Source organism: Manis pentadactyla, chromosome 13, assembly GCF_030020395.1.
Source record: "Manis pentadactyla isolate mManPen7 chromosome 13, mManPen7.hap1, whole genome shotgun sequence".
NCBI classification, from domain to species: domain Eukaryota; kingdom Metazoa; phylum Chordata; class Mammalia; order Pholidota; family Manidae; genus Manis; species Manis pentadactyla.
Genome location: NC_080031.1, coordinates 87,504,760 through 87,576,848, shown reverse-complemented (window position 1 = coordinate 87,576,848; position 72,089 = coordinate 87,504,760). Strand labels below are relative to the sequence as shown.

The following is a 72,089-nucleotide window of genomic DNA, read 5'->3' as shown; positions in this document are numbered from 1 at the left end:
AATTAAGGTACAAGGAGGTCATTGGTGCAGGTCCTGATTCGATACAATTTGTGTTTTAGAAGAGATGAGCAAGCAGACACACCCAGGGAGGAGGCGGCATCTACAAGCGAGGGAGGCTGCAGAGGAAGCCCACCCAGCTGACACCTTGATCCGGGACTTCTGGTTTCCAAGACGGTGAGACAATAAATTTCTGTAAGCCACCCAGGCTGTGGCACTTTATTATAGCGGCCCTGGTAAACTAATAATATGAGTCACTGTTTCCCATCTGAATGAAGGGGATAAGGGTTCAATAATTCATCCCCGTCCACAGTGACGCCCCCTTATCACACCAAGGCTGTGTGTTTGAGAGCGCCAGGACTGTCTGACCGTATACACGTTTCCTCATTTACTATCCTCTCAGTCTGGCCATCCAAATTCTTCAGTGAAAAAAAAAAGAGGGTCCATAAAATAGTTTACCTTGGCAGCTTAGAGAATAAATTTTAGTGAAGTTTTATATAATCTTGAGGAGTTGGATTATCTTAAATGTCAAAAAAGAATTCTGTTTCTTAGCCTGCTCAAGTCCCACGTTAATTACTTTTTCTTCTTTTTGATCTTTCCCTCATTTTTATTCTTGATGCACAAAAATAGCATTCAAACTTGGTTGCATCTGGGTCTCATGCAGAAGTTCTGAGGTGACCCCCGCTTACTGTCTTTGTGTCTTTTCTCCTTTCCACTTTTTTCTCTCCCTCCTTTTTATCATCATTGTGTTGACTAAAGGCTTCACCCTAAAGCTCTGACCATCCTCTTCCCCCACTCTGGCGCATTTCCGAACATCCTTGGCATGCACCGCCTTTGCCTCAAACGCCAGGTAACCTTTCAGTCCATTAGGTTCATTATGTACCCGAGGTGCACCCAAAGAATGCAGCACAGCCAGCATCTCAAAGGCTCCCCCACCTACCCTTATGAGGAAATCTCATTGTAAGGCGTATCTTTATAGCTAGCTCCAGGAATTCTCACTGTCCCTAATTAGTTTTTAAATGTTTGCCATTGTACATTCTGTCTCTTGAGGTAAGGTCTCCTAACCCCATGCCTTCAAGCAAGGCTCAAATACTATTTCTCTGAATATCATCTATCATCATACTCAGTCAGATAGGCAAGTGTTTGAGGAGGTTCTAAGAGTTTCTTGGTGCCCTAGGTAGGTAGCTGGGACAGGAAGCTGCGTGGTTTATGGAAAACGAGTGTTCTGAGGCCTTCCATCCAACCAGGTCACCCAGGGATAATGGGTGAACACTAGAGATAAGCAATGTGACTTATCAGCCGTGAAGCAGGGACAGGAGGAAAAGGAGAAAAGACCTCCCCACAAACGGTGGGTGGCTCCAGTCCCCAAGAGCCTCTGCCGAGTTCCTGTGAGCTGCCAGTGGCTCAGAGGGCGAGGACTGCATGTCGGAACCCCTAGAACAAACAGCAGCTCAGTCGGGGCTGGGAAGGCAATAGTGATTACTCGCTGGCTTTTTGTCTGTTTCATGTGGCCAGTGTTTCTTCTTAGGCATGCATCTCTCGCTCTGAGAGTTTTCTCTGGCTGGATTTCAGGGCCTGCTTCTTAGTTATACAATATGTTCTGATTCATACATTTTTGTGCAGGTTTGGCCTGTGAATAGATCCTGTATCCTATTTGAAAGTTTCTGTGCACTTGGAGTTTAGAAAATCTGCTGAATGGGGGCAAAAGGCCGGCTCCGGGTTCTGCTCCTGTGCTTTTCCTCTCCCACCCGGGTCGCCATTGGGGGACAGTCTAATGCTTTCTCCTCCCTCCCAGAGGGCTCCTGTTCCTCTCCTTATCAGTTTCATGATTTACAGAAAGCGAAGCTGGGCATGCCCTCTCGGACGCCTGTGTCTACCTGTGTGGGCACACACTTGCCCAGGGACACACCAACAATGAAAGTTTAAACACCAAACCTGTCTGGCATGTGGCCATTTGTCAACCAAACTGCCCTGCTTCTGTGTGCTTTAAGTGAATGGCAAAGGTCACATCTTGAATGTCTGCTACCCTCTTGTCCTGCGTCCCTGCTCCTACTAGTTTCCCTGACCATGGCCTTGCCATCTGGATCAAATTTAGTGCAATGTGACCAGCGCCATCCGGAAATGCTCTGTGAAGGACAATCAGGTACTCAGTGGCTTCAAGCAGTATCTGGCTGTGATCTTCGGCTGGATCTTGGAGCCACTGGAATGTAAAAATGTTCCCTTCTCAATTCAGTCTCTCTCCATTTGCACACTCTTTGTGTCCCATGTTGTCACCTGGAGATGGAAACTCAAAGAAAATTATATCTGGGGGTTTATAATTTATAAGTACTATAAGAAGGAAGACATAACACCTTTGATAACATTTCTGCAGCACTTTAAAATTTTGTGAATAGCAGTACCAAACAGAATGACCCAGTAGCCTGGGCGTCAAGCTTGACGCCCTCTTGAGAGCAGATGGATTTCTACCCACCAGAAAAGATGCCCTCACATACGGTCCAATCCTTTTCCCTTACCTCTTGGCTCAATTGTCTACACAATTTATTTGGCAAGGACCTGCTGTCACAGGAAACAGACTGGTTAACTAGGAGTAAATAGTAGTAAAGGGCCAGAATACTGGTCAGCATGTTCTCTAGCCTCATTCATGTTTATTCCTTCTCTTCACAACAAGCCTGACACCAGAAGTCATTCGCTCATTCTTTCATGAACAGACATCCGTTGAAGAGGGAGCACTGTTTTAGATTCAAGATACCTCTATGAACACATCAGACAGAGTCCCTGATCTCACCTGCTCATATGATCAGTGAATGCAGCGCATAAAACGGCCTGCTGAACCTCTTAGAGCTTCCTTCAAGAAGGTCCTGAGAGGCCGTGGCTGATGGACTCCAAGAAACCCACCTTCTGGGACTCAACGTTCTCTACCTGGCTAGAACTGGGACTTCCAGCAACAGAAGAAGCAAAGGGGATGCAATGCCATTTCAGTGGTTACAACAGGCTATCTAGGATTCCATCTCGCTTGCATACTTGCTTAGAAACTTCCTGCTGATTTTAAAGAAGGAATGAGTTGTGTTGAGAGGCCCATGTGGCACGGAGCTGTGGGCTGTTGCCAGCCGGTGACCAGCAAGCAGCCAGGGCCCTCAGGCCTACAGCTGCAAGGAACTGAGTTTGGCCAGCAACCTAGGTGAAACTTGGTGGGAGGCTTCCCCAGTCAAGCCTCCAGATGAGAACGTGGGCCTAGTGACATTCTGACTGCAGACTGTGAGATCTAGATAATCCTTTCCTAGACTCCTGACCCAGTAAAACTGTGAGATCATACCTGGGTTTTGTTTTAAGCTGCTAAGATTGTGGCAATATGTTAGGTAGCATAGAAAACTAATACAGAGACCCCATGGACAAGAGGAGAAACCTGGCCCTGCACTGTCCTACAGGCCCCTGGAGCTGCTCTGGCTGGCTTCCTCTACTCTGCTTTAATCCAATCCTTAGATCCTCGCATTGCACAGTTGTCACTGCTCTGCCTGGAAGTTGTCACTTCCTGCCCTGGGCAAATGTGTTTACAACCTCCCTGATTCCTGGAATTCCTTAAAATTGGAAAAACAACAGAGCAAAGTTGTTGGAAGCAAGATCACAGACAAGGGGAGATACCTGAAAAATTGCATAAGTTGGGCACTGTGGCACTGAAGGGACTAAAAGACTGTCCTCTCCCACCCCAACCCCCCTGCCCTTCCTTCACTAGCTCCCCTCCCCCACTCTCCCATTCATCCCCCCTGTTCTCTCCCAAGTACATTTCTGGACCCCAAATTACCACTGTTGGAGGAATTGTCTCAAGATAGTCCATTTAATGACATATGGTAACCTTCCATTCTTTCATTCATTAGCTCAACCAACAGATTTAATTTCCTCATCGGTAAAATGAGTTCAATAATAGCACCTAACTCATATAATTGTCATGAGAGGAAATGAGTTAATATATGTAAATTTATGAGTACTGGATTAGCACATTGTAAATACTATATAAATGTATACTACTATTATTGATGTGGTTATGGGGTTGCTATTTATTATTACAGCTAGGCAGTGACCTAGACTTTGGGAATACAGATATGTGTAAGACATAGACCCTTCCCTGTCGCTTGTTCCTTATCTCTCTGTTAGAGAGCTAAATTCTAAACAGAGAGGTAAACAGGACAGGATGTTTATGGAGTGGGGGCTTGAAATCAGCAATGCAAATTCTAGAAACACATAATGCACCCTGGCAAAAGCACACACATCCTAGGTGGGTGAAGTCTGGAGGTGGAAGTCATAGAAGATAGGTGCAATAGCACCCTATGTATTCTTCGGATCTTAGGAGTCAGTTGGTGCTGAAGGAAAGGAGATGGGTGAAGACGAACTCCACCTACATTATCATTTTCACAGCAGCCATCTGCTAATGCAAAAAAATGAAACTACAAACACTCACCATAGCCATAGGATTATTATTCATGGCAAATATACATGGGTACAACATGGTGGGGTGGGCTGCAGGGAAGACAGTGTAGCACAGAAAAGAAAAGTAGTGACTCTGTGGCATCTTACTACACTGATGGACAGTGACTTCCATGGGGTATGCGGGGGAGGACTTGATAATATGGGTGACTGTAGTAACCACATGTTTTTCATGTGAAACCTTTATAAGAGTGTATATCAATGATAGCTTAATAAGAATATATATATATATATATACATGGGTACAATAAATACTCGTTTGGGCTTCAATGAAAGTGTAAGCCTCCAGGAAGTAAGATTTGATTGGTCTTCCTTCAGGAATGCTAGTGGGAAATCTAAGGGTGAATAATCTTTGGTCGGGGGCGGGAGCGGAGCGCTTGGAGTACAGTGTGGTCCCTGTCCCCAGGAACACAGCTCCTTTTTTGTGAAAGGAACGTGATGAAGCAAAGGGGAAGTGGGCTGTCCTGCCCTGCATGGGACAGTTGTTGAAAATGAATCTCTTAGGGACAAGATTTGGCCTCCAAACAAACAAACCATTCAGGATTAAATCCATGTTTCTTTGGTGTTTCTTGATTAATATATCTCCCAGGATAAGGATAAAAATGAGATTGCACCTGTATGAGATCATGCCACATTCCAATCGGTGTTTCTCAGTCTGTGGTTAAACTGTGAAGTCCTTTTTATTACCCCATTACCTAGCATAGTGCCTGCACATAGCAAAATATTCCATCTGTATTTACAAATAATGAGTCACTGAATGCTGATTAATAAAATTAGACAAAGAATGGTTAAATACGGTCAAAAGAGGGGCAAAATAATTCATTATTCAGTCACTCTTATTCTTATTTGCAGGTTCCTACACTGAGGGAAAATTTTGTCCAATTTGGGTACAATTCTGGTAAGAATAAAATTCCAATCTAGAAGTGGGAAACTGTTCAAATACTGTATCTATAGCAATAACCAGTTTTACGAGGCCTCCCCTAGACCTTCTTCCTAACCCTTCCATGCAACCAGGCTTTGTTTTTCTGGCATAGAAAGTCGGAAAAAGAATTCTCCGGCACTTTTCTCCTCAGCTCCTACTTTGCCAAGCTCTACAAATGAAACCACACGTTTTTATTTCCTCTCCTGGTCCATCACAAGATGTTTTGATTTTCACTCTTGGGGTTGTTCTTCAGATTTTGTTATGAAAGGCCCTGGGATGGTTAATTTGATGTGCCAACTTCACTAGGCTGAGGAAGGCCCAGAGAACTGGTAAACATTATTTCTGGGTGTGTTGGCGAGGGTGTTTCCTGAAAACATTAACATTTGAATTGGTAGACTGAGCAAAGACGGCACTTGTCAGTGTGAGTGGCCATCATCCAACCCGCTTGAGGGCCCGGAGAGAACAAGGTGGTGCTCTCTTTGCCTGAGCTGAGGCTTCCATCCGCTCCTGCTCTCAGACCTCGGGGCCTGGTTCTCCCAGAGCGTGGGCCTCCCGAATCTCAGGCCTTTGGACTCAGACTGAAGCCAAGACTACACACCACTGGCTTTCCTGGGTCTCCAGCTTGAAGACTGCACATCAAGGGACTTCCCTACCTGCATGATTGCATGAGCTAGTTCCTTTAACGAATCTCCTCTTATTTGTGTCCATGTATATTTCCTATTGGTTCTGTTTCTCTGAAGAACCCAGTACAGACTTCGTCACATATCAGCTAGTGAACGTATAAGCCTGACTTAGATTGTGTTTATTCTTGGAGGGGGGAGGGAAAGGCAAAAACACGGCACCACCAGGAGGTAGGGTTTTAATGATTTAAAAAGGGCTTGTGATAGAATCTGAGTCTACTATTTACTATCTTGCATAGGCTACTTAAACTTTCTAAGCCTCTCCTTCCTCTAAAATGAGAATACAATTACTTAACTGAGATCATATAATTTAATGAGATGGTTTATGTAAAAATATTCAGCAACATAAGTATAAAATACTCAAAGAACTACAATAAAGCAATCTATCGTTATTAACTATTGCAACTGTGATTTGATTGGGAGGCAGGAAAAGGAAAAAGAAGGAAGGGTTAAGGGCTTGGGTATGGTCTTGCACTACATGGAGGAGGGACGGGGTACAGGAGAGAGAAATTTAGAGTGGTGGTCATAGAAAGTCACAAATTGCTCTAGTATCATCTCTCAAAGGGCCAACTCTGGGTGTTGATACTTTATGCTAATGCATTCTACAAGAACATTATACCTGTTCCCCACCAAATTCCTGGGGGATTCAGATGCTTTTAATATACTTTGTCCCATAAAGTATCGTAGGCAGAATAGTGGCTCACCAAAGTTGTCTGTGTCCTAATTTCTAGAGTATGCAAAAGGCAAAAGGGACATCGCAGATGTAATGAAGACTATGTACCTTGTTGTAGGGAAATTATCCTGGTTTATCTGAGTAAGATCCATCTTCCCATATAAGCCCTCAACAGTGGAAAAGGAAGGCAGAAGAGTCAGTCAGACAGATGTGGCAGAAAGAGAGAGGCGAGAGTCAGGGCCTGGAGGTACTCACCCCCCTACAGCTGGCTTCAAAGAAGAGGAAGGAGGCCATGAGCCAAGGATGCAGAGAACCTCTAGAACTTAGGTAAGGCCCCCAGCTGACAATCAGCAAGGCAATGGGGACTGAGTTCTGCAGTAACCCACATGATCGAGGACAGGAATTGTCCTCTAGATTCTCCAGAGAGAAATGATGCCCTGCTGATCACGGGGTTTTAGCCCCGTGAGATCCATGCTGGACTTTTGACATGGAGAACTGTAAGATAATAAACTTGTGTCATTTAAGCCACTAAATTAGAGGTAATTTGTTTTGGCAGTAATATAAAACTAATACACGGAGGTAAGGATAAAAGCTTCATTTGATGTCATCCATTCATTTATTGGTTCATTTATTCATTTTTCAAACATTCATCGAGCAGCTACAGTGAACCAGGCACTGAGCCAGTTGCTGATTATAAACGCGTGAGTAAGATCGCAACGTATTTATAGAAAGGCAGTGGAAGGACCAGAAAAAGCTTTTTAACTCCCTAAACAACTTGTTCTGCCTTAATTCTCTGAGCTATTCAACCTCTTCTCCTGCCTACCATTTCAAAACACTTAGTCACGGTGGGGGTGTCTGTGGTGTTTTGCAAACTCATTGGCATGGAGGTAGCATTGGAAAGTTAAAGAAAAATGAAAGGATTTTCCCCTCTCGGTCTATGTCCAGTGAGATCATGGCTTTGCTGCCCTTCATTGTGGGGCTTCGGTTGCTCAGTGAACAACGATATCGCACTGCAGCTGCTCAGTGACACCGTGACATCCTCCTTGCTCAGAAAAGCAGCCTTTAGACGGCTGCCTAGGCCAGGGCTTCCAAATCTTGGTGTGCCTAAGAATCACTGGGAAGGCTTATTAAAACACAGGCTCCTGGGCCTCAGCTGCAGAGATTCTGATTCAGTAGGTCTGGGTTGGGACCTGAGAATTTAAGTTTCAAACAAGCTCCCAAATGATGCTTTCCTGTCAGGCCACACTTTGAGTGTCTTTGTTGGGTCACTCCTTATTTATTTGTAGAGTTGATGGAACCAAGATAGGCAGAAGCGGACAAACCCCAAGAACACGTAGCCTATCGGCTAGTTGGTGCCATGCTTTCAAATAACTGAGCCCTGAAAGTTCTCCACCCTGATCCCTCCCGTTTTGTTACGAGACGGGACTTCCCTGCCCTCCTAGGGTGACCTGGGATGCTCTGCAATTTGCCACAATCTCAGACCACTACGAAATAAGGGAGAAGAGGGGAGAGTGAGTGGTGTTTCCCTAGCCCAGAGTCCAGACAAAGGGACCTGATGACCTTGCCTTCATAAACAGCATCCTTATTGATAATGTAAAAAGACAAAACAGTGAACTTACACAACTTGGTATGAGGACAGGTCATGTGTCCCACTGAAAGGCAAGCAAGGTGATCACACAGTGTGCTCTTCGTGGACACGAAGAGTGTCACATGCCATTGGAGCGTCTCCCCGTCCCCAGCCTCTGTTAACATCCCCTCACCAAATTCTGCTGCCCTTTATTTTCCATGAGCTTTTTAAAGTCAGAGGGAACACTAGAATGTACTGACACAGACACCTGAGTACACGTACAGTGAATCCAGGCAATCTTGAACTTCTAAACTGAGTTCTTGTATATGTCACATCACTTTGATTGGCTGTATAGATTCTTGTTCTTCTTTTTAAGATTCAGAAAGATAAAATGAGGCTTTGGGGCTTTGGTCTATTACTGGAAAAAATTCTAAAAGCAATTGAAATTCTAAAGCATCTTCTCCATCGTTTGAAAGAGCAGAAGTGTCATAAATGTCAGGACTTTGTCAAATACTGTTCGTGTCATTGAAAGGAAATATATCATCTTTGTTGTAGAAATTGGTTTTTGCTTAGGTCCTCTTTCTAAACAAAAGATATTTCTAGACCTTCAGAAGATAGTTTACCTCCAGATGCTTGTAGCAATGTCATTTCCTTCATGCTAGGTCTCTGAAAAATGAAAAAGACTTGCTTGGTGTATGAACTTTTACATATCTATAAATCTCTTTTCTTTTAACAAGGGTAAAAGAACATTATTGCTTTTATTTGTTAAATGATTATTTAGTTTTGTTTAGCTCTAATGCAGGGATTCCTAACTTGTTTTCTGCCATGAGCCTCTCTGGAAATCTGTTGATGCCTACAGACCCCTTCTAAGAATTTTGTTTCGAGAGCATTAAAAACACCACATATAGGTCTACAAATAAAAACAATAATCTATAATTGCAGTTACCTAAATATTAAGTCAAATTTGTGATATGGTAATACATGTGCTTCTTATTGATGCATTAATTATGGTCTAGCAGCCAGGCTACTACCTACAATAATTTTGAAGTAGTGATAAACAAGAACAGTATTTCAGGTATCTGTAACAATTTTGATTGGTATGAATGAATATATCTGTAATTTCCGCTGGAAATAAAGACACAGTTGTTTACTACTATGGCTTGTCTACATTCTTAAATGAAAGAAATTTATAAATTTCAGATAGAGGTTAGTGAAAATAAAGATACAATTAGTCTCATCCAGGTCCACAGGCTCTGTGAATTCCATCCGTAGACATCCTTGAGGATCGGTGGACCACAGTTTGACAAAATCTGCCTGAAGCACCCTCACTTCAATGTCTTCCTTCCCTCTGAGCTTCTTTTCATGAACTGTGAATTTTAATGAGCACAAGAAAAGGATTTCTGTGAATCAGCCAGCCTGTAACAAATGGATGTCATCGTCCTTCTGTGGGGAACACTTCTAGGCTCCCTATGGAATTCCAGAAACTATAATGATGAGTCTCTAACCCTCAGGGAGTTTGAATTATTCAGGAACATACTGATTCATTGTCTTTGAAACTTTTCTAAACAACACTGAAGTATATATACTAAATACACACAAAAAAGAGTTTATTCTCCCTCCCCTCATCCACTCCCTTGCCGAGATGGAAATCACCATTGCCAATGCATTTATGTATGATGTATACCTCTTAATTCTCTGACCCTCATATGTCAGTGGGAACATGGATATATTATCATACTTAGCAGTAACTGGGAAAAAAGAAAGTACTCAACATATTTCAGCAAGTTTGATATCTTCTGGTTGAAGCCCCCAAAGATTAGCAATATTTTCTCTCACATGCAAAAAATCTCAGGAAAGTTTGCTCAGACCCACCTTGGGTCAGATGCCAACTTTTGGTCCAGTCACTTGACAGGGATGCATGTAGAGTTGTTACCCGGCTGTTTCTACAGCAACCATGTAAATGCATGGGTTGAGCAGTTTTGTTCTTCAAAAAGAACCAAGCAGCTTGCCTCCACTAACATCCTTTAGAAGGTTGAAGGCTCCTCCGCCTGAAACAGAATGGAGACCTACATGGGAAAATGAGAGAACTATGCTACCCTCTTCCTCTCTGATAAACAAGGACTTGTTCTCTTTTAAAATACTTGCAGTGTTACCTTCTCTGAATAAAAAGTAATGCACAAAAGGCTGAGAATTGGGAGACATCTTTTTAAGTGCAGTAAAGTGGTAAAGCATCTCCCATCTCTTCAAGAAACCCTCTGTCAACTCTTTGGGTGGCACTTTCTGCAATTTCCTTTGACCATCAGGGTTTGAACATTTAGGTCAGTTGTTGTCATCCTTGACTACACATTAGCATCACCTGGGGAGCCTTTAAAACTACTCATGCCCTGACCCACCTCCAGAGATTCTGACACGGTTGATTTGGGATGTGCCCTGGTTATGCGTGTTTTTTTTTTTAAATATCCTCAGGTGATTCTCACATTCAACCAAAGTTGAGACCCACTGACTTAGGTTGTCCTCATATTCTTTTTAGTTACAGAAATAATGCATAAATATATTCTTGTTAATTATTTCAAGCACAGTTCTTAATTTTTAAAACATTCTTCAAAGTACATAGAATAAGGTTTTTTTTAACTCTGCCATGCCGCAGAATCACTTGGGAAGCATATTTAACATGCACATTTTCATGTCTGGGAGTTGGGATATACGAATGTGTGTTTTTTACAAGCCCCCCCCTTTTCCTTTTTTATGAACGCTTTCATTTTGAAGCAAGTTTATAGAAGAGTTGCAGAGTACTCTCCTATACCCGTCAGCTGGCTTCAAGCATCTTATGTAATTGTGGTACACTTAATCAAAATGAAGAAATTAACACTACTCAAATACTATTAATTAAACTACAGCCTTTATTTGGATTTCATTTTTTTTTAATACTGTCTTTTTTCTGTTCCAGGATCCAATCTAGGATACCATGTTACGTTTAGTTGTCATTTCTCCTTAGTCTTCCTTGACCTGTAACAGTACTTTGGTCTTATCTTTCATGCCCCTGACACATTGAAGACTATTTATTAGTTATCCTCTGTCTCGCCTGAGGGTTTCAGCACTGGGCAAGTTCACTCAGGATTTGATGAGACTGAAAATGGCAATGGAATGTTGGGGGTAAAGGGGTTTTACACCAGCTTTATTCTTGAGATGGTAAGTCAAGCACTAGAATCCTGTCCTCCTCCAGAGACATCTGCATGCAGCAAGCCAGTCTCTGTCTCTGGGCCTCTCTGCTTCCTTGCAGCCCCAGAGAACTGGGTAGAGCTCTTTATGTAGGGTCAGTGATAGCCCATTGCCAACATGTGTGCAAGCATGCGCTTGCAAGCATTGCATGTGCACAGTGGGCAAATATATCAGGGTCAGATGAGGATCCTGGCCATAGGAACTTCCATTTTTCCCTACAATCCACACTTCCAGGATTCTTGCCTCACAATCTATGCACCTTCAATATACCTTGATGGACCCTGTGCAAAAAACCTGGAATGTTGTAACCAGATTCCACAATAGCAACAGAGGATACAACAATATGCTAATAACAAAATTATGATGCAGATAACAATAACGAAAATATAATAATCCTCAAACCTGAGGAGATCGGTTGCCACCAAGTGGTCATTCCAGCCATATTCACACCAGTTCTACTCAGATAAGTTCATGACTCACACTTTCTGTGCTCACCCAGTAAGCAGCAGTTCTTGCTAGGGTGCCTGCCCAATTCACACAGACGTCAGAGGAGATAAACCGTAAGGGCGATAACACATGTTTTAATGACACTAACATAGGCAAGTCTTGTCCATCAGGTAGGATACATGCAAGCATGTGGTCCTGTGATAGGACTGTGGCAGGAAGGGGTCCCATCTGGGTCTAGTATACCATACCTTTACCCCTCTCCCCATGGGGGTTACTGAGGGGTCCATATATAGTGCTACTGGAGGCATATACACTGGCCATAAAGACAAAACAAAATTCCCCAGTAAGAGTGCTCGCTTCGGCAGCACATATACTAAAATTGGAACAATACAGAGAAGATTAGCATGACCCCTGCGCAAGGATGACACGCAAATTCGTGAAGCGTTCCATATTTTTTTTTTAAATTCCCCAGTAAGATTTTCTTACCATTTAGCCATTTAGGGTACATTACTGTGATCTTTGGGGGCCACTTTGCCATTACTCCAGGAATACATAGGAGGGCAGCTTCCTGGCCTGTCCCCAGGGTGCCAGATCCCCATCATTGGTCCATGTGACAATTCCACTGAAAGGAGTCTCCAGGGTTTAGTGCAGTCAGTGCTGGTAGCAAGGTATCTTTCTGGTGCCCAAACCCTGGCTTCAACAATTCCTCCTTGGTTTGTACTTGTGGTTGTATAGGGGAGAGGGTAATGTGTATCAGCATGTCTAAGGGGCTCAATGCCCATTTCTGGGGCTTTTCATTCAAACACCATAACACTGTGCATAAATAGACTGACCATCCCCATAGATTGTCTGACTTCAAGCCAGATTTTAACAAATGACTATATCTCTCTATCATGCCTGCCCCAGTAGGGTTATATGGTACATGAAACTTCCACTTTATTCCTGATTGTTGCACCCATTTTTGTAGTGCGTGTCTAGTAAAATGGGTGCCCTGATCACTCTCAATTACCTGTGGTTGGCCATAGGTGGCAAAGAGACACCCCAGGCCTCTTTTGGTCATCTGCTGGTCTGTACAACATGTAGGAAAAGCAACCAGAAGTCCAGTAACTGTGTCCACACCAGTCATGACATATCACCACCTCTCTGACAAGGGTAAAGGCCCCATATAATCTATCTGCCACCTGACGAGGGGCATCAGCTCCTCGGCTATCGTCCCTGTTGCTGCTGTACGTATGCACCCTACTTGGCCAGTGTGAGCATCTGTGCCATGCAACTCTTCAGCTTTTGGGTCCAGTCTCATATCCACCCTTTGATGGGATAGGTGGTTCTAACCTGTATCAGGGCCATTCCAGTGATGGGCTCCATAGACATAAAGACATGGTATACACAGCAGCCAATTATTTCTCTGTTAAGGTGTATTGGACCTCTGCTCCTTTCCAGAGTTGCAACCAGAATCCAAAAGGTTGGCAAGTTCTTTCAAGTCACTGCCAGAGGCCCCAGTATTACTGTCTTCAGTTACATGAATATCCAGCTCACATGTCTTGATGGGTCTATCACTCCAAAGGCCTGCATGGCCTTGACTGTCCATTTTGCAATGGCAAAAATCAGATGTACACATCTCATCCCAGTCCCACATGACACCCTTTTGTGCCAAATGGTATAAGGGCCTCAGAATTTGTCCCAAGTGCAAGATAAACACTCTCCAGTAGCCTAAAAGACCAAAACCTTTTGCAATAATGCCACATTTGTCTGTAAGACAAACAGAATTTGGCATAACATCATACACAGTATTAGACATCCTATTGCCAATGGGATTCGGGCTTGTTTCACTCTAATAGCCTTATCCCAGCACACATCTATAACAGTGGGATCTCCCAGGGTTGCCATAAATCAGTGAGCATTTGACTCCTGGGTCTACCAGAGCCAGGACACGTTGTACTTTCACTGGGACCAATGAACTGACATTTCAACATGTGGCCTTCAGTCCCCACGTGGTCCCCCAAGGCATAGATGCCTTGACCCTCCCCTCAGTCAAATCGTATCACCCAATTATTTTCCTGTGAGGGTCAAGGCAGGGTCGGCTCACCGTCATGCAGAAAGTCCTGAAGGCACATGGTACAGACTTGGAGCTTTGTCTCTGGCTTTCATTTCTTGGTCCTTGCCTTAGCCAACTGCCAAAACCATTGTTTTGGCTTCAATTGTTGTCACAGCTCCAGTAAGATTTTATTTGACTTTCCATCCAATTTCTGTCTGCTACTGCCTTTATCAAATCAACCCATATATGGGTCCTCGTGACCTTTACAGAGACTTTTAAACTCTTCCTCTGAGTAGCGGATCATATTCCCTTCCATGCTCACATTATTTCAGCCTCTCCCAAATCTGCTACCATGCGGGTAACCTCACTTATGGGCTGCCCTAACTGAGGAGCAAGAATGGTCACTAGGGGTCCAAAGAGGGATGGGGGAGCCCTTTGAAGCACCACAGTCCTCATCCCCATGGTAAACAGTTCCTCATATGGCTCATAATTCACTAGGCTATAAATGGCATTTTTCATGCCTAACTCCCATAACACCTTTTGGAACTTGGTATACATCTGCCACCTAGCAGGGTAAGACGGTAAGTCACCCTGATTGGGCCATATAGTGTGATGGGCAGCCATCAGCCAGTCAAGAAGAGACTGGGTCTCAGGGGTGTGGTGTGCATTCTTTAGTTACTGCCACAAGGCAGGATGAACTGTCAGGAGAGCCAGCTTTCCCATCTCTGGTCCAGACAGAACGATTCCATACACCTCATACATCCCAAAGGTGCAGGGGCCAAGTTGATATCAACCCCAAGGGCCTCTGCTAAAACCAGGAGCCCAAACATACCAACTCAACTTATGTGTAAGGGCAGGGCATGGAGTGCTCCACCACCTGGAGAGGGCGCTGCATCTGTCCTGGAGGAACCTACAGTTGATGCATCTTTATTTTCTTTTTTTTTTTTTGTAGATAATTATTTTTTTATTGAAGGGTAGTTGACACACAGTATTACATTACATTAGTTTCAGGTGTACAACACAGTGATTCAACATTTATATACATGACAATACTAGGTACCAGCTATCACCATACCAAGCTGTTACAATATCTTGACTATATTCATTACATCCCGTTTACTTATTATTTCACCATTGGAAGTGTATACTTTTTTGTGTGTGTGTGTGAGGGCATCTCTCATATTTATTGATCAAATGGTTGTTAACAACAATAAAATTCTGTATAGGGGAGTCAGTGCTCAATGGACAATCATTAATCCACCCCAAGACTCATTTTCATCAGTCTCCAATCTTCTGAGGCATAACGAACAAGTTCTTACATGGAGAACAAATTCTTACATAGTGAATAAGTTACATAGTGAACAGTACAAGGGCAGTCATCACAGAAACCTTTGGTTTTGCTCATGCATTATGAACTATAAACAGTCAGTTCAAATATGAATACTCATTTGATTTTTATACTTGATTTATATGTGGATACCACATTTCTCTCTTTATTATTATTATTTTTAATAAAATGCTGAAGTGGTAGGTAGATACAAGATAAAGGTAGAAAACATAGTTTAGTGTTGTAAGAGAGCAAATGTAGATGATCAGGTGTGTGCCTGTAGACTATGTGTTAATCCAAGCTAGACCAGGGCAATAAAACATCTACGTATGCAGAAGATTTCTCTCAGAATGGGGGGGTGAGGTTCTAAGCCTCACCTCTGTTGATGCCCAATTTCTCACCTGATGACCCCCCTGCGACTGTGCCTGTCTTAGGTTGTTCCTCCCTTGAGGAATCTTACTCGTCTCTGGCTAACCAGTCATCTTCCGGGGCCATAGAGGGAAATGTAAAGTTGGTAAGTGAGAGAGAAGCCTTATTGTTTGAAAAGGTTAGCTTTTTACTTCTTTGCATATTTATGCCCTGTAGCTTCTATGCCCAGCATTTGTCTTGAGGTATCTTTACCACTTGGAAGAATTATGATACTCGGTAAATTTGATATGAGGCACGAATTCTATTTAAGGGTTGTAATTAGGAAGAAAGAAGAAAAGCTGTAGAAGTAGCAGGCGGCAGAAAACATGGGAAGATTGATTATTTCTTTGACATATCTTCTTGTAGAGTAACTTCAGCATGTATAGGTTTTAAGCTACTACTTAAATTGCGCACACACATTAACATAATAGGAGTATAGTTACATAACCAAAGCATACCTGTAATTACCAGCCATCTCCAGTGAAACCAAGAAAACCAGTTAGGCACCTTAGGCACTTGTGAAAACTTATCTATGATATGGTGGATATTGTCCAACTGAACATGAACAGTCTGAGAGAAATCAGACAAATTAAAACAACCTTGGGGGGCGGAGCCAACATGGCGGCGTGAGTAGGACAGTGGGAATCTCCTCCCAAAAACATATATACTTTTGAAAATACAACAAACACAACTAGCCCTAAAAGAGAGACCAGAAGACGCAGGACAGTGGCCAGACTGCAGCTACACCAGCGAGAACGCAGCGACTGGTGAAAGGGGTGAGATACAAGCCCCGGCCCGGCGGGACCCGAGCGCCCCTCCCCCCAGCTCCCGGCGGGAGAACAATAGGCAGAGCGGGAGGGAGACGGAGCCCAGGACTGCCGAACACCCAGCCCCAGCCATCCGGGCCAGAGCGCAGACACAGTATATGCCCAGGGGGCCCTGGATACTGGGAGAACAGGGGGTAAGACCTCTGAGCGGGTGCTGAAGCTGGTGCCCCTGTGACAAAGAAAAGCGGGGGCTTTTTGAAAGTCTTAAAGGGACAGGGACTTAACAGCTTGACGGAAACAACCCAGGTCACAGTACAGCAGCTGGAAATTACAGGGAAAACCGGGTGCACTAACCCCCTGGGCAACAGCTCTGAGACCCCTCACGGAGGAAAACAGTCAAGCAGCCCCCCCATCCATCACCCCACCGGGCGCTGCGAAAGCAGAGAAGCAGCCTGAGACAAATTCCGCCCACAGAAAGGGAAATTTCTCCCTCCCGGCCAGGCAAGACACAAAGACCCACTCTACACGCAATTACCCAACACAAGCCACTAGGGGTCGCAGTTGCCCCAGTAAAGAAAGGCCAGTAGTAAGTGAAAATTTTGGCCCTCCCAGCTGACAGTCAATAGCACCTGTCAACATGAAAAGGCAAAAAAATATGATTCAGACAAGAATAACCCAGACAGCTTCAGCATCTGCTACATCTTCCCCTGAGAAGGAATCTGGGGAGATAGATTTAGCCAGTCTACCTGAAAAAGAATTTAAACAAAAGTCATAACCATGCTGATGGACTTGCAGAGAAATATGCAAGAACTAAGGAAGGAGAATTCAGAAATAAAACAAGCTCTGGAAGGACTTCAAAACAGAATGGACGAGATGCAAGAGACCATTAATGGACTAGAAAACAGAGAACAGGAACGCAGAGAAGCTGATGCAGAGAGAGATAAAAGGATCTCCAGGAATGAAAGAATTTTAAGAGAGCTGAGTGATCAATATAAAAGAAATAATATAAGAATCATAGGCATTCCAGAAGAAGTAGAGAGAGAAAAGGGGATAGAAAATGTCTTTGAAGAAATAATTGCTGAAAATTTCCCCAAACTAGGGGAAGAAATGGCCTCTCAGACCACAGAGGTACACAGAACTCCCATGACAAGGGATCCAAGGAGGGCAACACCAAGACACATAATAATGAAAATGGCAAAGATCAAAGACAAGGACAAAGTATTACAAGCAGCCAGAGAGAAAAAAAAGGTTACCTACAAAGGAAAACCCATCAGGCTATCATCAGACTTCTCAACAGAAACCCTATAGGCCAGAAGAGAATGGCATGATATACTTAATGCAATGAAACAGAAGGGCCTCGAACCAAGACTACTGTATCCAGCACGAATATCATTTAAATATGAAGGAGGGATTAAACAATTCCCAGACAGGCAAAAGTTGAGGGAATTTGCCTCCCACAAACCACCTCTAAAGGGCATCCTACAGGGACTGCTCTAGATGGGAGCACTCCTAAAAAGAGCACACAACAAAACACCCAACATATGAAGAAGGGAGGAGGAGGAATAAGAAGGGAGAGAAATAAAGAATCATCAGATTGTGTTTATAATAGCTCAACAAGCGAGTTAAGTTAGACAGTAAGACAGTAAAGAAGCTAACCCTAAACCTTTGGTAACCACAAACTTAAAGCCTGCAATGGCAATAAATTCATACCTTTCAATAATCACCCTAAATGTAAATGGACTGAATGCACCAATCAAAAGACACAGAGTAATAGAATGGATAAAAAAGCAAGATCCATCCATATGCTGCTTACAAGAGACTCACCTCAAACCCAAAGACGCGCACAGACTTAAAGTCAAGGGATGGAAAAAGATATTTCAAGCAAACAACAGAGAGAAGAAAGCAGGTGTTGCAATTCTGGTATCAGACAAAACAGACTTCAAAATAAAGAAAGCACCCAATACAGGAGCACCAACATACCTGAAACAAATATTAACAGAACTAAAGGAGGAAATAGAATGCAATGCATTCATTCTAGGAGACTTCAACACACCACTCACTCCAAAGGACAGATCCACCAGACAGAAAATAAGTAAGGACACAGAGGCACTGAACAACACACTAGAACAGATGGACCTAATAGACATCTATAGAGCTCTACATAAAAAAGCAACAGGATACACGTTCTTCTCAAGTGCACATGGAACATTCTCCAGAATAGACCACATACTAGGACACAAAAAGAGCCTCAGTAAATTCCAAAAGATTGAAATCCTACCAACCAACTTTTCAGACCACAAAGGCATTAAACTAGAAATAAACTGTTCAAAGAAAGCAAAAAGGCTCACAAACACATGGAGGCTAAACAACACGCTCCTAAATAATCAATGGATCAATGACCAAATCAAAATGGAGATCCAGCAATATATGGAAACAAATGACAACAACAACACTAAGCCCCAACTTCTGTGGGACGCAGCAAAAGCAGTCTTAAGAGGAAAGTATATAGCACTCCAAGCATATTTAAAAAAGGAAGAGCAATCCCAAATGAACGGTCTAATGTCACAACTATCAAAATTGTAAAAAGAAGAACAAATGAGGCCTAAGGTCAGCAGAAGGAGGGACATAACAAAGATCAGAGAAGAAATAAATAAAATTGAGAGGAATAAAACAATAGCAAAAATCAATGAAACCAAGAGCTGGTTCTTCGAGAAAATAAACAAAATAGATAAGCCTCTAGCCAGACTTATTAAGAGGAAAAGAGAGTCAACACAAATCAACAGTATCAGAAATGAGAAAGGAAAAATCACAACAGATCCCGCAGAAATACAAAGAATTATTAGAGACTACTATGAAAACCTATATGCTAACAAGCTGGGAAACCTAGGAGAAATGGACAACTTCCTTGAAAAATACAACCTTCCAAGACTGACCCAAAAAGAAACAGAAAATCTAAACAGACCAATTACCAGCAACGAAATTGAAGCGGTAATCAAAAAACTACCAAAGAACAAAACCCCCGGGCCAGATGGATTTACCTCGGAATTTTATCAGACATACAGGGAAGACATAATACCCATTCTCCTTAAAGTTTTCCAAGAAATAGAAGAGGAGGGGATACTCCCAAACTCATTCTATGAAGCTAACATCACCCTAATACCAAAACCAGGCAAAGACACCACCAAAAAAGAAAACTATAGACCAATATCCCTGATGAACGTAGACGCAAAAATACTCAACAAAATTTTAGCAAACCGAATTCAAAAATACATCAAAACCATCGTACACCATGACCAAGTGGGATTCATCCCAGGGATGCAAGGATGGTACAACATTCGAAAGTCCATCAATATCATCCACCACATCAACAAAAAGAAAGACAAAAACCACATGATCATCTCCATAGATGCTGAAAAAGCATTTGACAAAGTTCAACATCCATTCATGATAAAAACTCTCAGCAAAATGGGAATAGAGGGCAAGTACCTCAACATAATAAAGGCCATCTATGAAAAACCCACAGCCAACATTATATTGAATAGCGAGAAGCTGAAAGCATTTCCGCTGAGATCGGGAACTAGACAGGGATGCCCACTCTCCCCACTGTTATTTAACATTGTACTAGAGGTCCTAGCCACGGCAATCAGACAAAACAAAAGAATACAAGGAATCCAGATTGGCAAAGAAGAAGTCAAACTGTCACTATTTGCAGATGACATGATACTGTACATAAAAAACCCTAAAGACTCCACCCCAGAACTACTAGAACTGATATCGGAATACAGCAAAGTTGCAGGATACAAAATCAACACACAGAAATCTGTGGCTTTCCTATGTACCAACAATGAACCAACAGAAAGAGAAATCAGGAAAACAACTCCATTCACAATTGCATCAAAAAAAATAAAATACCTAGGAATAAACCTAACCAAAGAAGTGAAAGACTTATATTCTGAAAACTACAAGTCACTCTTAAAAGAAATTAAAGGGGACACTAACAGATGGAAACGCATCCCATGCTCATGGCTAGGAAGAATTAATATCGTCAAAATGGCCATCCTGCCCAAAGCAATATACAGATTTGATGCAATCCCTATGAAACTACCAGCAACATTCTTCAATGAACTGGATCAAATAATTCAAAAATTCATATGGAAGCACCAAAGACCCCGAATAGCCAAAGCAATCCTGAGAAAGAAGAATAAAGTAGGGGGGATCTCACTCCCCAACTTCAAGCTCTATTATAAAGTCATAGTAATCAAGACAATTTGGTACTGGCACAAGAACAGAGCCACAGACCAATGGAACAGACTAGAGAATCCAGACATTAACTCAGACATATATGGTCAATTAATATTTGATAAAGGAGCCATGGACATACAATGGCGAAATGACAGTCTCTTCAACAGGTGGTGCTGGCAAAACTGGACAGCTACATGTAGGAGAATGAAACTGGACCATCGTCTAACCCCATATACAAAAGTAAACTCAAAATGGATCAAAGACCTGAATGTAAGTCATGAAACCATTAAACTCTTGGAAGAAAACATAGGCACAAACCTCTTAGACATAAACATGAGTGACCTCTTCTTGAACATATCTCCCCGGGCAAGGAAAACAACAGCAAAAATGAACAAGTGGGACTATATTAAGCTGAAAAGCTTCTGTACAGCAAAAGACACCATAAATAGAACAAAAAGAAACCCTACAGTATGGGAGAATATCTTTGAAAATGACACATCCGATAAAGGCTTGACGTCCAGAATATATAAAGAGCTCACACGCCTCAACAAACAAAAAACAAATAACCCAATTAAAAAATAGGCAGAGGAACTGAACAGTTCTCCAAAAAAGAAATACAGATGGCCAACAGACACATGAAAAGATGCTCCACATCGCTAATTATCAGAGAAATGCAAATTAAAACTACAATGAGGTATCACCTCACACCAGTAAGGATGGCTGCCATCCAAAAGACAAACAACAACAAATGTTAGCGAGGCTGTGGAGAAAGGGGAACCCTCCTACACTGCTGGTGGGAATGTAAGTTAGTTCAACCATTGTGGAAAGCAGTATGGAGGTACATCAAAATGCTCAAAACAGACTTACCATTTGACCCAGGAATTGCACTCCTAGGAATTTACCCTAAGAATGCAGCAACCAAGTATGAGAAAGATCAGTGCACCCCTATGTTTATCGCAGCACTATTTACAATAGCCAAGAATTGGAAGCAACCTAAATGTCCATCAATAGATGAATGGATAAAGAAGATGTGGTACATATACACAATGGAATACTACTCAGCCGTAAGAAAAGGGCAAATCCAACCATTTGCAGCAACATGGATGGAGCTGGAGGGTATTTTGCTCAGTGAAACAAGCCAAGCAGAGAAAGAGAAATACCAAATGATTTCACTCATCTGTGGAATATAAGAACAAAGGAAAAACTGAAGGAACAAAAGAGCAGCAGAATCACAGAACTCAAGAATGGACTAACAGGTACCAAAGGGAAAGGGACTGGGGAGGATGGGTGGGTAGGGAGGGATAAGGGGGGGAGAAGTAGGGGGGTATTAAGATTAGCATCCATAGCGGGGTGGGAGAAAGGGGAGTGCTGTACAACACAGAGAAGACAAGTAGTGATTCTACAACAGGTTGCTACGCTGATCGACAGTGACTGTAAAGGAGTATATAGGGGGGACCTGGTATAGGGGAGAGCCTAGTAAACAAAGTATTCGTCATGTAAGTGTAGATTAATGATTAAAAAAAAAAATGCTGTTCCTATGTGGTGACCTCTAATGAGTTCTACACAATGATATAAAGGACATATAAAAGTGTAGGCAAAGGGTCTGTTTGTGTTTATACAGAGGATCAAGGCCTAATTTGGCTACCCCGAAAATGAACTAAGAAACGATATGAAAGAGAACTTCCAACATCAGCACTCTCGGGAAGACTCATGCCAGAAGATGATCATCAAAAAACCCCAACAAAGATCCACGCACTGCTACAGCTGTAGATGCACTCATCCCTCCAGCTCCTGGACTTGCCATGGGAATGAAGGAGATATCTAAGCTGGCCTGTGCATACAGTAAAACAACAAATTTGACTGGATCTATACTGTTGGAACTCAACCAAGAATTAGGAGAAGTGCAAATTGTAGCGCTCCAAAATCTTACAACTACAGACTATTTACTGTTAAAAGAACATATGGGATGTGAACAGTGCCCAGGAATGGGTTGTTTTAATTTGTCTGATTTTTCTCAAACTATTCAAATTCAGTTAGATAATAACCATCATATCATTGATAAGTTTTCACAAATGCCTAGGGTGCCTAACTGGTTTTCTTGGTTTCACTGGAGATGGCTGGTAATTACAGGTATGCTTTGGTTATGTAACTATACTCCTATTATGTTAATGTGTGTGCGCAATTTAAGTAGTAGCTTAAAATATATACATGCTGAAGTTACTCTACAAGAAGATATGTCAAAGAAATAATCAATCTTCCCATGTTTTCTCTCGCCTGCTACTTCTATAGCTTTTCTTCTTCCTTCCTAATTACAACGAATTCTTAAATAGAATTCGTGCCTCATATCAAATTTACCGAGTATCATAACTCCTCCAAGTGGTAAAGATACCTCAAGACAAATGCTGGGCATAGAAGCCACAGGGCATAAATATGCAAAGAAATAAAAAGCTAACCATTTCAAACAATAAGGCTTCTCTCTCACTTACCAACTTAACATTTCCCTGTATGGCCCCGGAAGATGACTGGTTAGCCAGAGACGGGTAAGATTCCTCAAGGGAGGAACAACCTAAGACAGGCACAGTCGCAGGGGGGTCATCAGGTGAGAAATTGGGGATCAACAGAGGTGAGGCTTAGAACCTCACCCCCCCTGTTCTGAGAGAAATCTTCTGCATATGTGGATGTTTTATTGCCCTTGTCTAGCTTGGATTAACACATAGTCTACAGGCACACACCTGATCATCTACATTTGCTCTCTTACAACACTAAACTATGTTTTCTACCTTTATGTTGTATCTACCTACCACTTCAGCATCTTATTAAAAATAATAAAGAGAGAAATGTGGTATCCACATATAAATCAAGTATAAAAATCAAATGTGTATTCATATTTGAACTGACTGTTTATAGTTCATAATGCATGAGGAAAACCAAAAGTTTCTGTGATGACTGCCCTTGTACTGTTCACCATGTAACTTATTCACTATGTAAGAATTTGTTCTCCATGTAAGAACTTGTTCGTTATGCTTCAGAAGATTGGAGACTGACGAAAATTAGGCTTGGGGTGGATTAATGATTGTGCATTGAGCATTGACTCCCCTATACAGAATTTTATTGTTGTTAACAACCATTTGATCAATAAATATGAGAGATGCCCTAACAACAACAACCAAGAAAAAGTACACACTTCCAATTGTAAAATAAATAAGCAACCGGGATGTAATGTATAGCATAAGGAATATAGTCAAAATATTGTAACAACTTGGTATGGTGATAGCTGGTACTTAGAATTATCATGTATATAAATGTTGAATCACTGTGTTGTACACCTGAAACTAATGTAATGTAATACTGTGTGTCAACTACCCTTCAATAAAAAATAATTATCTAAAAAAAAAAAAAAATAGAAAAAAAAATAAAACAACCCATTCCTGGGGAATGTTCATATCCCATATGTTCTTTTAACAGTAAATAGTCTGTAGTTGTAAGATTTTGGAGCGCTACAATTTGCACTTCTCCTAATTCTTGGTTGAGTTCCAACAGTATAGATCCAGTCAAATTTGTTGTTTTACTGTATGCACAGGCCAGCTTAGATATCTCCTTCCTCATTCCCATGGCAAGTCCAGGAACGGGTGGGATGAGTGCATCTACAGCTGTAGCAGTGCGTGGATCGTTGTTGGGGTTTTTTGATGATCATCTTCTGGCATGAGTCTTCCAGAGAGTGCTGATGCTGGAAGTTCTTTTTCATATCATATCTTAGTTCATTTTTGGGGTAGCCCAATTAGGCTTTGATCCTCTGTATAAACACAAACAGACACTTTGCTTACACTTTTATATGCCCTTTATACCCTTGTGTAGAACTCATTGGAGGTTACCACACAGGAACTGCCCTTTTTTTTTTTTTGGTATCACTAATCTATACTTAAATGACGAATATTATGTTTACTAGGCTCTCCCCTATACCAGGTCCCCCCTATAAACCCCTTTACAGCCACTGTCCATCAGCATAGCAAAATGTTGTAGAATCCCTACTTACCTTCTCTGTGTTGTACAGCCCTCCCTTTTCTCCTACCCCCCCTTGCATGTTAATCTTAATACCCCCCTACTTCTCCCCCCCTTATCCCTCCCTACCCACCCATCCTCCCCAGTCCCTTTCCCTTTGGTACCTGTTAGTCCATTCTTGAGTTCTGTGATTCTGCTGCTGTTTTGTTCCTTCAGTTTTTCCTTTGTTCTTATATTCCACAGATAAGTGAAATCATTTGGTATTTCTCTTTCTCTGCTTGGCTTGTTTCACTGAGCATAATACCCTCCAGCTCCATCCATGTTGCTGCAAATGATTGGATTTGCCCTTTTCTTATGGCTGAGTAGTATTCCATTGTGTATATGTACCACATCTTCTTTATCCATTCATCTATTGATGGACATTTAGGTTGCTTCCAATTCTTGGCTATTGTAAATAGTGCTGCAATAAACATAGGGGTGCATCTGTCTTTCTCAAACTTGATTGCTGCGTTCTTAGGGTAAATTCCTAGGAGTGCAATTCCTGGGTCAAATGGTAAGTCTGTTTTGAGCATTTTGATGTACCTCCATACTGCTTTCCACAATGGTTGAACTAACTTACATTCCCACCAGCAGTGTAGGAGGGTTCCCCTTTCTCCACAGTCTCGCCAACATTTGTTGTTGTTTGTCTTTTGGATGGCAGCCATCCTTACTGGTGTGAGGTGATACCTCATTGTAGTTTTAATTTGCATTTCTCTGATAATTAGCGATGTGGAGCATCTTTTCATGTGTCTGTTGGCCATCTGTATTTCTTTTTTGGAGAACTGTGTGTTCAGTTCCTCTGCCCATTTTTTAATTGGGTTATTTCTTTTTTGTTTGTTGAGGCGTGTGAGCTCCTTATATATTCTGGACGTCAAGCCTTTATCAGATGTGTCATTTTCAAATATATTCTCCCATACTGTAGGGATCCTTCTTGTTCTATTGATGGTGTCTTTTGCTGTACAGAAGCTTTTCAGCTTAATATAGTCCCACTTACTCATTTTTGCTGTTGTTTTCCTTGCCCGGGGAGATATGTTCAAGAAGAGGTCACTCATGTTTATGTCTAAGAGGTTTTTGCCTATGTTTTCTTCCAAGAGTTTAATGGTTTCATGGCTTACATTCAGGTCTTTGATCCATTTTGAGTTTACTTTTGTATATGGGGTTAGACAATGGTCCAGTTTCATTCTCCTACATGTAGCTGTCCAGGTTTGCCAGCACCACCTGTTGAAGAGACTGTCATTTCGCCATTGTATGTCCATGGCTCCTTTATCGAATATTAATTGACCATATATGTCTGGGTTAATGTCTGGATTCTCTAGTCTGTTCCATTGGTCTGTGGCTCTGCTCTTGTGCCAGTACCAAATTGTCTTGATTACTATGGCTTTATAGTAGAGCTTGAAGTTGGGGAGTGAGATCCCCCCTACTTTATTCTTCTTTCTCAGGATTGCTTTGGCTATTCGGGGTCTTTTGTGTTTCCATATGAATTTTTGAATTATTTGTTCCAGTTCATTGAAGAATGTTGCTGGTAGTTTCATAGGGATTGCATCAAATCTGTATATTGCTTTGGGCAGGATGGCCATTTTGACGATATTAATTCTTCCTAGCCACGAGCATGGGATGAGTTTCCATCTGTTAGTGTCCCCTTTAATTTCTCTTAAGAGTGACTTGTAGTTTTCAGAGTATAAGTCTTTCACTTCTTTGGTTAGGTTTATTCCTAGGTATTTTATTTTTTTTGATGCAATTGTGAATGGAGTTGTTTTCCTGATTTCTCTTTCTGTTGGTTCATTGTTAGTATACAGGAAAGCCACAGATTTCTGTGTGTTGATTTTGTATCCTGCATCTTTGCTGTATTCCGATATCAGTTCTAGTTGTTTTGGGGTGGAGTCTTTAGGGTTTTTTATGTACAGTATCATGTCATCTGCAAGTAGTGACAGTTTAACTTCTTCTTTACCAATCTGGATTCCTTGTATTTCTTTGTTTTGTCTGATTGCCGTGGCTAGGACCTCCAGTACTATGTTAAATAACAGTGGAGAGAGTGGGCATCCCTCTCTAGTTCCTGATCTCAGAGGAAATGCTTTCAGCTTCTCGCTGTTCAATATAATGTTGGCTGTGGGTTTATCATAGATGGCCTTTATTATGTTGAGGTACTTGCCCTCTATTCCCATTTTGCTGAGAGTTTTTATCATGAATGGATGTTGAATTTTGTCAAATGCTTTTTCAGCATCTATGGAGATGATCATGTGGTTTTTGTCTTTCTTTTTGTTGATGTGGTGGTTGATGTTGATGGACTTTAGAATGTTGTACCATCCTTGCATCCCTGGGATGAATCCCACTTGGTCATGGTGTATGATCCTTTTGATGTATTTTTGAATTCGGTTTGCTAATATTTTGTTGAGTATTTTTGCATCTACGTTCATCAGGGATATTGGTCTGTAGTTTTCTTTTTTGGTGGGGTCTTTGCCTGGTTTTGGTATTAGGGTGATGTTAGCTTCATAGAATGAGTTTGGGAGTATCCCCTCCTCCTCTATTTTTTGGAAAACTTTAAGGAGAATGGGTATTATGTCTTTCCTGTATGTCTGATAAAATTCCGAGGTAAATCCATCTCGCCCGCGGGTTTTGTTCTTTGGTAGTTTTTTGATTACCACTTCAATTTCGTTGTTGGTAATTGGTCTGTTTAGATTTTCTGTTTCTTTCTGGGTCAGTCTTGGAACGTTGTATTTTTCTAGGAAGTTGTCCATTTCTCCTAGGTTTCCCAGCTTGTTAGTATATTGGTTTTCATAGTATTCTCTAATAATTATTTGTATTTCTGTGGGGTCCGTTGTGATTTTTCCTTTCTCGTTTCTGATACTGTTGATTTGTGTTGACTCTCTTTTCTTCTTAATAAGTCTGGCTAGAGGCTTATCTATTTTGTTTATTTTCTCGAAGAACTAGCTCTTGGTTTCATTGATTTTTGGTATTGTTTTATTCTTCTCAATTTTGTTTATTTCTTCTCTGATCTTTATTATGTCCCTCCTTCTGCTGACCTTAGGCCTCATTTGTTCTTCTTTTTCCAATTTCGATAATTGTGACATTAGATCATTCATTTGGGATTATTCTTCCTTTTTTAAATATGCTTGGATTGCTATATACTTTCCTCTTAAGACTACTTTTGCTGTGTCCCACAGAAGTTGGGGCTTAGTGTTGTTGTTGTCATTTGTTTCCATATATTGCTGGATCTCCATTTTGATTTGGTCATTGATCCATTGATTATTAAAGGCATGTTGTTAAGCCTCCATGTGTTTGTGAGCCTCTTTGCTTTCTTTGTACAGTTTATTTCTAGTTTTATGCCTTTGTGGTCTGAAAAGTTGGTTGGTAGGAATTCAATCTTTTGGAATTTTCTGAGGCTCTTTTTGTGGCCTAGTATGTGGTCTATTCTGGAGAATGTTCCATGTGCACTTGAGAAGAATGGATATCCTGTTGCCTTTGGATGTAGAGTTCTATAGATGTCTATTAGGTCCATCTGCTCTACTGTGTTGTTCAGTGCTTCCGTGTCCTTACTTATTTTCTGCCCAGTGGATCTGTCCTTTGGGGTGAGTGGTGTGTTGAAGTCTCCTAGAATGAATGCATTGCAGTCTATTTCCCTCTTTAGTTCTGTTAGTAATTGTTTCACATATGCTGGTGCTCCTGTGTTGGGTGCATATATATTTAGAATGGTTATATCCTCTTGTTGGACTGAGCCCTTTATCATTGTGTAATGTCCTTCTTTATCTCTTGTTACTTTCTTTGTTTTGAAGTCTATTTTGTCTGATATTAGTACTGCAACCCCTTCTTTCTTCTCGCTGTTGTTTGCTTGAAATATGTTTTTCCATCCCTTGACTTTTAGTCTGTACATGTCTTTGGGTTTGAGGTGAGTTTCTTGTAAGCAGCGTATAGATGGATCTTGCTTTTTTATCCATTCTGTTACTCTATGTCTTTTGATTGGTGCATTCAGCCCATTAACATTTAGGGTGACTATTGAAAGATATGTACTTATTGCCATTGCAGGCTTTAAATTCGTGGTCACCAAAGGTTCAAGGTTAGCCTCTTTAGTATCTTACTGCCTAACTTAACTCGCTTATTGAGCTGTTATATACACTGTCTGGAGATTCTTTTCTTCTCTCCCTTCTTATTCCTCCTCCTCGATTCTTCATATGTTGGGTGTTTTGTGCTGTGCTCTTTCTAGGAGTGCTCCCATCTAGAGCAGTCCCTGTAAGATGTTCTGTAGAGGTGGTTTGTGGGAAGCAAATTCCCTCAGCTTTTGTTTGTCTGGGAATTGTTTAATCCCACCGTCATATTTGAATGATAGTCGTGCTGGGTACAGTATCCTTGGTTCAAGGCCCTTCTGTTTCATTGTATTAAATATATCATGCCATTCTCTTCTGGCCTGTAGGGTTTCTGTCGAGAAGTCTGATGTTAGCCTGATGGGTTTTCCTTTATAGGTGACCTTTTTCTCTCTAGCTGCCTTTAAAACTCTTTCCTTGTCCTTGATCTTTGCCATTTTAATTATTATGTGTCTTGGTGTTGTCCTCCTTGGATCCTTTGTCTTGGGGGTTCTGTGTATTTCCGTGGTCTGTTCGATTATTTCCTACCCCAGTTTGGGGAAGTTTTCAGCAATTATTTCTTCTAAGATACTTTCCATCTCTTTTCCTCTCTCTTCTTCTTCTGGAACCCCTAAAATACGGATATTGTGCCTTTTGGATTGGTCACACAGTTCTCTTAATATTGTTTCATTCCTGGAGATCCTTTTGTCTCTCTCTATGTCAGCTTCTATGCGTTCCTGTTCTCTGGTTTCAATTCCATCAATGGCCTCTTGCATCCTATCCATTCTGCTTATAAACCCTTCCAGAGTTTGTTTCATTTCTGTGATCTCCTTTCTGGCATCTGTGATCTCCCTCCGGACTTCATCCCATTTCTCTTGCGTATTTCTCTGCATCTCTGTCAGCATGTTTATGATTCTTATTTTGAATTCTTTTTCAGGAAGACTGGTTAGGTCTGTCTCCTTCTCTGGTGTTGTCTCTGTGATCTTTGTCTGCCTGTAGCTTTGCCTTTTCATGGTGATAGGAATAGTTTGCAGAGCTGGGACGAGTGACGGCTGGAAGAACTTCCCTTCTTGGTGGTTTGTGGCCCTCCTCTCCTGGGAGAACAGCGACCTCTAGTGGCTTGTGCTGCGCAGCTGCGTGCAGACAGGGTTTCTGCTTCCTGCCCGGCTGCTATGGAGTTAATCTCCGCTGTTGCTGTGGGCGTGGCCTGGCTCCGGCAGCTACTCCAAAGTGGTGGAGTCGCGTTGGAGGGGGAGCAGCCTTGAGGCTATTTATCTCCGTAAGGGGCCTCCCTGCTCCCTGCAGCCCAGGGTTTAGGGTGCCCAGAGATCCCCGGATTCCCTACCTCTGGATTAAGTGACCCGCCCTGCCCCTTTAAGACTCCAAAAAGCACCCGCCAAAACAAAACAATGACCACAAAAAAAAAAAAAATTTTTTTTTTAATTAAAAAAAAAAAAAAAGTGGCCGCTCATTTTTCTTTATTCTCCGGCGCCAGCCTCAGGCATCTGCTCACCAGTCTTGCTGCCCTGTTTCCATAGTATTGGGGGTCCTATCCCTTTAAGACTTCCAAAAACCTCTCGCCAGAACAAAATAGCAAAAAAAAAAAAAAATGGTCGTGCGCTTTTCTTATGTCCTCCGGCGCCAGGCCACCGGTGCCCGCTCACTGTTCTTGCTGTCCTGTTTCCCTAGTATCCAGGGCTCCCTGGGCACGTATTGTGTCTGCACTCTGGCCTGGATGGCTGGGGCTGGGTGTTCGGCAGTCCTGGGCTCCGTCTCCCTCCCGCTCTGCCTGCTCTTCTCCCGCCGGGAGCTGGGGGGAGGGGCGCTCGGCTCCCGCGGGGCCAGGGCTTGTATCTTACCCCCTTCGCGAGGCGCTGGGTTCTCTCAGGTGCCGATGTGGTCTGGATATTGTCCTGTGTCCTCTGGTCTCTATTCTAGGAAGGGTTGTCTTTGTTATATTTTCATCGATATATGTGGTTTTGGGAGGAGATTTCCACTGCTCTACTCACGCCACCATCTTCCGCCCCCGTCCTGCATCTTTATTTTCTTGACTACAACCAGGTGGGCTTTAAATACGGACAGGGTCTGACCACCCACTCATCCTTCTCTGACACATCCTCTAACACTTCTGCAGCTGACTGCAGCTTCCTTGCCGCTGCCCCAAGTGCCTCCTCTGCTACATCCTGTACCCTTTTTACAGTGCCTTGTAGCATGCTTCTCAGTCTTCATCAACTCTCTTACCTTCTCTTCAATACCTCATGGACAGCGTTCTTGTGCTGGCTCTTCTCGTGTTTCTCACAAGACCACATCCTTTTTCTTCATGGCCTTTACCTTTTCCTCTGTGCTTTGCTGAGATGCCTTCTCATTCTCCAACAAATCTTTTCCCTCCACAGTGCCTGGCAGCCTGCATCCTCATGCTGCCTCTTCCTGTGCTCCTCACAGGAGCTCATCCTTCCCCACCATGGTCTTTTTTAATGCTGTGAGGATAGCCAACCCATGGCTCCTGCCACCCTATGGGCTTATTGTTTCTCTAAGGATCTCCCAATCTCATGGAGGCATCACCTCCACCTCCCCCAAGTCCCAGGGAGGGGCCCACCCCTTTAGGAATAAAACCACCTTGGCCCACATGCCCACTTGGGGATACCTAAATTCCTCCTCATCCGTAAGGGATTCCTGCAGTATTTCTCCAGCCAAATAAGGGCAGTCTGCTGAAGCACCCCTCCCAATGAGGGCAGCTTGTGCCATTTTTTGGTCCATAGTGAATCCTGCCAACTTCACCAAATGTCTTGCCTGAGGGTTTTAGCCCTGGGAAAGTTCACTCTGGATTCAGTGAGACTGAAAAATGACAATGTTGGGGGTGAAAGGATTTACACCCAATTTTATTCTTGTGGTGGCAGGTCAAATGCTAGAATCCTATCTGCCTCTGGGGCAGTCTGCATGCAGCAAGCTGGTCTCTGCCTCCAGGCCTCTCTGATGACTTGCAGCACCAGAACACTGGGCAGAGCTCTTTATGTAGTGTCAATAATACCTCCCTGTCAATATTGTGCAAGCGTGTGCCTGTGAGTATTGCATGTGCACAGTGCATGAGTATATCAGGGTCAGGTGAGGATCCCGGCCACAGCAACTTCCATTTTTCCTACATCCCTCAATATATAATGCAAATGAATTTAAAGAGAAATCTCCTTTTACCCTCAGCTCCACATCCTACCACCTTCCTCACCCTTGAGGTAACTACTGATAAAACTTCCGTGTCCTTCCAGATTTTTCCTTTTTAAATAAATACCCATACCAACACACACATATCATATAAAAATATAAATATCTGGGGACAATTTGCTTTTATTTATGTAACAGTTTCATTTGGTTATCTTTTATGATAGTATGTAGAATGTTTAATTTAACATTCAATATGCTAAGTTAACTTAGTACGCCCTGGAAAGGATACAGTGTGTTTTACACAGAAAAACTTCTGCTGTAGTTGACATTCAAAGCAGCAAAACCCAAATCTTAGGGGATGGTAATGTAAGGAACACATTTTTCTGATTTTGTTTCAAAATGCTCATATAAATCTGGGAAATGGATGTCACACAACAAAAGAATATACTAATTTTATCATAAACTTTTCTTTATTTGAACTCAAGTGTTTTAAATATAAATAAAAGAAAAAAAATCGCAGGCTAGAGATGAAGACTTGTTCAACTGGATATTCTTTGAGAGATAGGAATCCTTTGTTAGTTCCTCAAAAAGTCATTCAAATTCCTGTTGCCCCCCCCTTTTCCATGTATTTAGTGGATTTGGCTAATTTTACAATACTGTTTTACAAAAATGTTTTAAAGAAATTGTTTTTATAGGAAGACTTTGAATACACTTGAATTTGAATTTTAAAAATCTTGTTTCACTGAGAACAGAGGAAACAGCATTTTAATCGTATTGGTTGGAGCAGGAATATATATGGCCTCCTCAAGAAGACAAAATTGTATTGAGGTTATATGCAGTTACGATTTCAGAAGAAAAGTATTTTTCTAATTCTAGCTTGTTGTTTCTCTGGTGTATTCAGTATTTGAAGAGGGGTTTGATATAAAACATAAAGTCCACTCCTCGGCAGGTGACACATCGAACAGCCTGTTCTGTCACTGGGAAGTCATCTGGTCAGCAATTAGGCTGAACAATCCGGACAAAGACAGCCCCACTGTGATGACTCATGGCATTCGGGTTCTCCCATTCTGGCCTTGAAACAAATATACATAATGTAATTAACAAATAAAGTGCTTTATTAAAAAAACAGATCTCGGTCTGGGCTCATCACTTTGGGTCCTTATTGTACAACATGGTGGTCCTGTGAGATTAAGTTTATAGATTTGATCGTTAAATGGCTTTAATCATCTTTCCATCGAGAAAGCCTCTTTTCTACAGGCACGGGCAGTTCTCCTAACCTTAGCCAATTTTTAGGCAAATCTATTCCTGAACCAGTCAGGGTTCTCAAGAAAAAGTAGACCAAAAAGATGAGTGGATGGGTAGCTAGCTATAGATACAAACACAAAGAAATTTAAGAAATTGACTCACACGAATCAGAAGGTCCAGCAAGTCCAAAATTTGTACAGCAGCCAGACCTGCTTGAAACTCAGATAGATGCTGCAGTCCTGAGACAGAATTTCTTCCTTGGAAACCTCAGATTTTGCTCTTAATGCCTTCAACTGATTAAATGAGGGCCACCACATATCAAGGGTAATCTCCTTTACTTAAAGCCAAATGATTGTAGATATTAACCACATGTACAGAAAATGTTCACAGCAACACCTAGATTACTGTTTGAGTAAAAGGGAACTATAGTCAAGCTGACACATAAAATTACCTACCACAGTTCCCTTGTTAAAAAGAGCAGAATAAAGCTTAACAGGGTGTCTAATAAATGCTAAAATAGCTGCCTCTGTTGGAAAATGCAGAACATATTCCTAATAATGGTGGTCAATATTTCTGGATATATTTTAGAAAATACTTTAATATATTGCTAATGTTGAAAATACCACTAATATTAATACATCATTAATATACTAGAGTGTCAATAATCAGAGGCACATATACACAATGGAATAATATTCAGTCATAAGAAGAAAACAAATCCTACCATTTGCAACAACATGGATGGAGCTAGAGGGTATTATGCTCAGTGAAATAAGTCAGGCGGAGAAAGACAAGTACTAAATGATTTCCCTCATTTGTGGAGTATAACAACAAAGTAAAACAAGGAACAAAACAGCAGCAGACTCACAGACTCCAATAAGGGACTAGTGGTTACCAAAGGGGAGGGGTGGGGAAGGGTGGGTGCGGGGAGAGGGAGGGAGAAGGGGATTGAGGGGTATAATGACTGGCACACATGGTTGGGGGGGATCACGGGGAAGACAGTGTAGCACAGAGAAGGCAAATAGTGACTCTGAGGCATCTTACTACACTGGTGGGCAGTGACTGCAGTGGGGTATGGAGGGCACGATAACATGGGTCAGTGTAGTAACCACATTGTTTTTCTTTGTGAAACCTTCATAAGAGTGTACATCAATAATATCTTAATAAAAAATATATATTAAAAAAATAAAAATAAAAATAGAAACAACATGTGCCAATAACTTACCCTGAGGGCAGAACATGACCCAATTCACACAGGAGGATGAAATACAAGCCACCGCAACACAATGTGTTTTCATTGTTTGAGTCTGTTCAAACAGGGCTGGTGTTTCAGAAACTGGTGACAACCCAACAACATAGAAAATGAGAGCTTTTTACACTTTCCTCAGACAATGGCAACTCTTGCCGCACTGTGGCTTTAAAATTGTTTGTGAAAGTAACAGACTTTTGTGAGTTGTCCTCACTACCTCACTGAAACCTAGTGCTCTCAGTCAAGGTCAGATCGACCCACCAAGGGAGCTGGCAATTGTCAAATCACCAATGACAAAATGATGGGCCAAAAAGGAGCAAAACTGGGACAAGTTCCATCACCCTGGCTTGCCCCTCCCCTCTGTGCTCTGTGGGACCGAACACCCTGTAAGCCCAGGAGCGCAACTTTGAAACACCCTCTTTTGTAGGTACCCTGCTTTTTTCTTAGGAGTCCACCTTCTCCTTCAAATTTTCTTCCTTGATGGAAGTTTCCAGGCCTTAATAAGCCACAAGAGCAAAAGGGCCCAGTATTTGGAGCATTCATTGCCTGATGCTGAGGATTTTAGGACCCTGTATGTATGGCCCACTATTGTAGCTCACTGCCTGGCAGGGTTCCTGACCCATCACAGACATTCAGTAATATTCAAGTGATTAAGTGAAATAGGGTGTGTATGTTTAATCTGAATCACAGAGGATGGTAGCTTTGACAATAGTCCAGGTTTTTCCCCACTACTTCCTATTCCTGCCAACTAATAGGTTAATGGGCCTAATGATGTCAATTATAGTCCTTTTTACCTCTTTTGGAAGGACAAATTAGCAAGCACAGTCACCGTTATTACACTGCACTCTGACTTACTGTGGGTAATTTTGCAACATTTCCAGAATCTCTCCTCTGGCCTTAGTACATCTCCACATCAGTAGGTGATTATGGGGAGTGAGTGAGAGCGCGTCTGGACCAGGGAGGTTGGGTGGGGCCCCTTTTCTTCTGCAGCCGGCTCAGGAGATACGTGGACGAGCAGAAGTGGATGACTGCTTACAAGCACTAAAAGGGTTTCTCCCACTTTATTTCTCCCTTTGACTGATTTTGGTTTCAAAGGTATTTTTGCCCCTGGCTGAGGTGTACCCCCCGGGGGGTCATACTTACAACAGCAGAGCAGCTCAGGCAACGAGAAATCCCCCCTCTGCCCCCCACAAGTTCTGCTTATATTACAGACAGCATGGGTCTTCTCTTTTCACTGAGGAGGAAAGGGCTGAATTTTTTTTTTTTTTTTTTTTTGCCTTTCCTGGAATTGGCTTCTATTGTGGGAAGGTGGAAGAAGAGAATGAGCTGGGTGCAACCCTCACCTGCACAGGCACTGGTCGTCTGGGCTAGACCTAGAGCCTGCTCCCCATCCTTACGGAGAACTGAGTGGCTGTGTGTTAAAGCTGGCAGGGTGCTGAGAAAGCTTCGTGTCCACTTTGGTGGTTTTACTGAGGATGAAACAGATGTTCTGATGGACAAGGAATTCTCTGGTCAGCCATAGCAGCAGCAGGACAGGAAACTGAGTCTCTGGGCCCCACATGGGTGGTTCGGGGTCTCTTTCTTCCTATTACCTGGAATGGCAGTCCTCATCCAGGTATTCTGAAGTTTTTGTGCCAACTTGAGATTTCAAACACCCATGGAATCCTGGCTATGTGACGTGGTGGTTGTGGTTTTCCTTCTGGATACAGGAAAGTTGAAAAGCAGAGTGACTGGAGACAAAGTAACATAATCATATATTTTCTGTCCTGGAAAGATGTTAGGAAAGAAAGTTGCAGAAAATGCATAGCAATCAAGCCCATTTTGTGCACATGAATCTTAAAAAATGGGTCTGAAGTGAATTGTTAAAAGTGGCTCCCTCTAGGACATGAGTGAAACTGGATAGTGGGACATGAGGGGGACTTTCATATTTTTATGCGCAATGCTATTCTATGGTATTGTTTTTACAGTGAAAACATAATCACATATTTCATTAGTAACATGATAAAAGTTACTTGGATTCAACCAAAGACGAGTATGTAGAATACAGAAAGGACTCTCAAAACTCAACAATAAAGATAACCAATCCAATTAGAAAATGCTTAGAAGACATGACAGATGTTTCACTGTCATCCAGATGACACAGCACTTGAAAAGATGTGCAAAGTCATTAGATAAAAGAAAAATAAAATTAAAACTACAATTAGATGCCATAACCTAGCTATCAGCATGGCTAAAATAAAGAATTGAGAAAATACCAAATTCTAACAAAGATGTGGAAAAACTGGACCCCACTGCTGGCGAGAAGATAAACTAGTGTAGCTGCACTGCGAGGTCTTTTGCCAATTTCTTATGAAGTTAAACTTTATGATTCAGCAATTGTACTCTTAGGTACTTATTTCAAAGAAATGAAAACTTCTGTTCACACTAAAATGAATGCTTATAGCAGCTTTATTCATGATAGCAAAACACTGGAAATGGCCCAGGACCCTTTGATGGGTGAAGAGCTGAAGGCACTGAGGTGCATACATACCGTGGAATATTCTGGTACATGCAATAACTTGGGTGACTCTCCCAGGAACTGTGCTGAGTTAAAAAATCCAACTCCAAAAGATTACATAAAGTATGATTCCATTTATAGAATGTTTTTGAAATAACAAAGTTTCAGAAATGAAGAACAGATCAGTGGTTGCCAGCACTGAGGGGTGGGGAGGGTTGGAAGGGCTGGGTGTGGTCCTAAAAAGACAACCCAGGGCTCCTTGTGGCGGTGGAACTGTCTTGCATTTTGACTGTGGTTGTGGACACATGAATTTACATGTGACGAAACTGGATACAACTAAATACACAGACAGTGCAAGCAAAAGTGCAGTAATTGGAATATGACTGGCAGATTGTACATCCTGTCACTATCCTGGTTGTGGGATGGTACTATAATTTTGAAAGATGTTGTCATGGAAGAAAACTGGGTAAAGGGTACATGTGATCTCTCTGCATCATTTCTTACAACTGCATGTGAACCCACAATTATCTCAGTTAAACTTTTAATTAAAAAATTAACATATGGATGTATTTGAATATATCGGTCAACCCCTTGCCTGTCAAGCTGCAGGCAGAGGGGTGGCTGCAGGTCCCCTTCCCTGCCTCTAGAGGATGAGGCATCCTTCTACCTTCCCAGAAGACACTATCCTCCTAAACATGTTCACCTTATTTTTTTCCCAAGCACAAAAGGGAGAACAGGCACTGATATTATCTCAGTGAATTAATTTCTGTAACCATAAAATCTGATCTGGTTTCAGGTGTAAATCAGAGGCTCTCAGCCCTGGCTGCAGATCAAAATCATCGCTAGTGCTTTAATGGTTTGCCAGTGCCAGCACCCCTTCCTGGACTGAATAAATCGGTCTTGGGGATGAGATCTATGCATAGTTTTTTGTTTGGTGCTTAAGCTCTCCAGACAATTCTATTGTGCAGCCAGGTTTGAGACCCAGTGGTCAGAGTACTCATTACAATGATGACTTTTAAAATGCCAGCCCAGGGCCACGATTCTCAGCACCCCAGCCTACACTGTTGGGGTCAGAAGGATGTGCTTTCAGGGGCTCATTTTCCCTCTGCAGTCAAAGCTAACTTGGCGTGGGAACCTTGAGAAGAGAGCACGCTCAGGAGCAGGCCAGGAGGGAGCATTCTAGAATGCACACAAGCATGCTCAGTATTCCCCAGGCTGTGTACTTGACTGAGCTCCTCCACACACACACACAGGGCTGAAGCTCTGCCAGTTTTCTCTGCTGGCCGCTTCTGAGGCTGCTAAGAGGCTGAGCAAACTGTGGGCAGAACATTAGCCCCATAATGAGGTTGTAGCAGGAATGGGAGGGGGCAGGAGAGGCAAAAGTCCTGGGGCGATAAAATCTTCTTGTGCCTCACTCTGCCTCTGACAGAGTCTGCAGCCATGCCACTGAAGACACTGGAACCTCTCTGCGGTTCTGGGCAGCATCAGGGAGGTAAACAGGGCCTGGGGACTAACCTCAGTGTCTCCAGAATAGAAAAGAGGCTGGGGATTTCGTGGCCCCCTGCAGCATCCTTCCTGATAGGGTACACCTGTAGGGTGGGTACTTGCTTACAAGAAGCCCCAGAGGTGATACAAAGCAAAACTCACTTAACAACTCCGGTGTACAACTCACATCCAGCAATTAGCATCGGGAAGGAAAACAGAGCTATGAAAAACTCTGTCTGATTATATCATAAATACCACAAGAATTTCTCAAACAACCCAGGCAAATTCCTCAGACTGCTAAAAGCCAAGCACAGAGGAGTAACAGCTTTCTGGCCATTGGCACTTTCCTTTCACGGTTATTTATGAATTTCAGAGATTTTCTTGATTGTTCTAGAGATTAGCCAAGTTAGTTTCTCCTGCAATCCAACTGTGTCCCATTATCCACAGTTGTTACCATTCAGATTCTGTTCCTAGGCTGCTAAGGATCCATTAAACAGTTTCCAAAAAGCCACGTACTGCTTGACCCCGTATTCACTGTGTTTACAGAATCTCAAGTGATTATGAAAACAGATGCTGTTCATCTACACGCTGGTCCTCTCCAATGTTTAAATGCTGTGCATCAATTGGAGAAGGGAAGAAAATAATAAAGTTATTTTCTCTCACCCATTTTCTTTATTTCCAATTGCAATCACTCCTGCAGAGGCACCTCTTTCTGTAAGAAGTCACTGCCTAGGGAGACGAAAGACTGAGAAGTGGCTGGTACCCAGATGCTAGCTGCTGGCTAGGCTGAGCGCATGCTCTGGGATTCCTCACGGACTTGATTCCTAACTTTTTTATCTCTCCTCTCTCCTCAGTTTTGACTAAAAGTGATGACACAGTTTTTCTTTCCCCAAATCTTTGTGAAACATCAGTTGAGGCTGTAGTGGATTCCTGCTTTTAGGCCAAAGGTGCTCAGATCTTAAGCTAAAATTTAAAAGATCAGCTTCTGGGGCAGACAACCATGTTATATGACCAAGTCCCAGTAAAAATTCTGGACATCAAGGTTCTGCCTTTGTTGGCAGTACTCTGTGTGTATTGTCACATATTGTTGCCAGAAAAAATTAATACAACTCACAGGTCTGCTGGGAAAGGCATACTGGGAAACCCACGTGCAGAGCTCTCTGAGCAGATTCTAATCTGTACCCTTTCATTGTGATAAACCATGACCATGCCCATAACACCTTCCAGTGAATTCTGAGTCCTTCTAGGGAATTCTCAAAACTGAGAGGGGTCTTCAAACCTCTGAACTTGAAATCATTGTCAGACGTGGTCTCGTGGACTCCCCTGACTTTGCAGTTCTCACTAACAACCCTGGAAAAGTCAGATGACCTTTCTGTCTTCAGTTAACTCATCTTTATAAGTCAACTCATGATTATTCCTGACCTGCTGGCCCTCATATAAAGAATAATACAACTGAAATGATGTATTTGACAGGACTTTATGAACCATAAAATGCTTGTTAAATATAAAGGATTATTACTGTCATTGTTGCATGTTACCTGTTTCAAGGAGCTCCAGGTGAGAGACAGCATAGCTGTAGAGGTCAATGGTCCAGCCAGATCTGGCTTTGATTCCCGTGTCTATCAATTAGTGAGGCTACTTCATCTTTAAGTTTCACATTCCTCATCTACAAAATACAGGTAATAATATTTAGTTCATACAGTTGTTGTAAGAATTAAATAAGACTCTAAGTACTTAACACATATATGGACAGACCCCAACTTACAATGGTTCTACTTATAATTTTTCCATTTTAAGATGGTGTGAGAGCAATATGCATTCAGTAGACACTCACTTTGAGTTTTGAATTTTGGTCTTTCCCTGGGCTAGCGAAGTGCATAAAACACTCTCTTGTGATGCTGGGCAGCAGAGGAAGCGACAGCTCCCAGTCAGCCACACAATTGATCATGAGCGTAAACAACCGATATGCTTTCAACCATTCTGTTGTGCACTTTCTGTATAGTTTTCAATCAATCACATGAGATATTCAATGCTCAGTTATAAAATCGGTTTTGTGTTAGATAATTTTGCCCAACTGTAGGCTAACGTGAGTGTTCTGAGCATGTTTAAGGCAAGCTAGGCTAAGATGTCCCAGAGGTCAAGTTTATGAAATGCATTTTCAACTTACAGTATTTTCAATTTAGGGTGGGTTTATCAGGATGTAATCCCATTGTTCGTTGAGGAAGATTTGTAGTTATTATTATCACTATTATTATTTTTGATTACCATTAATTCATAAATTAACCAGCAGTTGAAGTCAGAGCAGGGAGGGTGGGGCTACATTGCCATTTTTGCATAAAACTCAACATGGCATTACTCTTTGCTTTAAAATATTACTCCTGTACTGGTTAGTAAGTTGTTTCAAAATATTAAGTAGTTGCCTGTATTAACAGAGCTAATATAGCTTCAAAACTAATTTACTACTAACGTAGGATCAAGATTGTATTTTATATGTCACTGTGGTTTTATTTAAGCATGTACATTAATCGGCTGGCTGTGGGTTGGTTGAAGAAGATACTAATATTCTTTTTCATGCTGCTAATGAATGGAAGTGGATTCTAACAAAAACTCATGAAATCATATAACAAAAGCAGACAGAAATTAGAAGAGGGTTGGGGGAAATGACATGAAGCTAATATGTTTAAGAAGAGGTTTAAAACTGTTAGAGGACTTTACCAATTTTTCCTCTTTTCTTGAAAACATGATTTCTCCTCTACCTCTGCCCTTTGCCAAAGAAGAAGTGTTTCCACTTTCCCTTAGAAGGATTTTTACCAGCCCTTCCCTGCCCTCTCCTTTTCTCCAGTCTTGACTCCTTACTGAGAATTTGGCACTATGTTAAGTCAAAGAGGGTGCTCATCTTCCTCTGAAAGATGCCTGAGATACTCCTTTGAACCATAAACAGTTCATTTAATGGACAAAAGTCCAGTAAGACTTTTGGTTTAACGAGTTGACAGTTGAATGGAGTGTGACATTTTGATTAGCTACCAGGACAGCCTACAGAAATGTGCACTTAACACACAGACTTTCTATTTTGTTTTCTTTTTCTATGAAACAGATCTCAGTGTATGAAACAGTGTGTAAGGAGCTCTATTTCTGCACATCTCTTCACTACTTCCTGCCCATATCCCAGCCTCTCTCTACCCCTGAGCCTCACCTCATCACTAGGGCTCACCTCTTTCGTGAGTTGGACCCCATTCTTCTTCCCATCCCTGAGCCCCACCCTCTCCTCTGAGATTCACCTACCCTTGAGTGCCACTCTTATTTATGAGACTAACTCTGGCTCACTCCCACCCTACAGCCATCCGGAGAGAGGGAGGGGCAGGGGCTTGCCACACCCCTTTAAAGATGAGTCCTGGAAAAGGTACACATTTCATTTTACATTCCATCGGCCACATGGTAGTTACATGACCACATCCAGCTGCAAGGGCCTTTATTCCAGGGACTGTGTGCATTCTCTGCCACCACCATGTCACCTGGCTTACAGTGATTTGTAACACCATATTTTGTATTGTTCCCTAGCATTTTACACCATTTTTCCCTGCTTACCAAAGATACATGGCCATTGTAGAAAATGTGAAAAGTATATAATGCTACAGGCAGTAAAAATACTCCCCACAATCCTAGAGGATTTCCCAAAGAGGAATATTTGTTAATATTTTGATATGTTTCCTTCCAGAACTTTCTCCATTCCTTTTCTTTACCTATATCAGATTAAATTGTAAAGGCAATTTTGTACTTCAATTGTTTTTTAAATTTATTAGTAACTGTATCATGTAATTGGATAATGTTTTCCCATGAAAGTGTCCCTAATGCCTGAGAGAGGAAGACAGTGCTTCTGTCCCAAGTCTGGAGGAAGGAAATGGAAGCAAAAGAATGAGGATTCTGGATACTTAAGATATCAGCCACTTGTTCTCATTGCAATCCAGACAAACTATAGGGGCTATGCCCTGGGGAAATGACTACAGGCATGATAATTCAAAAAAAAAAAAGAGCAGGGTGAAGTCCAGGCCCTTGATAAATGAACACCAGAGGTCTTTGAGCCAAAAGCATGTGGGCTAAGTTGGAAGGAATAATAATAGCCTGTGACTTCTGCATATGAACAGTGTTCATGAGGCTTGTTCATGAGATCCAGACATCTGCATGAAGAAGACCGAGCTTAAGACATCATCAACCTCTCAGGTCACCAGATATCAGTTCTTATCAGATATTATCAGATATCAGATATCAGATATCAGATATTATCCTGGCAGTGAGAGGTCTCAGCCCAGCAGTAGAACAGGACTGATGAGACTTCCACGTTCCTGACAATTCTAAGCGGGTAGATTATGAGCAGGCCACAGTAGAAGACAGTCTCACATGGGAAAATGGAGAGCACAGGGAATGTTGCCATCCATCGGTTAGGGTGTCTGATTGGCAGGTCCCTGCAGCACTAGATGCCCGAGGGCTACCCTGGAGGACACCAGTAAAAAATGGGGCAGGGCTTTGGGGGAAAGAGGGTATCATAATGGAACTTCCCAAAATAACGGTGAATACAACTGAATTCTCCTCTGGTACAAGTCTTTCAAACGGGAAGTGATAAAACACTTAGGCATAATTGAGAGTTTTTTGGATCTATATTCTCAAACTTTTTTGACCTCATCAACTCTGTTCAGATAAAGGAACCCACTGTCTACCTAGATCAACTTCCCACTGGGAAAAGAACTTGGGGATTACAAAGAATTAGGAGAGGGGCAAAATTATAATTAACATGGTCTTACTGCAGTAACTGGGAGAGAAAAAACCCAAAATGATCAACATAAGCATAACCTATCAGTAATTCTGCAAATATATTATTTATAAATCTTACATATTAATTGAAACCCTTGGCCCATTGAAGCCAACATTGATGATGTACGGTTAAATGTGTCTCATCTAAAATCTGTGGCAAAAAAATACAATGGAATGTTCTTCCATTTTTGTTTCTCAATGCTGCCAACCACTCTAGCCTCCACTCTTCTGCAGCCCTGCAGCTGTGCAGCCCAGAGCACTGAGTGCATCTCTCTGTAGAGTCAAAAACAATGTATTGTCCACATGTGTGCAGTGGGCAGGCCGACCAGGGCCAGGTGAGAATCCTGGCCATAGGAACTTCCATTTTCTCTACAATTAAGTTGAAACTTTAAGAAAGACTCAATAAAGATAAGTCACTGAAAAACTGATCTTCAGAGGGAAAAAATTAGTAAATATCTAGTGTTTTGCACTCAGTTTCATAAAAGTCTTTAAATTTTCATTCCACTAAAAACGAATAAAATCTAGAGGTCATGTAAAAATGGATGTGGTTCAGGCAAGAAATATGAAGGAAAACACCAAACAATGATTCAATATTCAAAGAAAAGGCCTTGGACTGACATCAAACATTTGCAAATGGATATACAGTTATAAGTTTTAAGTTAAAATGTTTAAGGTATGTGTGTATTGTTTTTTATAACTTCCCATGTAACTGATTTTTTTTCTTTATTAATTGAGTAACTCCTGGCTTCCATTCTGCCATATCCACCAGGAAGAAGCCATTTGTCCCAGAGAGAGAAGCCATTGTTCACTCCATCCAAAGGCCCCCCTTTTAAAGAACTTTCTCTCACCTCCTTCTTGGAAATCTGGCCCCCATACTGGCCCAGTCCCTGTGTTCACCAGACTCAGCGTGGAAACCTGATTTCCACTAATCCATCTGTTCACTTTCCTACAAGTATGGATTTGGTATCTAGAGACTCTGAATCTTCACTGAATGCAGGAACTGAAAGGGATGTATGGCTTGGGCTGGTGGGGCGGCTGTCATCTCCCACATGCTGGGAGAAGCAGAAAGAGCCAGCTTCGAAGAGGGAGAACGAGGCATTTGCACAGAGAGGAACAGAAACAAGAGGACCTGTGAACATGGACAGTGAATCTGTTTTATAACTTTCTAGTTCTGGTTGAAGAAGCCTAGTTTTACTTCCTACCCTTAGGGACCATCAGCTACCCCTGCATCCTTCCACTAACTTGCCTTTTTTTATTCCCCTAAACTCATTTCAGTAGGCTTCTGTGAGCTGCCTGACACTATGCTAGGAACAAAAAGTACATACTGCCTGGCATCTTCATGAGCATATTGTGAACGAATTGGCACTTCTATGATAATGACTCTGTTGTTTAAAATCTGAACTTTAGGCAATTGCAGATAAGGGATAGTTTACTGATTAGTAACAAGGGCCCTGACACGGCGAGACAGGACATCCCAGTGGGGAGCAGGAACAGCCTGAGTGTCATAAAAAAGAGGGAGAGAGAGAAGCAGAATTTGGACAACATATTAGAGAAAAGAGATTTAGGACAGAGACTACTCTCTTAGCCATTCTTTGCCAATGGCATATTTAAAGCAGTTCTTTTTTGATAAAGTAATTGGAAGTTAATATCAGGAACATTGTATAGCATCTGTTTATTATATATACTATGGTTAAATTAGTTCTTGTTCCACAGTGTGCATTCAGTTGCTTCTCAAAAATCCTGTTGGTATTTTAATCTAGAGTTAAAGAATCTTCTCCCACTCCTCACCTCCTCCCCCAGAGCCCTGTACAGGAACACAGACAGTCATGGACCTCACCTGCCTAATATGGTCAACACTTGGGTGCCCAGAGTGGGCCCTATCAGGTGAGCAGCCGCACCCACCCGAAACTCTTTTAACAGTGCTTATTTTTTTCTGGGAGTGTGACACTCTGGAAACCACCTAGATGTAGCAAAGGTTTCCTCCTGCACCACTGTGGATAAAGTGAAGGTTTCTGTGGCCAGGATTCTCACCTGGCCCTGCTTGGCTAGCTCACTATACAGGTGTGGCCAATACATTGCTATTGACTCTGTATAAAGAACTCCGCCCAGTGCTCTGGGCACGACACGATGGCAGGGCTGCAAGGCTGCAGGAGAGCAGAGCAGAGGCTGGAGTGGTGGTGTGCTGAGGGCAGAGGCCCAGAGGATGGCTGTGCGGGCAGAGATCAGCTTGCTGCATGCAGACTTACTCTGAGTGAATGAGATTTTAGTGACTGACCTGCCACTGTGGAAATATAGTTGGGTATAAACCCTTTCACCCCAAGAACATTCTACTGTCATCTTTTTGGTCACACTGAATCCATAGTGAACTTGCCTGAGGCTGAAACCCATTGGCAAGACAACTGCTTTCCTTATGTTATTGCCTAACCTCATTAAGAAAGAAAACAGATGGGAAAGGTATGGCTCAGAGGACCCCAAGAAAGAAGGCAAGCTACGGTTCAGAGGAAAACTACGCCCAGAGCAATCTGGACGTTCCGCCTGTACATGGGCTGAGGGGCTTTGGGACGGAGGCAAGGAAGCTGCTGGGAAACCAGGTGCTCAGACACAGCTGGGTGGACGCAGGGCCCGGGCTGGGAGGCGGGGAGCCTGCTGTCTTCCTCTGCCTCTCACCACCTGCGTCTCTGATTTGGGAGAGGAGAGATGTAAGGCTGGGATGCAGGTGGGAGGGGTGGGACAGCAAGGCGGAGGCAGAGTGCCGGAAGGACGAGGGAAGCAAGGAGGACAATGGAGGGCAAGAGAGAAGGGATTCATTCAGCTGGGTCACTGTGGGCACACTCCATCAAGGAACAGACTTGTAGTGCACTGATTTCAGTGTAAGCAGAGCACACCCACTTCGTTTCCTTGTACCGTTTAAGAAAACTTTTTTTTAAGATTTAAAGAATTAAGTGTAGAATCTTGCACTGGATGGATATGGTTTCAGAAACTTGCTTTGCTGCTAATTAGCTGTGTGACCTTAGTTAACTTACTTAACCTCCCTAAACCTCCCTTTATTAAAATTAGATCATAGTAAATCCCATGTAATAACACTTATCTGAGAAAGAAACAAGATAATGTGTATAAAGCAATCTAGTGTTTGTACGCAGTAAGAGCTATAAATGGCAGCTCTATCCACTGACCCATCTCGGGTATTTGTACCACCTCCTTTTTACATCTGTAATATTTTGAAGCTACCATTAGTTTATGGTGTTTACACCAAGATTTATGCTTTATCCCTGTACTTTGTTTCCCTGTGATTTTTATTCATCCCCAGAGTTGACATGGGCACTATGAACATACTCTATATGAATCAATCACATAAAACCTGTAATCCAAATTGAAATTTGTTACTTTTCCTGTTTTAAGAGCAATATGGTTGTGTTACATAAGTACAAATTTTTTTAGTAGATGTGTATTACACATAGAAGCATACCTATAGGAGCTGTGTAATTATTTTTAAATAAATTTACCAAAGTTACATGAGAAAGAAAGCTTCATTATTTTTCTTTCTCTTTCCACCTCTTCCTCCAAAAAAAAATTTGCAATACCTAGCTAAAGTATTCACATTCCAATGATATTTGGTTATTTCTTAAACTCATTTGCCTCCTTGAATCTAAAATGAATTAACTATCTATTAAACCTTAATAACATAAGTAAGTCATTTAAATTTATTTAATTAAATCCTAAATTTTAAACTTGAGAAATTCGAGAGAATATTTTGCACACTGGACTGCTGGCCTCTTAGGCAACAGCTCTGAGGGTGGAGGAGGGCACAGCGAAGCTTGACCCACTCAATTTGGCATGTCACTTTGGAGTGGCCCCCCATACATATCCTTTGGCTTGCCTCCCATGCCCAAACTTAACCTCCATACCACTTTCTCCATATTGTCTACCATTATTGAGACCATAGTTCCATAAAAATATTATCTTTTATTCCTGTGTGATGAGAAAGCTTATGTGAGATTACTATCCAGACCCTGGATAGTATGAAATCAGATGAAAAAGCAAAAGAAAGGCACATTCAGATCTTAATTTTCTTTATCATCTTCACCTTTGACACACTGTCTTTTTCTTTTCCTTTTGTCTGATTTCTGAAGGAAAATCCAAATGAAATAGATACATATACATGATAGAGCCTAATTCAGAAACTGCATCCTACCCTATTTTAAAAGCCATTTTTGAAATGCATTATGGTTTAGGGTTAGGAAAGCTCAGTAAATTCACCCACTTTCTACTTTATCACATGTAACCAGTAAGTGAGGAACTGGAAATGGGTTCGTCTTCACAAATAATACAATCTCGGAATAGAAGGCTACCCCATGCTCTATCTGAATTAAGTAAATACATACAATATGAAATACGAAACACCCCATATTATACATAACATTTGTCAAATTACTGATGGATGTTTCTTCTTCTTGCTTAGTCAGCTGTATGGTGAGAAATTTATGTTGGGCAGATAGCCAGTAATTGTCATCTGAGCATGGCCACAAGCAGAATATTGTTTCCTCAGAAAGATCAGTGTGAGGTTTTCTAGTCATATTCATATTCTGAAGGTGACTATCTGCCATATTTACATCTCCCTTCTGTGCCTTTTCTTGATGGGGATCAGATTCTATATACCACACTAGTCACAGAAATTAAATAAGCTATTGCCAGCCTAAAGCTAAAGGTATGAGTCATTAGTTATCAGAGATCTTCTCAACGTATGTGTGGCATCTTCTAAAGTGAATTGAAGAGGGATAATTATCAGATGACCTTCTGAGCACATGTCATTACACTTTCTGATGAGCTATGTTCTCAGAAGGGATGGCTTGTCATCATTTTACAGGGAGCTTTGGAGACAAGTCAAGAGCTCATCTGTAATCAGCACAAATATAAAAATGTTCAATAACAGCATTTTTATGCTGTTTTTAGTCACCAGCCCCTCACCTAGTCAAATGATTGTTATAGTATATTTCATACATATTGCCTAAAAAATCAAACTGAGGAAGTGACCGAAGTTCAGATTCAGGACAGGCCAGCAGTCCATGGTCAGCAGTGGTGGGACGCTATTTCTGGTCTGTGTTCACCTGGGGAAAATAGGATGAAAAAGCAAAAGAAAGGCACATTCAGGTCTTAAAATTTTCTCTCAAAGCACAAGATGAACTTTAAACCTTTCCAGTGACTGATGGAACTTGAAGCCACTGAAAACCAAAGAGATGAATTATCAGGATGCATTATTATAAGGTCAGTTGAAATCATTACCTCACTATGGCTTCTAATTAACTTAGGACAATGATCAGGAAAAATTTGGGATCCTGACAATTATAAGAGAAGTGATCAGGACATATTTAGGACTTGAAGGCTTCAGAACTTCAAAAGGCTTCTGAAATACCCACCTTGCTTCACTGTGCTGGGGAGCTCACCTCCCTTGCAGATGACACCTAACTATCATGGCCTAATCTCACTGTGACTTGGCTGGTCACCAGAATTCAAACTCAAATAGAGCGGAGCATAGACCAGAGTGGGGTAAATAAGAGTTATGTTACTGTTCTGTTTGGATCAGAGATGGGAAAGCTGGCTTCCCTGACAGTTCATCCTGCCTTGAGGTAGTGATTATAAAATGCACATCAGACTCCAAAAAATCACTCCTTCCTCGATTAGTTTATGACCTGTCTTCATGCTGTATGGCCAAATTGGGGTAATTTACTGGGTGTTTTACCATCTTCCCCCACTAGACAGCAGATGTATGCTGAGCCCCAACACATGTTTCTGGGAGTTAGGCATGAAAATAGTCCAGGGAATTACGACCCAGATAAAGAGCCTTTTACTTCAGGGATGAGAAACGTGGTGCTTCAAACAGCTCCCCCATCCCTCTTTAGGCCCCTAGTGGCCATTCTTGCCCCTCACTTAGGCAGCCCATAAGTGAGGTAACCCATATGGTAGCAGACTTGTGAGAGACAGAACCTTTCAGGCAAGGCAGTTTGTATTATGAGCAACCACAGGAATTTACTAATTCATATCATAAAAATTTTGGACAATATTAATAGAAATGAACTTTGAAGATGCTTGGTTGAGAAGGGAATATTTTCAGATTGCTTATTTTTGATGCAGGTGTTGCTATTCTTTGAGCTGGCTCAGGAAATCAACTGTGATTCTGAAAGTGTGTTGGCTGGCCCGGCAGATACAAGCCTGGGATGAGTGACTGCTCAGTGATACCCAAAGGTGGCAGATTCCTGTGCACAAGGTTGAGGAATGGATTCAATGATTTTGGAGAATTCAATCCACATTGGATTCAATATTATAAACCTCCTCCCACCTGCTCTCTCACCACTACTTCAGTCCTGAAGCCTCTCACTCTTGCCATAATTAGATTGGTGAGGAGAGCCCCATCCCATTAAAACCTCCTTACTAGGAAAGCTGGTAAAAGAAACTAAAAAGAAACTAAATTAAAATGGTTCTTTAACTCAGTGGGGTCAGGAAGGTCCCCAAAGGCAGTGCCCTAAAAATTATGGTTCTGCTGATCGTGACAGGCAGAAGAGTGGGTTTGTTCATCAGACCAAGGGTAGGGTATAATATGCAGAGACTTCTGGGTCTGGTTAATTCATGGGGTCCACAGGAATGAAATTGATAATTAGCCTACGAAGGTCCTACTTGATTTATACAGTCACAGACTCCAAGTAGGTTGAAGCCTCAGAGCAACCTGACATGACCTTCCCCCCCAGAAAGCCCCCTGCAGTCTCCATCCACTTCCAGACTTGAGTCTGTTCCCAGCCCTAGAATGTTTTGAGTGAGATGTTGTATTCCTTGACAAAGGCCTTTTCCATGATCATACTGTTAGTCTCCTGGCTCGGGACCCCAGCCATTTACCTTGGAAATCGTGCATTTGGAGAAATAATTCTAATTTTCAGGATTATTAAACACTCGTGAGCTAACAGAAATTCTTGGGGACTCCAAAGATTACTACGATTCATCAATCAGAGCAGAGGCTTAAAGGGATCAAATAATAAATGGGATTTTGATCCAAATCTGCCTCACCCTAAACCCATTGGGCCCAAGATACATTCTGTAGTTTCTTAAGCTCCTGACTATAGGGTTGATGTAGTGACAATTGATAACATTTTCTGGTCAGCTCCTGACTCATGGAGTAAAGGAAATTATGGCAATAAACTTCAGATTAAACTTATCAGAGTTCTTTCTCACTATCAAAATACTAAATCAAAGCAATACTGAGGAACAGAGAAATCAAGGACAATTCCTAGATTTGTCAATGAAGAGATGTATCAACAATAGAATGAGATTGTTGCTCAGAGACAGACAAGCATTCTTATTTGTTTAATGTATTTTATGTAGCAGTACAATCCAGAATAATTTATAATTTATAGGATCATGGAGAGTGATGTTTTCAAAGGATATTCTAACTAGGCTCATCTTAATTGCACTGCATTGTCTGCCTCATTCAGCAAGACCATGGCTGATGTTATTTTCCAAGTGCCAGTGTTAAGCTAAAAGACACTGTGATTAGTGCTTGCTGTCCAGTTAGATAATATATTATATAGGACATTGAATGTTGTAAGCCTTGCCAGTTAAGCTCAGTGCAAAAGAACTAAGGTCCTCTCCTTAGCTTCCTGCCTGACTACCTATCTGGAACTGTTCCTTTGCGTTTTTTGATGAGATTTTGTTTCCAACTGAGATATCCTTATTATGTGAAAGATGATCATATCTGATTATGGGTAACCTATAAATACAGTTGTTTGAAAATGGCCATGTAATCCTAATAGTTTCAAATGGTTAAAATAAGACTGTCCCATATGTAACAATATAAAAGGAAGGAGCTGGGTTCTGGGCATCGGTCTAGATCCAAACAATTATCATGCTTATTCTCCATCCATCCATCCATCAACCAATATTTATTTATGTGCCAAATAATGGAGCAAAGAGAAGACAATACTTGTTTGCGATGTGATTTTTTTTTAGGAGGAAATTATAATAAAAATAAGGATGCTTGACTTCTTGGTATTTCAAACACTTAGCACAGTGCCTGGAAAACAGAGATGCTCATTTATAGAATGCCACCTTATAGTTTTCCTGGAAGGAATTGCCCTGTGCTCTCCACCTCTCCACCACCAGGCTGCTCCAGTTTCTTTGGCATTACCAGGATGTCTGTGAATACCTGAGTAACTTGGTTTCTGTTAGGGAAACCTTGTCTCACCCTCAGGGAAAATCAATCAGCCAATCAAATCTCTTTCTCTCTCTCCCTCTCTGTCTCTTTGTCTTTCTGTCTCTCTCTACATCCTCCTCCATCTTACACCCATCCCAACGGGTGCCCATCAGCCATCACCAAACACACCATTTTATTTCTTGTCACCACCTTCTTTTATCTAGGTTACTGTAACAGTCTTCCAATTGGTCTCCTGGTTTCTACATTTTCACTTCTCTAACTCAGTTTTCACACAGCAGCCAGAATGCTCTTTTTGCAGTGCAACTCTAATTACCTTCTTTCATGCTTAAAACTTTTCAGTGGTTCTGCACTGTCCTGGGAAAAAGTCCAAATCTGTTAACACGACATTCCAGAAGCGTTGTATCCATTAACTAGTCACTTTTCATCTTCCTTTTGTTATCATGGTACCTTTAGCCAAGTCTTGATTAAATACTTCAGCTGTGCTCCCCAGATGGAAAGGGAACAATGGAGTGTTTGTGCCTGGGCAGGAATATTCGGAAGGGAGCAGCACCCCCTGGCGGCCAGTATGGTGTTGGTGGCATCAGTGAGAAAATTGAAGAGGAGGAAAGATACCCTTCTGAAAGCCTATATAGTATATTTACAGGGCCTGCTTTTTTTTACAAGCGGAGCTGCTTCCGTTGCTTCCTGCATTTTGGAAAATGCAAAACTGGTGTTCTCAAGGAAGCTGGTGTGTTTTGTTGCTGTCTTCAAGTTCAGTGTCTTAAAACACAAAAATATTTTTCAAATGCATATATAAAATATTGCCTCATAATATTACACCTATAACCTTAAATCTTTACAGTGTTGAGACATTTCTCTGGAGAAGGGAGAATTATGGTCTGACTACAGTGATGATGAGCTGACAAAATAGTGGGGTGGATTCCCACCTTCCACAAATCCCACGTTTTCCATTTCAGCCACTGATGAATGACTTCTGAAGACTAGCGGCTTCGGACAGTCTGTTTTTTCCTCAAAACACAGATATGATTTGCGTGACTGGCCAGTATCAGGGTTTCCTAGTGGGTTTGTTCTTTACTCACTATCATGCAGTCACTCTCAGCAAGATTCTGAAGAAGTTACATTAATTCTTAAGTTTTAAGTTTAAATTTATGGCCTAGTGAGGAAAAATTATATGCTGGAAGTACTCACAGAGTTGGGTATTCAGAAGAGTTTGAATATGTGTCCTTTGCAAGTATCTCCACGTCTATGTCTTCAAACAGACTGAGGCACTGTGAAGAATAAGAAGTCAGTGTGCCCATTTGATCTCTTCTTAAATATCAGAGATAGGCAAGCCTTTCCAGGGAGCAATCTGTGGGGGCTGGGCAAACATACAAGTATTCTGTACTTTCTGAATTCTCACTATATGAAGACTGCAAACAATTTCAGTCCCAATTCACTCTAAATCAAAGCCCACTGTGATGGATCTGCAAGCATCTGCCAGCCCAAATATGTATGTTAGCTTACACACCTGGATGAGAGGAGGCAGAGCACTTTGCAGACCTAATTTGGATCTTTTCCAGTTAGGATGCAACCAAAGAAAAAACTGTGTTGAAATCCTAACTTCCAACAGTGATGGTATTAGGAAGTGGGGCATTTGGGAGGTGATTAGGTCATGAACATGGAGCCCTCACCAAGGATTAATGCTCTTATAAAAACGGGCATGTGGGAAGGTGGGAGTTGTATACAGGAAGGACCCAGGAAAAGGGCCTTCACCAGAAGGCAACCATACTGGCACCTTGACCTTGGACTTCCCAGCCTCCAGAACTGTGAGAAATTAATTTCTGTGGTTTATAAGCCACTCAATCTGTGGTGTTTGTTATAGCAGCCCAATGGACTAAGACATTAGATTAAAAAGTCTTCTGGAAATTCTGCCAATTAGCTGCTGACTACGAGTGTTCTGGGGAAAGTACCACCTCAAAGCAAAAAATCACAGATGTTACTAAGATTATAGTTATGTGTATGTATACATACACTCACATATATATCGGCTAGAGTTACATAGGGAAAATGTTGAAGAAATAGACAAACTTTTTCAACTTAATGCTTACTATTGGTCAGAAGAGGAAGAGGAAGAAGAGCAATTCTGAATACTCAATGCCAAGTGTTGAAGAGATATTTTAGATCATGCACAGGAAATGACTGGTGTTGCAAATGACTATATGAGCAGGACTATCACATTCAAAATGCATTTCCATACACACTCTTATGATTAGGGGGTGTATAACTGTAAGATAAGGGAATGCTAACCATTTTGAGGAGCTATTTTATTGGATATTTTGGTTATTGTCCTGTTGCTTCAGGTGAGGCTTCTCAGCCATTGAGTGAGCCTGGATGGCAGAGCTGAGAAGACCGTCCACCTATTCTCTGACCTGGACAAACTTCCAGCATGTACTGTCTCACTTAACATCTTTACTAGCTCACTGTCTCAAACTCCGCCCACTACCAAACTCTACCAAGACGACAGTCCCCATTCCTGACCACCATTAAACCTCACTTAGGGGATTGGAAGTACCTATTTGTTCACTGCCATCTTTTGGATCACATTTTAGTTTCCTGTATTACTATGTATCTTTAATATAGTATGCCCTTGTTTATTTACATTACAGTGCATATTCATTGCAGTGTAGGAGGAAAACATGATTCACATCTCATACTGTATAATCTCCTTCAGGGCCTCATACAAACTTACCATTGATTAGGTGTTAAATAATTGGACAATTACTTTTTCATGTGCTTAAATCATGTGGAATACTTACTGGATTGTTACAGAAGTCGAACAGTGTTATTAATGATATTTAGGAAAACTGCTTGGATTTTTTGTATGGATATGGAATGCATGGTTATTTGTCCCATGTAAAATACTAGCACCTAGATTATCTCTAAAAATACTAGAACAGGGGCTAACTCTAGTGCCTAAATTGCTCTCCAACAGGTTTTGGGGGATATCTCAGATTCAGATAACAATGCAGGTTGTAGGTAAAATAGGGACAATGTGGCATTTCTGGTCCCTACAACCTTGTGTCAGGGTACTGCCTAAACTGTCACCTTCCTCTCTGCATGGGCAAGTGCTTCATTAACCCCAGGGCTTCCCTGATCTGCATCTGATGCTCACGCGAGGATCACAGCAGCTTCCCTGCCCCTCTCCCAAACTTTGTCTTATGAAACTACTCTGTATATTTATGTTGGTTCTAACCTGATTACTTATTTGATGTAATATTCTAACATATCAAAATAAGAGACCCTATAAGAGTAATAAGAAAAAAAATTTTTTTTTAATAGTAGCTTTTTGAAGGAGAATTACACAAAAAGTCTCTCCTCTCTCAAGCAATTTTTGGTATTTTCTCAATCCTACACCTCACTACACTGTCTACGTCAGGAAGGGGTATGAGATCATCTAGCTTCAAAGACAGTTTGGGTCAAAATTTCCATTGCTGTGTTCAGTATAAACTGAACAAATCATGGTTTATTCTTCTCTTGTGATATTTTGTAGTCTCTAGTACAAATGCATACCTGACATAAAGATTATATCTATTTGTGTACTTTATAAAGCTTTTTCACATGTTGACTCTGGTTCTTCTTAGTAATTCTGGGCAAAGAGAAAAAAACAACTAAAAATCTGAAGCAGAACTAAATGTCTATTTTTTGGATTGTGAATCCTGCAAGGACAACAATCTAGTTTTATTCACTTTCGTTTTTATTCAGTGTGGTAGAGTGATCGCAAAAATGAACACAATTCTTCCCTCACCCCCCACCCCAACTTTTACATAGTGATTTGTCCTTCTTTTACTGTGAAATATACATAAAGTATATAAAAGATATATAAGTTTAACAGGTAATTGCAAAGTGGAAATACGTGTAACCATGCCCTAGGTCAGGAAAAGAGCACTGCTGTGCTGAATTAGTACTGAAGTAACCCCCACACCATGTTTCTCTTATTACCTCAGCCTTCCCCACCATCCTGACTTTTGAAATCATGATTCCCTTGCTTCTTTGCATGGTTTCACTAGATATTAGGCAAAACAGTACCGTTTAGTTTTGCTTTCTGTCATCCTGTCTGTTGGGTATGAATTTTTTGCCTAGCTTATTTTGCATTATGTTTGTAAGATTCCCACATTGTCCTGTGCAGCTAAAATCTTTCATTTTCATCGCTATGTTGTCCCATTTTTATAAATATAACAAAATTTATGGATATTTGGGATATTTCCAACACGGGACTTATTGTTAGGATTTGGCTTTAAGCATTCTTATATATGTATCCTGATATACGTCTGTGGGAGTTTCTCTAAAGCAGTGGTTCACCAAGTTTTGATCCCAGAATCTTAAAAGTCAGGAAACAAATGTAAATAAATTAATAAATAAAAAATTTTAATAAAAATTTCAATTGAGACCCGAGATGCATAAAAAGATTCATTGAGTAACTCATGTAAAATAACAATAAACCCACTACCTGTTGTATTTGTTTCCTGAGGTTGCTGTAACAAATTAGTCACAAATGTGGTAGCTTAAAACAACAGTTGCGGAGACCAGAAGTCTGAAATTAAAGTGTTGCCAGGGTTGGTTCCTTCCAGTTGCTCTACCAGAGAATCCACTAGGTACCTTTCTCCTATAGCCACTGGTAACTGTGGGCAGTCCGTGGAATTCCTTAGCTTGCAGACACATCTCTCCATTTCTGCTTTGTCTTCACATGGCTTTCTCCCTGTGAGTCTGTGTTTGTGCCTCAAATCTCTCTCTTCTTTCTCTTATAAAGACAACAAGTTCCACAAGGACTGGGAGTTAGTACTATAATTGAAATATGTTTTTTGGGGGGCGGGGGCAAAATTCATCCAATACATGTTAACAAAAATAACACATCTCTAAATGAAATACAGCTATACTTTTCAAATTAAAATTTTGAGATGAGTGGCAATGCTTTACATTTTTGTAAATCTAATATCTAGACTCATAAGAAGTTGGGTGTTCATCTGCTTTTACTTTCAATCCTTTAGTTGTTTTGGTTGAGATACATGATGAAAATCCAGCCTCACACAATAATCTCAGACCCTCTGAAAGGGTCTGAAAGGCTCCCGGGAGTCTTTGGAGCAGTTTAAGAAACAATGCATTAAAGCATACACTTTAAAATACAGGCAAAATGGAATTTCTAGGCATAGATATAGGTATTTTACTACTTTTTAGATAATGCAACACTGTTTTCCCAAGTGATTGTATCAATTTACATTTCCACTAGGAGTGAGGGATCTTGTTGCTCTATATGTTTACCAATATCTAGTACTGTTGCATTTTTTAAATTTTGCCTATCTGGGGGTGTGTAATGTACTGCCCAGTGGTTTTAGTCTTACTCATTCACACTTTGTCTGTATTGCCATTTTACGTATGAGGAAACTTAGGTGTAGAAGAAAAATGTTACTTGCTACAAGTCAAGAGTTAGAAAATAGAGAGTCCACATTTTCTACTTTGAAATACATTTTTCTTTCCACTCATGAACACAATTCTTCTGTTTGGGGCCCAGTTCTCAAGAAGGTGCATTCTTCCCCATATCTCATCTCCTAGAGCTCATTCCCCCACTTCGGAGGCTTTGGGCACCCCAGGATGCTAGGGGTCCTGAACCTCCCTGTTCATCACCATCCCAGCCCCCCAACCCCGCCTGGCTCCTACACACTGGTTTCTATTTCCTTCTCATAATACTACCACACTCTATTGATCATGTTAAAAAACACGAGCCTCGGCAGGGTCATTTATAGGAATGCCTAATTCGTGTTTACATGCAGAAGAAAACGCATAATTTAATAAATCAATGCCTGTTATTTTTTAAACACTCCACGATAAACCAGTGATGTGATCACAGGCAACTTAAGTTCTTGGATCCTCAATTTTCTCATTAAAATAAGCGCAATACCTACATTATAGGTTTGTTTTAAGAATCAACAAAATATATGTAATGTGCTTAGTACAGTGCCTGATAAGAGTGCTCACTAGATGTTTATTTATATATAACAAAAGCTTATTTAGTGTTTATTGTATGATAATCACTCTTCTAGGTAGTTTTTCCAAAATGGTCATCATTTTACAGATTCAGACTAAAGCAGAGAGGTTAAGCTTCAAGGTCACACAGCCAGTATGTAGCACAGCAGGGATTAAAACTCGGGCAGTCTGGTGGTGCCCGAATTGGCGCTCCTAGCTGAGCCGCTTCCCCCAAATATTTATTATTTATGACAAACCTCTCTGCGAACTGCACAACGCTCTACCACCGGTGTTTTGCCCCGTCCAGAGCAAAATGAGTTCTTCGTTACCCCCTCTAAGCCTCCCCGGCGATCAGCCCTCCCGGGAACCAAGCCTGCTCAGTTGACTCTCACGGGCTGCGAGGTCCGATCGCGGGCATCCAGAGGCAGAGCCTGGCCACACCCCTTCTCCTGGCCCCGCCCCTCGGAGAGAGCGGTCGTGCTGGCAGGCCGCCTCGCAAGCTTCCACGTACACACTCCAACGCCTCTGCCCCCGGCCCGGGGAGAGCACATCCGGGTCGCTGGAGCAGGGCACTCAGGCCCCGCCCCTCTGCCCAACACGTCGCCCCCACTTCCGGCCAGGCCAGGCCTTTTCCGGTTGTTTGTTGCCGGTTTGCTGCCGGCTGTGTGTCTGCTTCCTGGGTCGTCCGCGGCCCCAGCCGGGTGTCCTGGCGCCCCTCACCCGCGCCCCGTGACCCACCCCTCGTCGCGAATCTCTCCGAGGCTCCGAGCGACCCTGCCGTGCGTCTTTGCGGGCGGCCTGGGCTGAGGCCTGCCGCTCCGAGTCCGCGCAGACGTGCTCCGCGTGTCCCGAGCTCCGTCGAGGCCGCCGCAGCTGTCCGGGGATGGGGCGGCCGGGGTCCGCGCAGCGCTGGGCGGCCGCCGCGTGCCAATGGGGCTGCGGGCTGCTCGCGCTGCTGCTGGTGGCGCCGCGGCCCGGCGGCGCCTCCGAGATCACCTTCGAGCTGCCCGACAACGCCAAGCAGTGCTTCTACGAGGACATCACGCACGGCACCAAGTGTACCCTCGAGTTCCAGGTACCGCGCTGCGGGGGCTCCCGCTCCGGCCCGGCTTGTCCGCTTCTAGACCTTGGGCGAGAGACGCGTAAGACCGGATGAGGCGTGAATTCCAGGAATGCTTCCTGTAGCCGGGACTTTTCTTTCCATTCTAATGCCGTTTACGTTGAGGCCTGTTGAACTTCCTTCTTTAACAGACACCTTGTTTAAAAGTTATTCCGGTTCCACCGTGCCCAGTGTCAATCCCCGCCCTCTAATCCACGTCTCCGATTTGGTCAGATTTAAAGTGCTGCCAATATCTAAGTCTTTCCACGATTTAGCGCTTCGGTTAATGCTGTCCCTGTCGTTGGAGGAGCTCCATTTGTGGCCGGATGGCCGTCTACGAAGGTGGTGTGCAAAGAATTGCTGTGATAAATGAGGCTCTTATGTTTGAGATTATATAGAAGAGAAACTTTAACCGAATGTAGTTTCTTAAGTTGGTTAGAACAATCTTTACTGTTCCTATTTTTGTGGGTAGACATTTAACATATTTAAGCAGCCATTGTTTGGCGCTGGTGATACGGGCGTGATCAGAAGAACTAGGGTGGCTACCATCATTCCTGATTCGTTAACATCCTACCCTTCATTAGTACGTGCTCATTCATCAAAACTGCTTTAAGAGCAGAAAATAGGAGATGTAGGATCTGGTCTTTGGAATCTGTGAAGGCTTCCTTTAGGAAATGATTTTAAGCTGAACTGTAAAGGATGAGTTGTAAGTGCTTAAGGGCAAAAGGGTCCTTGTAATAACAGTGACTGGGAATTGAAGACCCCATAGACCTGACCCGCGCGTCCCCGCTGATCCATTGAGGCCTTCGCTGCGGTCTTGGGATGGAGCGGCCAGGGTCGGAGCAGCGCTGGGCGGACCTTTTGTAAGGCCCTGTGGTAAGAGTAGGAATAGAAAGGTCCAGTGTGGTTGGGAATTAGGAGCCAGAGGAAGGGAGGTCAGCAGGGGCCAGACCATGTAGTGCCTTGCTGGCCGTGTTAAGTATTTTAGTTTTTCCTAGGAGTATGGGAAGCCATCAGAGGGTGGTAAGCTGTGAAGTTACATGATCCAGATATTGGTAGCTGTGTGGATATTAACTTGGCAGGTAGAGAAAGTATTACAGTCTTACAGAGTGGATGTAGGAAACTGATTATGAGGTTGTAGTGGTCCAGGCTTAGACTAGAGTGGCAGCCTGGGGAAGGTGAAAAGTGAAAGGATTAGAGAGACTTGGCTGGTTTTTTCTCAGGACTGGGTGATGATTTGGCTATAGTGAATGAGAGCCGGGGGCATAAAATGACCCTTATGCTTGCTGAACTTTGTGGATTAGGACCAGGGCACAAAAACGATAGCAATAATTATAATATGAAGTGTCAGCCAGATTTTTATTTTAATTTAACAGGCATTTATTGAATTCTTATATATGCAGAGACTGTAATTGTGCTGAGAGTACTGCCACTACTTCTCTTAGGGGCTGAAAATTACCATCGGTTACACAATAGACACTATACTTAGTACTTAAGGTGTATTACTTAATTCTCAGGACCACTCACTGGGACATAAAGTTATTTCTCTTTTCCTGAGGAAGAAACTGAGACTTAGATAGGTTAAGACCCAAGGTCACAAAACTTAGCAAGTAGCAGAATCAGCATGCAGTTCCAGGATAAATTCGTCACTACCTTGTTATACTACCTCCCAAAGATAAATAAGACTGACCTTGATCTCAGAGAGCTTACACAAACACAGTCATCTCACATTAAATACAACAGTGAAAGCACACACTTAGATACAGTACTGACCAAAGGGGAGGGATCATCAGGAAATTCAGCTGAGGGGCTGATGTTTGATCTGAGTCTAGAGGAGGCAGAGGGGAAAAGGATATCCTAGGCAGATGTGTTATATTTGTGAGACTTAATTTCTGAAGTGAGCCTGAGGTGGCACTGAAATACACTGAGGGCTACTGTTGCTTTATAACTGGGTGGGAAGGCTTTCAGAGTGGTTTGTACCAGTTTTGTCAACACTGTTTATTGGTGACAGTGAGATTTGTGGTTTGCACCTGATTTGGGTGAGACCCTCAGAATCTCTGCTCTTGAGAGTGGTTACGTAGCAGGAATATGCCTGTGTGACCAGGAAATAGAAAAACCCAGCCAAGACTCTTATGTTGGGCCCAAGGTGTTCCTTACAGACTTAAGTGGTTCTTGATTTGAGACAGAATGTAAGTCTGGCCACAGTCCTTAGAGGACAGAGGAGCCCACTCCTGACCTCTCCTGATCTTTGCTGTGAGACGGCTTTTGGCTGTGATGTTTTATATTCTTTTTCCTGTAATGAAGTGTAGATTTGTAAGCATTGTCACTTTGAGTCCTGTAATTCTTCTTTAGCAAACAGCCTGTTTAACTTGCCACTGTTAGTGCAGAGGTAAAGCAAAGACCTGCTATGAGGATTTCTGGTAGTCTGGTATTTTGGGAACACAGAATGAGAAAGGGTTTAAAAGAGGTGCTGAGGCTTCCTTGAGACATAGGAGTGGTATGCCATTATTAACAGGTTTGCATTTTTCTATAGGCCACAGGAATTGTCAAAAGGTTTTAAGTGAATGGGATATAAGAAAGGATGGGAAGTGGTGCCCTTGCCCTCACACCCCTAGGAGACGTGGGGTGGAGATGCTACTGGGCTCTTGTGGATGGAGACCAGAGATGCTGCCCAGTGCACTACAATGCACAGGGCAGCACAGCCCCGCCAACAAAGAATTACCCAGCCCAGAATGCCTAGTGGAGGTGAAACTGCGAATTAGAGGGAGGAGAGGTTGGGTTGTGGGAAGACCTTTTAGGAAACTGTGGCAGTGGTCCTGTCTGGTTTATGGATTAGGAATAGAAGAGAGGGGTGGATCAGAGAGAGGCAATAACATCAAGAGATTGCTGTGATTAACTGGACAGGTAGGGACACTGAATTTGTGATGATTCCCAGTTTCTGTTTACATGAACAGCCAGGGGTACTTCTTTTTTGTAAAAGGGTACCTTTACCTGAAATAAGAGTATTTGTTTTAATGTTTGATGGAGGAAAATTGGCATGATGATCAGTTCTGGTCCTGTTGAGTTTGTACATGTGTTTGATTACTCCGAGAACAACGGTTGCATACAAATAATGGGTACTTAAGAATGAAGTCATTGTGTTCATCTGGAGGAAAGGTTGTTGACTTTTGGGGAGAGGAGCAAATGCCCAATTGATAAGTCACCATTTTTACGTCAAAGCATTATTTCTGTATATTAATATTTACATATTCCTATATTCCTTACAGCTTCCTAAGTGCGTAATACTTCACCTAATTACCAAAATGATCTTGTGACATAGTTCGGTTATTCATCATATCTCTAAGTGACTAAAGGTCACATCAGTAACCACTCCTTCCTCGAAGATCAAAGTTTAATCTCTTTGTGCTACAGAATTAGAATGTGAACCCTCTGCAGACCAACAGGGTCCAAGCTTGAAAATGTAGGCTTGTGCCACCCAGTCTCGTGGTTGGGAACCCTCTTCATCACTTATTTCTCAAGGTTTCTTCTCTTGTCTCCTCTCCCTCTTTCTTCCCACTCAGTTTTTTTCTCATATAAGGAGGCCTATCTCTTTTCCCCTTTTTTCTTTTACTATGCTTGTCCAATTAACTCAGGAAAACTCGCTCTTTCCTCTCTTTTACAACCGAATGGCCCAAATTGTGACTGGTTAAGTTGAAAATAGCTCTGAAATCCTCTTAAGCAGCATTTCATCTACACCTGGCTTTCCTTTCAAAATGCTTGTCCTTAAATACAAGCTACCAGGTAAAAGATCTGTTTCCATTTGTGTTGTTCTGTTTTCTTTTTGCCTTAATCACAAATATATAAACAATATGACTTAATCATTTATGGTTCTCTTGGAAATGAGTTTGTAAATGATGATATATTCTTAGAACAGCCCACAAGTCTGTTCAGTTCATAATGTAGTTCAAAACAGAATATCTGAAATTCCATTTAACTGACTTATAAAGGAACTTAAGAAACACAACTCATTTGTAATGTGGCAGAAAAATCAACTTAGTTTGTACGATAGAAATATACTTGGGGTGTTGTGCTAAGGACCGACCCACTTTACTACTACAGTGTGCTGTTCATGTGCGCGTCTCGATGATGCTAATAGGAACTGGGCCAGAAAATCTGGGAAGGACAGTATTACATGGCAGTAAGCTTAAGGGTCAAGAGTATGACTTTGGAATTCAAGTTCTGCTCTGCCTCTTACTAGATGAATACAGTTGATCCTTGAACAGTAGGAGTTTGATTTGTGTGGGTCCACTGGATGTGGATGTTCTTCAATAAATAAATTAGAAATATTTTTTAACATTTAAAACAGTTTGAAAAACTATTTTTTCTAGCTTTATTGTAAGAAAGCATTACATAATACATACACAAAATATGCATGATCAACTGTTCATGTTATCAGTAGGCTTCCAGTCAACAGTAGGCTATTAAGTTTTGGGGGAGTTAAGTCATACTCAGACTTCTGACTTGGTGGGGAAGGTTAGTGCCCCCAACATGCTGTGTTTACCAAGGGTCAACTATAATCTTGGGTAGGTTGCTTAACTCGGCTTCTCAATTTGTCAGATGGACAGTGAAAACTCTTTCCTGTAGGGTTGTTGGGCAATTAAGTGATGTAAGGGACCTGTATTAACTAGAATAGTTGTCTGGCTAGGTAGCTAGTTCCGTTTCCCCTGTCATAAGGAAATTCGTTCAGTTTCTGTAAAGCTTTAGTTGAACTGAAATCTCCCAAGTTCCATCCCCTATGGAACAACTAGACAACAAATAATGTGGAATTGCTTGTGATAATAAAAGACCTTTGCCTATAGTCTTGCTGCCATTGTAATGGGAAACCTGGTTAATTTATCAGACTTATTAGTTGCAATGATCCCTTTTTTTCTCGTTATAGGTTATTACTGGTGGTCACTATGATGTAGATTGTCGGTTAGAAGATCCTGATGGTACTGTGTTATACAAAGAGATGAAGAAACAGTATGATAGCTTTACCTTCACAGCCTCCAAAAATGGGACATACAAATTTTGCTTCAGTAATGAATTTTCTACTTTCACACATAAAACTGTGTATTTTGATTTTCAAGTTGGAGAAGACCCACCGTTGTTTCCTAGTGAGAACCGAGTCAGTGCTCTTACCCAGGTAAATAAAATATCAGCATTGGAATGTTGTTGGTATGTTTAAAGGTGGAAGAAACTAATTTGATATGTATTAACTCATTGATAAACACAGAATTTTGAGACTCCAACACAACCTTTTAAGACCTATCTTAATTCTTATGTTAGGCGTTTCACAAAGAATTTTAGACTTTTTAGTGAAGACCAGTGTTAGAGGATATTATGAACTTGTAAGTGTAAAGAAAAGTAGAAACATCAATGGTGAAGGAAATTCAGTAAGGCTAATGAATGCTCCAGTGTTCTGGAGCATTTTCTGTAATTCATGGAGGAATGTTACTACCATAATTTAGCAGGTTAGTATGACTGAAAGCAAAATGATGCCCTGGTTAATGTATAAAACACCATAAGGTAGTTTTGTGCCAGTATTCACTGTTGCTCAAGCTGCTGTTAGGCTAGCGTGTGATGTAACTTAAGGTAACATATTAAAGAATGGTAAGCAGAAATGGTTAAGCTAAATTGGGTTTCATTTGAGAAGAGTTTAATGAGAGAAACACGGAAAGAAATTTGAAGTCAGGGAACAAATAGTGCTCACAGATGGCGCTCAGTTGATGAGGCTGTGTAATTTCTAATTTAAATACAGTATGAGTGTAGATTATAACTCAGCAATACCCAGTTAGGTATACAAAGGAATTATTTACCACCTATTTGTTAAAACCTTAAACTGGTAATTCATTGTTCCCAGGTCCTAGTTAGTTCTCTTGGCTAGTCATGCGGTGATAAACTCGGTTTTATTTAAGAGTGTATAAGAGCCTTATTTCATAACTTATTTATTGTAAACAGTAACAAGATGTATTCAGATGCTCTTATTTTTAGAAATGTCCTCTTTATTTTAGCATCCTGTGTGAACAGCACTTTGTTTTATAAAAACGTTTTTCTTTGGGGCCATTGTTTATAACTTAACCTTTATGAATTTTAACTAGCAGAAGAGGTCTTGCTCTAAAAACTTAGATAAATGTAAAACATGAGTGGTAATAAAGCAATTAATACCAGTTAACCTCCTTTATTCATATCACATTTAAAATCTTTATTTTTCTACTTTCAAAAAGCCAATAGGTCTCTCATACAAGAGGGATACTTATAAAGCAGCTGTTCATGCTTCTGAATTGAAAAAAATTGCAAGCTAGCCAATACAGAATAAAAGAGTTTTACTAAATCACCATTTTTTTAACCATTAATAAAGTGATGGATCTAGAGTAAGCAGTGATCACAGTCATTGCTGAAACCATTAGTGAAAGGCTAATGGGGAGCTTTGTAATGGATGGATCAGACTCATAGCACCTAAATCTAATGATGATTCACAAATGGAGAAAGAACTAGACATTGTCTTCTAATAATATGCAATAATGAAGTATACAACAGTGCCTATGTGGTGTTCCCACCCAGACCATTACTCCTGCATCCCATCAAGACTCTAGTTCCAACTACCAGTTTTTAAGAAATACAGAGGTTAGAGGAATGCCAGGGGAATACAATAGCAACATCCAGGACGTAGAATATGCTACAGGGCAGAGGACCCAGTTTCTTCAGCAAATGGATGGGAGGGAAAAAGGAAGGAAGAGAACTTTAAGATTAAAGAATTTAAAAGACAAATGATTATGTTGACCTTGTTTGAATTCTGATTTGGAAGCAAGTTCTGAAACATTTGGGGAAATCTGAACACTAACTTTTTATTCAATAATTTTAAAGAACTATTTTAAATTATTTTATAAGTGGTTATATTTTTTAAGTCTTACCTTTTAGAAATACTATAAAGTATAAAAATATAGCTGAAATGATAAACTATCTGGGATTTGCTTTAAAATAATTGGAGTGGGGAAGAAAATAGGTGGGGAATATAGATGAAACAAGATTAGCTATGTGTTAATAATTATTGACGTGGGGGTTCATTATACTATTGTCTGTACTTTTGAATATGTATGAACATTTCCACTTTAAAAGTAGAAAGAAAAAAAAAAAGGAAACACCACCATCTCAAAAATTGTATGAATCCTTGCAAGTAGTCCCTTAATTTCTGTGATTTTTATCTATTCTGGCAGTTTTTAACTCGTACTCTGTTGTCAGGCTTTAAGTAGTCCTTAAACATTCATTTGGAGAGATGGGTCCAAATAATTTGTGACATAGAGGTATTATAGTGACTGACTTAGCTTGAGGATTTTAGGATCCCAAAGGAGAAAGAAGAGCACAGAGGGAAGTTGGGTGATTGCTAAAATAAATGTCATTATTGGTGAATTTTCCAGAATACAAGAAAGTAGAAATGTTCACCATCTTCCTCCTCCTGCTTCCTGCACTGAATGACCCCCATATCATAAAAATATTATTCCTAGTATGGGAGTGCACAATTTATGTAGGCAATTCCTTTTCCTCAGGATGAAAAAAAAGATTCATTTTTAAAATTCTTTATACATGGTTTGTGATGTAAGTATGATATAATGAAGCATGTATTTCATCCCAGGATTAAGTTTTAAGCACTAGAAAAATACTAAACTCTGGCATACAAAAAAAAATTAGACACTTAATGCGTCTTAAAGTAGATGATATAATGAATGTATAAAAGGTAAAATGTTATCAGATGAAGGCTCACAAATGGATTACATGGTGAAACTGAAACTTACATCCCATTGAGAACATGTATATTGGTTTATTAGTTGACTGGCATAAGGGAGATTTATTGCCAAGCAAATCGGTAAATCCAAAAAAAGAAAAAAGACATTCCTGTTCTGACCTATCCCTTTCAGATTCAGCTGTTTTTAAAATAGCTAACATAACTGACTAAATCTATTTTTATGTTTGATTTATTTTATGTATGTGTTTGGACTTTGATTTATATTATTATTATTGGTTAGATTTTACTGAATTGCCATTCTCTTCCTCCTAAGTCTTCCTCTTTGAGGAGCTCGGGCTTGAAATTCTGTGGCCACCGACTTTAACTGATGAGTATTTCTGCTACTGCTCGCTCCGTGTGCCAACTTCCACCTTACAGATGCCACACTGAGACACCCAGTTTGGGGCAGGAATAGGGGATCTCCAGCCTCACCAGCAGTCCCAGTGCACATGAGTCGGCAGGCTGCATGGCCAGGACCACTGGCATAATTAAGCGAGCAAATAAATGAGTGCCAGTTTAGAGAACTTAATCAAATGAGGAACTGATATGAAATTGGAAGAAAAATGAATATGCTAGATGGATTGTACAGAAAGTATTAAACACACTAACTGGAAATATTTCTCTTTAGATGGAATCTGCCTGTGTTTCAATTCACGAAGCTCTGAAGTCTGTCATTGACTATCAGACTCATTTCCGTTTGAGGGAAGCTCAAGGCCGAAGCCGAGCAGAGGATCTAAACACAAGAGTGGCCTATTGGTCAGTAGGAGAAGCCCTCATTCTTCTGGTTGTTAGCATAGGGCAGGTATTTCTTCTGAAAAGCTTTTTCTCAGATAAAAGAACCACCACAACTCGTGTTGGATCATAACTACACTTTGAGAGTCGATGCACCAATGCCACCATAATATTGCTGTCCTCTAATTAAATTTAGGTACCGAAGAACTTAATATTAGCAACATTTAAAAAACTTTACTCATACACTTGTTGGGGGGTATTTACAATGCATATATCCCCAAGCTGTGGTAAGGACACCTTTTTTTATTTGTAAAAGTAGAAAAACTTTGGAACTTATTTCGGGCTATTCATGTTAAATATTCAATGCCAGCGATGTACTGTTTTCTTGGTCGTTTATATCTACACTTCACACACTAAACTTTGGTATTTTGATTCCTTTTAGCCATTAAAAGTACTTTTCTTATAGATAGTGGATATTTTAAAAACCTTCAATTTAATGTCTATCTATGTTGTGGAGGAAGAAAGTTGCCTTTTAATTGTGTATAGTAAATAAAGTTTTTTTTTAAGAAAACCAAATGTGATTAACTGTAGCCCAAGCCCTATTCTGCACTGTTTAATTTTATGGGGGAAAAAAATGTACCATTGAAATGTTAGTTAACATTGATAAAGTTTTAAATTGATACATTATGATGTAATTTATTTCTCACTAGCTTGGAACAGGTCGGAATTTTTGTTTTCTGGGTTTATTCTATGATTTATAACCAGATGTGTGTTTTTTTTTCATAAAGACATTCTTATCACACAGAAAATAGTATGTTTCAGTAACAGAGTTCATACAGGCCTTAAAAATCAGATCTTATGAGAGGCAGACTAATTATAGAATAATTTGTGACACAACAGTGGGGGACAAATGAGATGAGAAAATTTTTAGTGTGTCATCTGCACACATTACATTTTCAGTGCTTTTACAAAGAAAAAAGGTGATCTGTTTCATGCTGGGTTTTGCCCTTGTATGGCTTTAATGTCTCTGAATTGTTCCCGCATAAATTGGCAGTTGTGATAGTAGTTTTGTAAAAGTGCCATACATTTTATCCTGATGAGTGTGATGCACTGAGGTTTCTTTGTTTTTTTGTTGTTGTCATTGTCTTGCACATGTAATTTGTACAATTTCTAGTTAGCAGCCCTAAGACAATTTGAAAATTTAGAATGCTTTCTGTGTGTTTCTTTAATCTTCATGGATTGTACTGCAGTTAATGAGTATTGAGTGGTGCGCATTCTATACACTATAGGGTCTAGAATGTGTTTGTATTTTATAACTTGTATAAATTGAGCTGGTTGAAAAAGATTTTGTTCCAAGTATTCTAGAATAGAATACAAGATGATGCAAAATTGTATGGGTGTTTAAAGGTTTCCTGCTATTTAAAAAATTACAACTGCTTTTGCCACGCCTCAAAAGTGATGAGTGCTGAACGAGACTGTCATATTGTAGAGACTTGGATTTGTGGTGCCATAGAAGATTGATTGGTTAGCTATTCTAGTCACTTTCCATTACTGACTAGAAGTAAACTCTTAATTCTAAGCTGTTTTAAAATGCATATGTACACCTCTGCATGTAAGAGCCAAGTGAAGTCAAAGTTGTCATGCTGGCTAATTTCAAATGCTACAGTATAGCAAGGGATGAACATTTTTCAACCTTTCAGTTCAAAAATTTTCGGAAACCAAATAACTACTCCTTAAACAATATCAGTGGATTAAGAACTGAAGTTTAAGATTTTTGCAGATTTAGCTATTTGAGTTCTTGTATTGAAGTTTCCTGCAACTTGATAAGTATCCCTCTCTCCTTAGATTTGAAAATTTTGAACACTAATGTTAATGTGATTGATAAGCATGGCATATCTTAAATGTCTTTTCTGGTTGCCTGCCTGCTCTGTTGTGTTTAGATACTTATACCATAATTAAGCAGAATCAGATATCATCAGTGTGCTGTTTGGCACAGATAATGCAGTTATTAATCTGTGCCTATCAAAACCTGTTTATACTCAATTGGGTATGTATATATAAACTAGAAAATACCTACCCAGACATAAATGTAAAGTAGGAACTTTTTTTTTCTTCCTCCTACTGTGTAATTTGTAGCCCATGTTTTTTCTATAATCTGTTCATGACTTGTTGCAACAGTTTGTATTTCCCAAATATTTATGTTTGGACATGTGGCTCAGAATACGTATTTAAACATCATTAGCTGTATATATTTTTAAAGTAGAATAAATGATGGAGTGGAACTTGAAATATGAGTTTATACTAAAATTTCAACTGTGTGAAGATACATTTTAAGATACTACTTTGCTAATAATCTAAACATTATTTTTTCTATTAAAGAAAAAAAATGGTTTGTGGTTCACAATTTTCATCCTGGCTTGATGGTAATCAACTTTGAAAATACAATAGACAAAAGATTTTATTCTTTAAAAGATTTCATTTAAATCTCTGTACTATCCATTTTTGCTTCAGTTTGTAAATGTGTAACATTTATAGTTAAATAGGAAAAAGGCCCTGTGACTATTATTTTCAAAAAGTAAACAAATTAATATATAATTCAAAGGGGTTTTTCATTTTTCATTTACTTTTTTTTTTGGTATCATTAATATACAATTACATGAGCAACATTGTAGTTACTAGAGTCCCTCTAATATCAAGTCCCCATCTCATACACCGCATTACAGTCACTGTCCATCAGCGTAGTAAGATGCTATAGAATCACTACTTGTCTTCTCTGTGCTATACTGCCTTCACCATCCACCCATCCTACATTATGTGTGATAATTGTAATGCCTCTTCTTCCCCTTATCCCTCCCTTACCACCCATCCTCCCCAGTCCCTTTCCCTTTGGTAACAGTTAGTCCATTCTTGGGTTCTGTGAGTCTGCTGCTGTTTTGTTCCTTCAGTTTTTTCTTTGTTCTTATACTCCACAGATGAGTGAAATCATTTGGTATTTGTCTTTCTCCGCCTGGCATATTTCACTGAGCATAATACCCTCTAGCTCCATCCATGTTGTTGCAAATGGTAGGATTTGTTTTCTTCTTACGGATGAATAATGTTCCATTGTGTATATGTACCACATCTTCTTTATCCATCTCCTGATGGACACTTAGGTTGCTTCCATTTCTTGGCTATTGTAAGTAGTACTGCGAAAAACATAGGGGTGTGTATGTCTTTTTCAAACTGGGCTCCTGCATTCTTGGGGTAAATTCCTAGGAGTGGAATTCCTGGATCAAATGGTATTTCTATTTTGAGTATTTTGAGGAACCTCCATACTGTTTTCCACAATGGTTGAAATAATTTACATTCCCACCAGCAGTGTAGGCGGGCTCCTCTTTCTCCACATCCTCACCAACATTTGTGTTTGTCTTTGGGATGGTGGCCATCCTAACTGGTGTGAGGTGATATCTCATTGTGGTTTTAATTTGCATTTCTCTGATGATTGGCGATGTATGGAGCATCTTCTCATGTGCCGTTGGCCATCTGAATTTCTTTGGAAAAGTGTTCAGATCCTCTGCCCATTTAATTTCATTTAACATTTAATATACTTTCACCTTAGTATTCTAAATGCTAAATGTAGCACTAACAGATATGAATCTTATACTATAATAAAAGCACTAAAAATCATAAATCAGTGGAGCACCTTAAAGAAAAATAGTATTTTCTCCCACTGAAACTCAGCTCAAAAAAGCTGATGTTGTTAATTCAACAACTTGTGTATCACAGAATAAACTGATCCCTCTAGGTATTCTTTTAGTGTTCATTCTTGTAAAATGAGTATTTTAACTACTTTTTTCTCAAATATAAAATAAAAAATTAAATCTAAAATACTTTAGATTTAAAATAATTTTTCCAAAAAATTATTTAATAGTATACCTCCAAATCCTGATCCATAAAAGTGCCAGTTGTTTACTTAAGCTTTTTTCTAGTGAAATTAACTGCTATCACAAGGACAGAAGGATACACATCTCAGTTCAATAGAGATGATTACCTATGTTGATTCCTCTGGAAAGTTGTATGATTCTCAACTCTGGCTTCATCGATACCTCAGTCAAAAGAAACAGGAGACCTGAAGAGCTTGACCATTTTACCTCTCCTGCTTGATCTCTTGTGTGTTTAACTGTAGTCCAAGAGTTACAATTTATCAAGCTGTTTTATTTCAAAGGGAACATAGTGTTATTGTTTTCTCCATTAACTTGCTTAGTATCAGCCTATACTAAATCTCACTCAATTAGTAGTGCAATCAGCATGCCCTATTTTAACTTTGTTAGTGGTTTACATATCTGTGACAGGACTCCAGTTAATCTAGCATCCAATGTTTCGGTCATTTATTGAGTGCCTACTATGGGTCAGACTCAGTAGATGGCAATACGTCATTAGAAGCAATGCAGTGAGTCAAAGTCCAAAGGTGAGCGTGAATGCACTGTCTCTCGCCCAGAGACGGAGGCCTTGGAGAGAGACTGGAGGAAGAGAATACAGTGCAGTCCCAAAGGGAGCGCCACTAACAGCAGGTCAGTTAAGAGCACAAGCGGAGGTGTGACAGGTGAGCTTGGCGATCTCCGGGGGAGCAGGGAAACAAGAGACTAGAATATGAGAGAACAAAAAGATTTCATTATCAGGAATACTGCACTTCATGTGCTGATAATTTTTACTGTGAGGGGAAAGACACCGGTGGTTTTGAGTAGGAGAGAAGCATGTCATGTTATACTTACCTTGATCACTCTCTGGAAAGTGTAGACTGTAGAGAAAGCAGACTGGGAGAAGGACTGGATGCAAATACATGGAAAGGAAATACATCCACAGATGATATGAATTACTATTGTTAATACACTATACTACACCTAACCATCTACAGATTCAGTTTAATCCCTGTCAAAATTATAATGCCATTTTTCACAGAAATAGAAACTCATAAAATAGTATGAAATAA

General features: G+C 41.1%; 1 protein-coding gene, 2 long non-coding RNA genes and 1 other non-coding gene across 7 annotated transcripts in view; 3 read left to right on the top strand and 1 right to left on the bottom strand.

Annotated features, from left to right (window-relative positions):
• Positions 1 to 4,695, top strand: part of LOC130680362 (uncharacterized) — a 5,678-nt gene extending 983 nt beyond the window's left edge. The window contains exons 1-2 of the long non-coding RNA XR_008993349.1: positions 1 to 174; positions 2,666 to 4,695. The exon at positions 1 to 174 is cut by the window's left edge and continues 983 nt beyond it. This is a non-coding gene — a long non-coding RNA (uncharacterized LOC130680362). The remainder of the gene's footprint in view (positions 175 to 2,665) is intronic.
• A 7,638-nt stretch (positions 4,696 to 12,333) lies between these two features.
• On the top strand, positions 12,334 to 12,440 carry LOC118917137 (U6 spliceosomal RNA). The gene has a single exon (XR_005026698.2). It is a non-coding gene; the product is annotated as a U6 spliceosomal RNA (small nuclear RNA).
• An 18,975-nt stretch (positions 12,441 to 31,415) lies between these two features.
• LOC118917132 (uncharacterized) lies at positions 31,416 to 57,930 on the bottom strand. 4 transcript variants are annotated; one of them, XR_008993346.1, is made up of 4 exons: positions 57,746 to 57,930; positions 52,680 to 56,268; positions 40,027 to 40,154; positions 31,416 to 36,236 (listed from the first exon to the last, which is right to left on the bottom strand). It is a non-coding gene; the product is annotated as an uncharacterized LOC118917132 (long non-coding RNA). The 4 variants fall into 4 exon arrangements; XR_005026696.2 differs by having other exon boundaries at positions 52,680 to 57,930; XR_008993347.1 differs by having other exon boundaries at positions 31,416 to 36,205; positions 52,680 to 57,930.
• Positions 57,931 to 58,135: 205 nt separating this feature from the next.
• On the top strand, positions 58,136 to 69,574 carry TMED7 (transmembrane p24 trafficking protein 7). The gene is made up of 3 exons (XM_036894612.2): positions 58,136 to 58,563; positions 63,506 to 63,751; positions 67,017 to 69,574. The coding sequence occupies exons 1-3, from the start codon at positions 58,372 to 58,374 to the stop codon at positions 67,251 to 67,253; spliced, it is 675 nt and encodes a 224-aa protein (XP_036750507.1). The 5' UTR covers positions 58,136 to 58,371; the 3' UTR covers positions 67,254 to 69,574.
• The last annotated feature ends 2,515 nt before the right edge of the window (positions 69,575 to 72,089 follow it).

What these genes read in the sequence shown, in the direction of transcription:
- TMED7 (XM_036894612.2), top strand. Translation starts at nt 58,372, where the DNA reads ATGGGGCGGCCGGGGTCCGCGCAGCGCTGGGCGGCCGCCGCGTGCCAA. An exon ending in AGTGTACCCTCGAGTTCCAG is followed by an intron (nt 58,564 to 63,505) that starts GTACCGCGCTGC and finishes TTCTCGTTATAG; the next exon opens with GTTATTACTGGTGGTCACTA. An exon ending in GAGTCAGTGCTCTTACCCAG is followed by an intron (nt 63,752 to 67,016) that starts GTAAATAAAATA and finishes ATTTCTCTTTAG; the next exon opens with ATGGAATCTGCCTGTGTTTC.